This window comes from Sus scrofa, chromosome X (assembly GCF_054392235.1).
Source record: "Sus scrofa isolate SSC_HxYL_T2T_F1_AM1 chromosome X, Sscrofa_HxYL_maternal_Yorkshire_Landrace_v2.0, whole genome shotgun sequence".
In the NCBI taxonomy this organism is placed as follows: Eukaryota; Metazoa; Chordata; class Mammalia; order Artiodactyla; family Suidae; genus Sus; species Sus scrofa.
In genome coordinates, this window is record NC_139401.1 from 51,326,492 (window position 1) to 51,397,378 (window position 70,887).

The window sequence follows — 70,887 nt, forward strand, 5'->3', positions numbered from 1 at the left end:
TGTGACTGGGTGACCTTGCTATACAGCAGAAAATTAACAGAACACTGTAAACCAGTTAAAATGGAAAAAATAGAAATCATTAAAAAAATTAAGTCTTTTGTCTGATATGAGTATTGTTACTCCAGCTTCCTTTTGATTTCAATTTGCATGGAATATCTTTTTCCTTCCCTTCACTTTCAGTTTGTACGTGTCCCTAGAAGTGAAGTGGGTCTCTTATAGACAGCATATATATGGGTCTTGTTTTTGTATCCATTCAGCCAGTCTATGTCTTTTAGTTGTAGCACTTAATCCATTTGAATTTAAGGTAATTATAGATATGTATGTTGTTATTGTCTTTTTGTTCATTGTTTTGGATTTGTTTTTGTAGATTTTTTTCTTCCTTTCCTCTTTTGTTCTCGTCTTGTGATTTGATGTCTATTTTTAGTGTGCTTAGATTCTTTTTTCTTTTGTTGTGTGTATATATTGTAGATTTTTGGTTGGAAATTGCCATGATATTTTGATATTGAAATCTTTATATATATATACAAGATTGCTTTAGGTTTTTCATCTCAATTTCAAATACATTTCCAATATCCTACATTTGTACTCCTCTCTTCTCACAATTCCTGGTTTTGATATCACATTTGTGTGGATGATTTCCTACCTTTACTGTTTGTTTGCCTTTACTGGTAGGCTTTCTCATTCATAATTTTATTGTTTCTAGCTGTGGCCTTTTCTTTTCCACCTTTAGAAGTTCTTTTAGCTATCATTGAAAAGATGGTTTATTGGTGCTGAATTCTCTTAGGTTTTGCTTGTTTGTAAAGGTTTTATTTCCCATTGAATCTGAAGAAGAGCCTTGCTAAGTGAAGAGTTCTTGGTTGCAGGTTTTCCTCTTTCATCACTTAAAATATATTGTGCCTTTCCCTTTAGACCTACAGATTTTCTGCTTAAAAAATCAGCTGATAACCTTATTGGGATTCCCTTATACGTTATTTGTTGCTTTTCGCCTTTTAATATTTTGTCTTTGTCTTTAATTTCTGTCAATTTCATCAATATGTGTCCTGGAGTGTTCCACCTTGGGTTTTTCCTGTGTGGGACTCTGCACTTCCTGTACTTGGGTGATGGTTTCTTTTCCTATATTAGGGAAGTTTTTCAACTATTAATTCTTAAAATATTTTCTTAGGCCCTTTCTCTCTCTAGTCTCCTTCTGGGACTTCTATAATGATAGTGTTGGTGCATTTAATGTTGTCCCAGATGTCTCTTAAACTGTTTTCCTTTCTTTTCATTATTTGTCTATTTTTTTTGAGTCAATGATTTCCACCATTCTGTCTTCCAGCTCACTCATCTGTTAAACTGCCTCATACAATTTTCTACTGACTCCTTCCAGCGTATTTTTCATTGCATTTATTATATTGTTTAACCATTTGTTCTTTATATCTTCTAGTCAATTGTTAAACTTTTTTTTTATCTTCTCAGTCTGTGCCTCCATTCTTTTTATGATATTTTGGATCATCTTTACTATCATTACTTTGAACTCTTTCTCAGATAGATTGCCTATCTCCACTTCACTTAGTTGTTCTGGGATTTTATTTTGTTACTTCACCTGGAACACATTCCTTTGCCATCTCATTTTGTTTAAATTCCTACTTGTATTTGTATGAACACAGTAGCTTATTTATGTTTCTCAATCTTGGAAATGTGGCTATTTGTAGGGGACGTCATATGTATTCCATCAGTACACTTCTCTCTTGTCACCCAAAGGCCAAGGGCCAGCTTTTGCCATGGTAGGTTCTGACCTGCATTTGTGAACTTAGTTCCACAGGCTGCAGGATTGTAGTTTCCTTCCTTATGGCATCTTTCCCCTGGTGGGTGAGACTGGTATAAAGTTTTGTAAATATTTACTGGCAGCAGGAGTATGTGCTTGCCCACTTGTGAGTGGAGCTTGTTTTGGCATTCTGTTGGGCAGGGTTGTGTCAGGGGGCATGACTAGAGGTGGCTATGTGCTCAGGAAGTCTTTAGGCAGCCTGTCTGCTGATGGGTGGGCATATGTTTTCACCCTGTTGGTTGCTTGGCCTGAGGCATCCCAGAATTGAAGCCTGTAGGCTGATGGGCCAGGTCTTGGTGGCTAAATGGTTAGCTCCAGGAGAGCTCACACTGATAAATATTCCATAGAGCCTTGGCTACCAGTGTTCTTGTTCCCCTGGTGAGCCACAGCTGACTTCTGCCTCCCCAGGAGACCCTCCAAGACTAGCAGGTAGGTGTGACCCAGGCTACGGACTCACTGCTTTGGCCTGGATCCCAGGGCATGTGAGAACTTGTGTGTGCCCTCTAAGAGTAGGGTCTCTATTTCCCCTAGTCCTGTGAAGCTCCTTGTCTCAAGCCATGTTTGCCTTCAAAGCCAAATGCTCTAGGGTCTCCTCCTCCTGATGCCAGGTCTCCAGGCTAGGGAGCCTGACTTGGGGCTCAGAACTCTCACTCCTATGGGAGAACTTCTGCAATATAATTGTTTTCCAGTTTGTGGGTCACCCACCCAGTGGATATGGGATTTGATTATATCATGAGTGCTCCCCTCCTGCCATCTCATTGTGGCTTCTTCTTTGTCCTCGGGTGCAAGATATCTTTTTTTTTTTTTTTTGGTATTTTCCAGTCTATTTTGTCAATGGTTGTTCAGCAGTTAGTTGTGATTTTGGTGTTTTCATGAAAGGAGTTAAGCTCAAGTCCTTCTACTCTGCCACCTTGTCTCCAAGGTGTATTACTAGGCCATCCTGGAGAAGATGGACTGAAGCTTGGAGAAAGCTACAGGATGGGAGAACTGTCAGAAGCTTGTTCAGTGAAATCAAGCAAAGAATGATTACATTCTGCACCTGGGCTCTACCTGCAGTGGGACAATGGGCATCTCTCTGTAGTAACTTTTAATGGAATATAATCTGCAAAAAATATTGAATCACTATATTGTACATCTGAAACTAATATAATATTGTAAATCAACTATATTTCAATAAAAAAGAGTGTGAATTCATGCCAAGGATAGAGCCTTTGTGTTTGTTCATTCCTACCCACTACCACCTCAGAAAGCATTCTTCTCCCCTCTCCTCTCCTCCTATCATATCAGACCAATCCCCTTAAGTCTGGCTTCAAACACTTTCACCCCAGGCTGCACTGGTTCTACTGGCCCTGGAAGAAAACTCACATTTCTCATCCACCCTCCCTCTTTCCCTCTTTACCCTGCTATCCACCTTCCTCTCCAGTCAGCACTCTCCTCATTAGAGCACTCTCGTGCTTCCCCATGTCCTGAGACTCAGGATGAGACCATTCCCTCCCATATTCTCTCATTTTCTCCTCTTCATTAATGGTAAAGCAACGGTAAAGGGCCTACAAGCCTGGCATCAAGAATACCTCCCATTCTTTGTGTTACTTAGATTCTTTGTGTCCAATTTCTGCGTGTTTCACTATGTCTCCCATTGTTTGTGTATTCCAGTTTCTTTGTGTCTCAATGTTTTAGTGTCACAGTGTTTGTGTACACCCTAGTGACAGTGTGTCAAAGTATTGTATGTTTAGCTTGTGTGCGTCCTATGTCTTTATGTCTTGGTATTTTTGTGTTCCAGCATCTGGATGTCCTAGTGACTGTATGTCCTAGCTTTTCTCTATGCCCAAGTGTCTATGTGTCTTTGGGTCAGCGTTTGAATATTCCAGTATCTGTGTTTCTTGGTGTTAGTATTTACCCTTATGTATAAATGCCAGTGTCTCTGTGCTCCAGTGTCTGTACATGTCCCAATGATTATACTGAACAGTGTTCTTGCCTTAGCATCTGTGTATATCTCAGATTCTTTGTTTTTCTAGTTTAAATATGTCCCAGTGGCTGTATATCTCAAAGTCTGTATTTTTTAGGGTCTGTGGGTTCAGGGTCTGGGTATGCTCCAATGACTGTCCTAGTCTATATGTCCCAGTGTGTGTCCCAGGGTCTCTGTGTTACAATGTATCTATGTGTCCCACTGATCAAGAGTGCCTCTGTTTGTGTGTCCATCAATGTGTCCTATTGTCTATTTCCCAGTGTCTATGCATCCTATTGACTGTATGTTTCAATGTTGTGTATTACCTGATGACAGTACATCCCAGTGTCTGTGTGTCTGTCTCTGTAAGTTCCAATGTATGTGTATGTGTTTCTCTGTCCCAGTGCCTATGTACCCTAGTAGAGTCTGTATATCCCAGTGTTTATGAACCTTACTTTCTGTGTATTCCTCTGTCTATATGCCCCCAGTGCTTGTGTATCCCAATGCCTGTATTTCCTAGTGTCTGTGTGTCACAGAGCCTGTGAAAGTCCCAGTGTTGGTGTGTCTCAATGTCTGTGTGCACCAATATCTCTGTGTTCCAGTGCCTGTATATCCCAGTGTTGGTGTGTCCTAGTGACTATGCACCAGTATCTATATTCCCAGTGTCTGAATGTCTCAGTGACTATAAATCCCCATATCTCTGTATATCAGAGTTTCTATGTGTCTTACTTTTATGTGTCTCACTTTTATGTGCCTCAATGTCTATGTACTGCAATGTTTCTGTATACCAATTTCACTTTATCTCTATAAATGACTGCATTAATGTCCATGAACCCCCAATGTCTATGTTTCAAGGTCAGCATGTTGTTTGTGTAGCTTAGTTTCAGTATTTCTGTGTGTCTCAGTGTCTATCCCAGTCTGTGTGCCCTAGTGTTTTTGTACTAGTATCTGTATGTTTCAATATCTGTGAAAGAGAGTTCCAGTGTCTATATGTCCTAGTGTCTGTACAAGTCTCAATGACTATATGTTCTAGTGTCTGTCAATGTCTGTATTGGGACATTGTGTTTGTGTGTTCCAAGGTGACTGTGCTGCAGAGTAAGTCTGTGACTATGCAACAGTCTCTGTGTTTCAAAATGAATATGTGTCACAGTGTATATATAATTCCCAGGGCATGTAGATCATAGCCTCTCTTTACTCTAATGCCTAGGTGTCCCAATATCTGTTTATGTCCTGATGAGTGTTTGTTCTAGTGTCTGTGTGTCTTGGCGTCTCTGTATGTTCCAGTGTCTGTGTTACTCAATTTCTGTATGTCCTGCAGCTTGTGTACCCCAGTGACCACTTACATGTTGCATATGTCACTTAGTTTCAGTGTTTCTATGAACTTCAGCACCTTTGCACCAGTGCCTATGTGTTACAATATCTATTGTATGACCCGGTTATGTGGTTGGTCCATGTGTGTATGTGCCTCAATAACTGTATGTCACAGGGTGTATTCCAGTTTCTATCTGTTATGATGTCATTGTACCTCAGTGTATGTATATTCCAATGTTTTCTTGTTCCACTATTTGTGAGGCAAAGTGTCTGCGTGTCTCAATTTTTTTGTATCTCATATGCGTATGACTCAATATCTATATTCTATTATCTGTATGTCCCAGTCTCAGAATGCTACTGTGTATCACTGAGTTTCAGTTTTTGTGTACTTCAGTCTCTGTACTCAAGTTTCCTTGTGTCCCAGAGGTGTGCATGTTCCAGTGTGTGTGTGTGTGTGTGTGTGTGTGTGTGTGTGTGTGTGTGTGTGTTTCCCAGTTCTATGTGTCCCTCGGTTTGTGTATCCCAGTGGCTGTATATACCAATACTTCTGTGTGGCAATGTCTGGTCACATGTTTGTATATACCAATACTTCTGTGTGGCAATGTCTGGTCACAGAGACACTGTGTGCCAGCATCCCTGTGTTCTGTTCTAGTGTCTATGTGTTAGGTATATTCCAATGTTTGTATATTCCAGTGTCTGTCTGTGTGTCAGTGGTTGCCTATATTTCCCAATGGCTGTGTGTATCTTAATATCTCTATAAGTAAGTGTTTGGCTGTGTTCCAGTGTCTATGTATATTAGTTTCTCAAGGTTTCTGTGGCCCAGTGACTCTATGTTCTGTTGTCTGTGGTTTCTATTGCATATTGTGGTCTAGCATCTGCATATCCTTGGCTCCCTGTAAGACTGTGAGTTTCTGTGTCCCATTCTTTTTGCACCCCTAATTAGTCACTATGTTTCAGTGTCTGTATAAGCACATCTCTGGGTGTCCCTGAGCCTCTGTCTGTATTCCCCTGCTTCTATGTTCTTGTTTCTGTGTGTTCCTGATCTCTGCATTTTAGTGTCTGTGCATTCTTATTCCTGAATGTGCTCGAGTGATCTGTGTGATCTAGTGATCTGTGTTATCTAGATCTTTTGTGATCCAGTGTCTGTGTCTCCCTGTCTCTGTGTACCCATGGGTACTTCATGTCTGTGTCTGGGAATGCAATGAACATTTCTGTTTGAGTGTTTGTGCATCCCTTTCTCTGTACATTAGCAACTTTTTGTGTTCCTGAGTCTGCATGCCCCTGAACCTTTTCATGTGATCTAGGACCTAGTGTCTGTGCATCTCTGGATCAGGGCACCTGTGACCCTTTGTGTTCCGGTATCTCTATGTTCCTGTTTCTGTGAACCTTAAGTTTTGCATTTCCCTGAACTTTTGTGTGTGTAAGTGTGTCCCAGAGTTTCTGTATTCCTCTGAGTGTCTCTCTATGAGTGTGTGTGCTTGTGACTCTGCATGTGCCTACTTCCATGTGCTCTTTGTTGGTGAGTCCCTTAGTCTATGCATATCTTGGATTTGGCTCTATATGTCTGTGATTTGGTATTTATCCTACTTCTCCATTTATTTACTCCAGGCTTTTCCAATATTTCTGTATTGTTTTCTTGATGTTGCTGTGACTGTGTCTTAAGTTGCTCTTTGCCTCAATACCTCTCTTTCTTAATTCATGGATTTTTTTTCTGGATTCCCATGACTGTATTCTTGTCTCTGTGGGTCTGTTTGTCAGGGTGTCTCTTTATATCTGTTCCTCTTTCAGTCTTACTCTGTCCCTGGTTTTGTTTTGATCTGACTCACCACCTCTGTGTCCCTGTCTTTGTTTGTGTCTGGTGTCTGGATTCGTGTCTTTTTATTTTTGGCCCTCTATCTCTGTGTCTCTGAGTCTGATTCACTGTCCCCATCCCTTCATTTGCAGCTTGGTTGCCTTTTCGTGTATCTCTATTTCTGGGTATCCCCAGGGGTATCTTGATTCTGAGCCTCTGCCCATTCGCAAATGTTCTGTGTGTCTGTTTCTCTGTGTCTGGGTTTCTTTGTTCCTATCTTGATTCTTCAAGAAGAGTGTCTATTTCTGTCCCTATGTTTAGCCTGTATCCATATGACTATGTTTGTGGGTTCACATCCTCATGTCTAATTGTTCTAGGATCTCTGTCTCTGAATTTCTGTGTCCCTATCACTGTCTCACAATTTTCCCATTATTTCTGGGCCTCTATCTTGCCTGTCCTTATGTCTCTGTTACCTTGGCTGAACCCTGTCTCTTTAGTGGTGTTTGCCACTCTTCAGGTGTCTGCATCCTCATGACTGTCACTGGATCTCTGAATATATAAGTCTGTGCTCTTGTCTTAGTGTGTTCTTCTGCATATGCCTGTACCTTGAATCTTTGTCACCAAGTCTGGGTCTGTGTAATATCTCTGTTTCTATGTCATTGTGGGTCTCTGGTATTATATATCTGTGTTCTCTTCTCACCTCCCACTCTATGTCTTCATGACATCATATCTCTGTATTTCTACCTCTCTGTTCTTGGAGTCTTGGAGTGTAGTCTTGATCAAGTCCCCCTGTGTATCTCTGTGTCCCTAGGTATCACTGTGTGTCTTGACCCCTCTGCTCCTATGTCTGCATATCTGTAAATATCTATCTTTTCAATTGTATGTTGTTGTGTCTCAGTGTCTTCACATTTTGTGTGCCTGTCCCAGAGTGACCCTATTTTTGTTTCCCTGCCTCTTTGCTTGTGATGGGGACAGCACCTCAAAATGAGGATACAGAAACCTGGCAAGAGATCATCTGTTACTCTGGGTGCTGTCACTCTGGCTTCCTGTCCCCCTATTTATATGTATATGTGCCCCTATGTCCATTCTCTTTATTTTGAGATCCTTTGTTTCCATATGTCTCTATTTCTATATCCCCAACCATGACTGTGTCCTTGTTGCTGTTTTCTATGTGTGATCCTGTGTCTTTGGTGGTATGTATATCTGTGTATCTACTACTGTGTAATGAGATCCTTTTTTGTTCATTCATTTAACAAATATTTACTAAGCACCTACTACGTGCTAGGCACAGGGGATACATAGATGATTCAGAAAAGTCCTTGCTCTCAAAGAGCTCACAGTCTAAGTCAAGGATCCATACAAATAAATAGATCATTACTACACAGTATAAGTAAGATTGAATGGATGGGCAGTGAGCTATGGGAATACCGTGGGGGACCGAACTCAATTTATGGGAGGGGTCAGGGAAAGCCTCCTAGAGAATATGACAGCTAAGGCTTGGAGAATGCATAAAATTTACTTGCATGGAGTCAAGGAAGGGAGTCCCACACAGAAGGTAAAGTGCAGGCAAAGGCCCATTTTTGGAGAGCATAGTTTTTTAGAGGAACTCCAAGAGCTTTGAAAATGCTATGGGAGCCAGAGAAGGTTGTGAACAGGACTGTTGACTCGGTTTTTTGTTTTAAGGAAGTCACTTCTAAGGCTGCCGTGGAGTATGGATTGAAGAGAGTAGAGACTGAAGAAAGTAAGGACTGTAAGGAGGCTGGAGTCCCTAAGCCTATAGGTCCATAGATTTGCATGTCTCTCTGTGTTTGTGTGTTTTGGTGTATTTGTGTCATTTAGTGCATGTGTGAGTGTATGTCTTTGTCTGTTTCCATGTGTTTGAGTCTTTGTTCCTGGATCACCATATACCCTTGCCTCTGGATCTCCCAAACTCAGGTCTCCTAGCTCTGGCATTCAGGGGCCCTCACAGGACATAGGCAAAGTAGGGGTGGCCCAGCAGCTGCTGTACATGAGAGCGCTTCACCAGCCAGCAAGAAGCCCAGCAGGGTGGCAGCCTTGGTGAGTCCTTCACCAGCCTCTTGCCTAGGACCACAGGCACATCTGAGCCTTCATGCCTCCTCAGGGTTGGCCCCATAGGCCCTGCCACCAGCTGGATGTCTGCATGCTTGAACTGCCCTAAGGTAGAGAAATGCAGTACCAGTTAGGCAGTGACCCAAGTCCCACTGAGAGGTCTGCAAGGATCCTAAAGCAGGGAACCTAGAAGGATAAGTGGGAGGGAGGATAGGCAGCAAAGGCCTGGAAGAGAGAAGAGGTTGGGCATTGTGGAGGAACCAGATGGCTCAGGAGTTTAGAATGAAAGTAGAGAGCTAAGGTGGATGAGATGGCAGTAGAAGGGGTATAGTCTGGCTTGAAGGAGATAACAAGGCAGATTGGAGGAGTCAGGAGGCTCAGAGGAAGTAAAAACATCTGTCCAACCCACCATCACTACCCAAACTCTGGTGTGGGCCTCTGCCTCAAGTTCTGCTAGTGTCTTCTGACCTACAGTCTGGCTTCCTGCAATCCTCTTTTTTACAGCTGCCTCATGAGGGATCTTTGTAATACTCAGGTCTGACTGTGTCTTTCCCCTGATTTTGACTTTTGTGACTCTCATTGTCTTCAGAATAAAGCCAAATACCACTCCAACTCCATCTCCTCCAATCTCTGTTTTTTCCTCTACACATTTGCTTAGCCTTCCAGACTCAGTGTGGGTCTCTCCCCTAAAGGAGATCTTTCTTGAGCTCCAAGGCTAGACAAGGTGTCTCACCCTAGGTTCCTCCTGCTCCCTGGACTGCTTTCTGTCTAGTATTGATAACTCTCTGTGATCATTATCCATGTCTGGGTCTGTCTTCTCCCTAGACCAGGAGCTCCCCAAGGGCAGAGCTTGGCTCTGATTTCTCTTTGTGGTTTGTGGGTTGAGGTGCTGGCTGTTCACTGTCCTTTCACATTGTCAGGGTCTCTCTTGGGACTGGTGCTCCCTGGATATTGTCAACCTTAGTTACACTTGCCCAACAGGCCACAGGCCAAGGGGCTGAGACTTGAACCATCGACTACATAGAACCCCAGGTGGGGTAGTTGCAGGGTGCTGGGGTTCTGGTAGCAGTCCCGGAGGACTAGGAACTCAAGGTGATGTCCAAGGCGGAGGGTGAGGCGGGCTGCAGCAGCCACATGGAGCTCCAGATGGGGCTTCTTCAGTAGGGCAGGCTGGTCCCAGGACAAGAGCAAGGTACCCTCACCTTGCACAGATATGTAACTTCGGGTGATGGTGATAGTGTAGACCCAGGGTTTGTCTGTAGTAACTGTGATTGTCTGGAAGTAGATACGGATCTGGTCCTTGTGGCCTGGCCTTGATGGTGCCCCAAGCAATTGTCCACGCACATGCAGCCCTAGAGGGAGAGTGGGTGCTGGGAGCACAGTCTTTCACTTGGTCATTCACATGGTCACCCACAGCACAAGAAATGGGAAGTTTCGGGGCCTGAAGTTCAGATGAAGTGGTGCAGATTTGTGGTTAGATCTAGCTCCTGAGGAAAGTGTTTCTACCACAGATCATCTACTTGCTCCTTCCTGTGCAGTGTGTTGGCATGTTTATGCATGCATATGCTTACATAGTGGGGCCGCTTGCATGTACATGCTTGCCTCTGAGTTTGTAAATATGTGTGTTTGGATCTATTCATATGAGTATCTCTGGGCATATCAGTGCATCTGCATATTTGGGAAAGGTGCTATGGTAGGGTAGGTTTTTTTTTTGTTGTATGTTTATGTGTCTCTGGATATTTTGGTATTATATGTATTGGTGAATAGTTTATGTTGTGTGTGTTTGGTTGTGTGTTGGTACCTATATATATCTGGGGATGTCAATGTATATTCTTCTAGCTGTGTGTCATGGTATTTGTGTGCACTGGTATATTTTATATGTCTAGAGTAGCAGAGTATATGTGCCTGTGTGTGTTGAACTCTTGTGTACCTGGATGAATCTGGGGTTATCAGTGCCTGTGTGTCTGAATGTGTTGTCATATGTGTCATTGTGTATATCTGGGCATATACTGTGCACATCTGGATGTATGTTTGTATGTTACTGTGTATAGGTGTGGAAAGTATCAAAATATATGTGTCAGAGTATGTATTTGTGTGAGTTTACTGTATGCCCTGGATTGTTTGTATTCTTGAGTATCTTGTGTTAGAGTATATTTGTGTTGTTTTCTTGTGTCTGGGTACATAACTGTGTGTTAATGAGGTGCACTTCTATGTGTTTGTATTAGTACACAAATGTCTGGAGTGTTGACATGTGCATATCTAGTTGTGGAGTTATATGAGGTAGAGTTTTTGGGGCTCTCACCTGCCTTTAGGTCATCTATGAGCTGTAGCAGGTCCTCTGGGCACCCATCCAGTGTAAAGCAGATCCTCTCTTCTGAGTGTTGGATGTGGATCACAAAGTGGGGGTCCCCATCCACTACAACACAAGAGACACAACCCTGAAGTTAAGGCCCTAGAAGGAATTGGAGAGGAAGAGAAGGAAGGAGAGAGGAGGGGAAGGTAGGATACCATGTCTATTATCCCAGAGAGACAGACCAGCACCAGTCCCAGTGCACAAGTTGTCCACTCAAACAGAACAGTGAGGGTGGCTGGCTTACCTGAGGATGAGAAAGTGAAGATACTTGGCAGTGTGCCTACAAAATAGAAGGGGACTGTGTTGGTTAGAGACTTACCTATTGCATTCCTAGGAACTCTGGACCCCCTGGCCTCTGAATCACCTCCTCCCAGATAAAAACCAAATTCTTCAGCTCAGCATTTAAGTCTTTTCTGAAATTTAGTCCTGCCTACCTCTCCACTTTTCTCTGCATGATCCAGCCCAACTGAGGTGACTCTTCTTATGAATGCCTGTCTTATCTTGCTAGTGATCCTTTGCTTCTGTTTTTTCCTGCCACCTGGAAAGTTCTCTTTTCCTTTAGCTACCAAGGATTGATTTCTAGTTTTTTTTACAGGCCAACTCAAATGCTGTTTTCTCCTGCTCTCTGCTTGTGGTAGGTATAATTCTAAGATGCCAACCCCCCAAAATTTCCCAGTGTATACACCCTGTGAAATCCCCAGGACTGTGGTATGATGAGCTATCACTCTCATAAATAGGTTAAGTAATGTGGGCATTTGATAAAATAGGAAGATTATCCAGGTGGGACTGATTTAATTTCTCAAGCCTCTTAAATCTGGGTCTAGAGGTCAGAGACAGAGAAACCAGAGAGGTCTGAAATATGAGAAGGATTTGACATGAGGTAGATTCTCCATGGCTGTTTTTGAAGATGGAAGGGGTCATGTGGCAAGGAATGTGAGAAACCTATAGGACCCAGGTGGCCTATAGAGCTGAGAGTGACTGCTAGCCAACAATCATCAAGGAAACAGGGATCTCAGTCTTATGAAGAACTGAATTCTTCCAGCAACCTGAATGAATGTGGAAGAGGATGAAAACTTAGTCTACTGAACATCTTGATTTCAGTCTTGGGTGGCCCTGAGCAGAGAACCTAACTAACTTAGACTTCCTGCCAATAGAACTGTGCGATAATTAATGGGTTCTGTTTTAAGCTACTACATTCATGGTAATTTATTATGCAGCAGTAGAAGACTGATACATTTCCCCTCCTCTGGGCTCAAGCAATGCCTATGAAATTCTAGCTGAATGGACGTGAAAGCTCAGGGGTCTTTGTCAGGGGAGCTCTTTGTTCACCTTTTGCCAGTCCTGCAGAACTTCCCTGAGATTCCATGCTGCCTCTAGCTCCTCCAAGGATTTCCTCAGAATTTCTGTCCCAATGTGAATTTTCTGCCAAACACAAAACATATAAAAGAAATCGTTCACACTCTCAGGGCAAAGATGCCCTCGGCCTACTAAAGGGCACATCTTCCTTCTGATCAGGAGAGTTCTCATTGGCTTTCTAAATGGATCTGAACATTGCTAAGACTGAGACCTTAGTTCTCCATTTCATCTTAGTCCTTTAAGCTCAGTTATGTTAAAAATTCTTCCTTACAGCATTTATGCATGTATTCGACTGTTCTTTTATTTATTTATTCAGGCACTGTTTAAGCATCAGGCATATGGTAGTGGAAAAGGAAGTCTTATTTCTGACCTGGCGAACCTCATATTTTACTTGGGGAGGCAGACATGAATGAAATTATAATTACCAATGCTGATAAGTGCTATAAGAAAAACATAATATATTGACTAAGGGACTTATAGGTACTTGATGTAGTCTGGGGTAGTAGGAAGGGGTGAAAAGGACATTTGAGCTGAGATTTAAGACATGAGCTGGAGTTTGAGTGGCAATTGAAGAAATGAGCGTGGTAGGTAAGGGTCAGGGCAAAGCAGGTGAGAGCAATTATCAAGCAGGGGATACAGCTTGGTCCCTGAGTAGAGGCAGGGGTGGTGGTATGGCCGATTGGAGGAACAGAGAAGCCAGTGGGGCTTGAGTTCCGAGGGTGAGTAGGAGAAGATGAGGGGAAAGAAGTCTTGAGATAGAGGACAGGTTATGTAGGGCCTTGTAGCCCATAAAGAGGACTTTGGACTTCATTCTAGATGTGATGGGAAACTCTTGAGGGGAGTTAAGTAGGGAAAGGACATGAAGTGATTTATGTTTTTAAACGATTCCTTTGGCTACTGGTGGAGAATGGCAAAGAGAATCTCTCAAGAGAGGAAACAAGAAGACCAGTAAGACCAGTGAGGCAGCTGTAACAGTTTTCTAGGTGAGGCACAATGGTAGTCTGCCCTAGGATAGTGTCAGTTGGGGTGGTGAGAAGTGGGTACATTTGACAAACATATTAGAGATAACATTGTCAGGAATTGAAAATGGATAAGATATTGGGAGGGAGAATGGTGAAGGATGGGATATTTCAAGGATATCATGCCCAAATTTCTATCCCTGTGACTTATTGCCACCACCGGCTAGCTCTAATCCTGCCCTATAAGGTACCCAGGAAATGTCACTCCTCTCAGGAAAGCAGAATAGTGAAGTGGTACATCACATTCAGCATGGGACCAGATTACGTAGGGTCAAATCTCTTACTAGTTTTGTGATGTGAAACAAGTTGCTTCACTTCTCTGTGCTTCATCTTTCCCGTGAGTAAAATGCAGGTATTAACAGTTTTTTGGTGAGGATTAAATGAGGACTACAAGTGCAACATGTAGATCGCTACCTGCACATAGGAAGAGCTAAAAATGTAAAGTGTTATTATTTCACAGTCTTCTGGAAATTTGAAGGCAATTTTCACCATCCTCCCAAATTTGTATAGCCCTCACATTAAGCAAGGCTGTTCATAGTGCACAAAAGAACCAGTCAGACCTGCTTTTCCCAGTAATAAGCCACATCCCTTCTCTGCTTGAGAATCGTGAGCAAGTCTCTTGTCCAACAAAGCAAGTGTCAAAGCCATAGTTTAGCTAATGTGTTTCTGTGCATACACAGGCTTAACATCCCTTCTCTCCCAGAGCCTATGTGCTGAAGCTCAGAGAAGTTAAGTTGCTGGTTCAAAGTCTAAAAACAAGCAGCTTGGATCACAAGAATATGTATAAGATTTGTACACTTTTAGTTCCTTGCACTCCCCATTCATACTGCCCTCTTGTGATTTGGCCTTTTCCCCATGGAACTCACCATCTTTGTCAGGAGTGAGGAAGGTATAGAAAGTTGGTGTATTCAAGGACTCCACAAACTTGGACTCCACCACTAATTCAGGCAGCAGCTCTAGCTCTTCAGGGAGAAGGAGGAGGCTGACTTCCTCAGGGAGGGCACTAGAAGGTGGCAAGACAGGCAGGTTTGGGGGACTGCCTTCTGGCATAGGCCCAGAGCTGTTGGGTAGGCCCATTGTCGGAACTTCTGACACAGATGGTCGCAGAATCTGCCTGGTACCTTGGAGCTCTAGAAGTAGGTCATGTTGATGCCAGAGCCTTCCAAGGGGCAGCAGAGAGGGTAGGGTGGGGTGAAAGGGAGTAGGGAGGGGTTCTCCAAGGACAGAAATGGTCATGGTTCTGCTGGGACTTGTGGGACTTGAGATTGTGCTTGGGAGTGTGCTTAGGCTCTGAGGAGGTGGGGGCCTGATTTTGGCAGATCTGGGGGTTAATGGGATTTTAGGTTTATTGGGGGTTGGGATCCTAGTTTTGGAAAGCAATAAGCTTAGGGGAGTTTGGTGAAGCAAGACACTGGGTTTAAGAGGTGATGGGATTTTAGAGGTCTTGGGTAAGAGGATCCTGGGTTCAGGGTATGGCAGGTTGTTTGGGGTCTTGGAATCAGGAACACTTGCTCTGGTTTGTGGTGGATATTTGATGATCTGATGTGTGGAGACTCCAGGCTTTGTCTGTGACAGGCTTTTGAGTGACTGCGATATGAGTATCCCAGGTTGGGGGTGTGATGGGCCATCTAGTTTAGGTTGTGATGGAACACCTGGTTTGGAATGCAGCAGAGTAGATTGTTTCATGGAGCCAGCTTTGGGCTGGGATGGGCCAGGATTCAGCAGTGAGGCTTGTGTCTTGGAATTCATGGGTAATAGGGTGCTAGCATCCTGGTGTAATGGCATGCTGGGCTTCAGAAGCAATAGGGCATTGGAATTTGAGGGCACAAGGGAAGCATGTTTTGTCCTGAATGTTAGCTGAGCCAAGGTGCCAGAATCCTGTTGTGCTGAGATTTTGGCCTTTGGGTGTGTGAGGTTGGATAGGGTACTAGGTTTCTGATCCAGTGGCTCCAACTCTTTGGAACTAGGAATCTTCCTTGCAGAGGCAGGAGTAGTTGAGGTTAAGTAGAACTTTGGTTTCACAAGCCTTGATTTGGGAGAAACCTTGGGCACCAAGGTTGGCTGGGCTGTGCCTGCCCCTAGGCCATGCCTGCTAGTGGACGAGGGTGTGATGGTGCCTGGTCTATCTGTGATGAAAGTCTGTATCCTGGGTTCCTCACTGGCTTCTTTGGGCTGCACCATGACCAGTGAAGTAAGAGGTGTGACAAAATTGTATTCAAGGGACAGGTTGAGGGCTTTGGCAGCCAGCAGGTGGCAAGTGGTGGCATCATGAGCTTGGAAGCGTGCCTCCAACAGCTCTCCAATGGTGATGTAGGCCCAGAGGCGATGTATAAAGTGGGCTACATTGGGGGCTGGCTCCCCTTGGCAACCAAAGACCTTCTGGCTTCTGTTGGTGGCCACTTCATTGTGGCGAGCCACAAGAAGCTGACCCTTGGGGGCTGTGGGCTGCCAGACGGATGCTCAGTTCCTGCTCACCTGGCTGCACTTGACCTGCCACCACCAGCTCTGAGCCACCGAAGTAGTTGGGGAAAAGTGCCCAAGGGGAGGCCCCAGCCAAGCCACCTAGGTAGTCCAGACATACGTCTGCCAGCAGAGGCATGGAGAGCTGTTCATAGAGGCCCTCCAGCTGTGGGGCTGCATCTGCGTCCTCATATATGTGCCTGGCTTTTCCTCGGTTCTCCGGGGACAAGCAATGCAGCAGTGGGAAATAAGCATCATCTCCAAAGGTCAAGCTGAAAAGGGACACCTTGTTGCCCAGTGCCTGATGGATGTTGGAGAGGATCACACTGGGGGTTGTCACGCCAGCTGTGGGCTCCCTATCTGTCAGGAAGATGATGAGAGGGATCCTCCCCATACTGAGGCCCCTCCCAGGCTCCTGGTTGTTATGGTTCAGCACTGAAGCAGCTGCCAGCAGAGCTGCATTGATGTTAGTCCCTAATTGGAGAGCAGACTGTGAGACCATGGTTTCTAGTAACTTCTACCCCCATTGCAGACATACTTGGCACCTCACCAACTTCCCAGGCTCAGTCATATCTCTTTATCTTTGCTCATACTGTTTCTACTGCTTATCCTTCCTGACTCCCCACCCCTACACAAGCTCCCTGATATCTGACAATTGAGCCCACATTTCCTTGGCTTTTATCACTCCCTGTCTCAGAATGCGTTGCCTGTTTCCTGGGGGGATGTCTCATTCTCTAGTCAGATTAGCAGCTCCCCAAGGATAGCATCCCCACCTCAATACTACAGGGAGAAAAAGGGCTGAGTTGTCAGGAGGTGGTAGGTGGGAAGACTTCAGTAACTGTCTGAGAGAGGATTGATCAAAAGCCAAAATCAGGGCAGCAACTTGCTCAAATGCTTGGGAAAAAAATCTAGATTATTGATAAAAATAAAACAAGAGTTTTAGCAAATTATTTTGAGCATGTGCTTTAAAGAGGAGGAAACTCAGGCCCAGAGAGGAATGTGGCCTAAAATACATGAAGAACTGTGTTCTTTCCACTATGCAAAAGAACCCAAAAGGATGAAGGAACATATTTGTGTAAAATGTAATAGTGATAGTTCAGATACTGTGAGAGGTGAAGTGGATGAGGGAATGAAGGGAATGTTTCAAGAATTTCCCATGTCACCACAGCCTGCCCATTTGGGTGAGTACGTCTCACACTTACAACCATCAGCTTCCGTGTGGCCCAGATAGTCCTTGGCACTGTGGACATTCTGGATGGTGGCCTGGATGGAGCCTCCAGCTTTCCAGACACTAACTGTGTCAGAAAAGGAGATGATGTTGAAGTAGTCACTGACCTGCAGCTTACCAAGGATCACATTCATGGCCTTTTTAGTCTGTGGGATACAGATGAAGTAAAGAAGATGGACCAAGACCTGACGTCTTGCTCAGGACTGAGAGGCTTTTTCTAAATGTTGTATGGTTTTAACACTCTCTGACTCCAACGCTAAGTCTAGGATTCTCAGGTCAAAATGCCCTATAGGTGCTAATGGCCCAAAGCCTAGAACCTCAATGTCCAATGGTAACTGCTAGCTACATGTAGCTATTTAAATGTAAATCTAATTTCGTTAGAGAAAAATTAAAATTCTGTTTCTTAACTTGCCGTAGCCACTTTTCAAGTGTTCAATAGCCACATGTGGCCAGTAGCTACTATATTGGATACCTTTTAGAATATTTCCATCATCAAAAAGTTCTATTGGACAATGGCGGTCTAGAAGTTTCAAGCTCTATGCTTTCAGAGCACTAGGATTCATGTGCTCTATGTTTCCTGAACCATATGACCCAGGATTAAACTCTAAAGTTTAAGAGCTTTGTGATTCTGGGTATTTACAGGTACCTCTCAACGACTTTGCATGCTTTGGTTCTCTGTTCTATCTAAACTGTTCTACCTCATCCCCTGTTTCTTCCAGGTTGGTCTTCTCACCAGCTCTCAGATAACCTAGATTCCATTTCATCTCCAAAGCTTTGCCCTTTATATGCAGACCTTTCCACTTCCCCTTTACTTATATATAATGATTTTTATTTTTTCCATTATAGCTGGTTTACAGTGTTCTGTCAATTTTCTACTGTACAGCATGGTGACCCAGTTACACATACATGTATATATATTCACTGTTCCTTCTCTGGGCAGCCCTTTCTTCATTGCCTACTCTGACCTATGCTCTTCGCATCCAGACATTACATGTTCCAGTCTATTTGCTGACTATCTTACATGGAATGTTTTAATTTTCCATATAGATATCGAGTCCTTTGAGAACAGAGTGCTACTTGCTCTTGGCTCCCTTCTCCATGACAATACTTAGTACAGGGCTAGGCTCAGGGAATAGGGTATGGAAGTTCTAGTATTAGATACCATTTATAGACACTTGCTATGTTCCAGGCTCTGTACTACAGATGCATCAGCTCATTTCATCCTCATAGCAACACACAGAAGGAAGTACTAACATTATTCTCATTTTACAATTCTCATCATACATTTAGGCTCATAGAAGTGGAGTGGCTTGCTCAAGTTCACACAGATAGTCATTGATGGACTGGGGACTCAAATCTGTATTTTGGAGGTGTTAATTCCAGTGATTTTAAGCACAATATATATCTTCATCATTTTATATAGCTGTGGTTTCTAGAAACCACGGAAAGGAGCGTTGTGACCTGCCTTTCTACATCTTAAACTGATAGAAGATGCCTTGATTTTAAGTGGATCAGAATCTTTCCTGTCATGAAATGAATTCAGGGGACAGGTCACACATTCTCATAGAAGATGGCATTTCCTGAGAATCTCCTGTTGTCAAGGGACAGGTTATGTTTTTAGAAGCATGTTGGTTAATCTTCTACTATTTTGAGATTTTCCAGCTGTCTTTCTGTTTTAAAACTAATTTCTAGCTTTATTCCATTGAGTCTGAGAACAACTCTGTATGATTTATATTCTTTAAAAATTTGTCAAAGTGTGTTTTATGGCCCATAATGTAGTCTAACTTAGCAATGTCTCATGTGAGCTTAGGAAGAAGGTCCATTGTGCTGTTGTTGGATGAAGCATGTGTAGATGTCAGTTAGATTCAATGAATTGATGGCGCTGTTTAGTTTAACAATGTCCTTATGGATTCTCTGGATCTTCCTGCAGAATCTGTCTGTTTCCGATATAGGAAAGTTTTCACAATAATTGTGGATTCATCTATTTCTCCTTGCAGTTCTATCAATTTTTGCATCATGTATTTTGAGTATTATTAGGTAAATATATGTTAAGAATTGTCATGTCTTCTTGGAGAATCAGCCCCTTTACTCTCATATAATGCACCTCTTTATCCATCCCTGATAATTTACTTGCTCTGAAGTGTACTTTGCCTGAAATTAATGCAGCTCTTCCAGATTTCTTTTGATTAGTATTAGCAAGATATATATATTTTCTATCCCATTACTTTTAATCTACATATGTCTTTATATTTAAAATGGGTTTCCTGTAGAAAACATATAGTTGGGTCTTGGTTTTGTTTTGTTTTAATTAACACTGACAGCCTCCGTATTTAGAGAATTCATGATTAAAGTGATTACTGATATAGTTAGATTAATATTTGCTATATATTAACTGTTTTCTATTTGTTTCCCTTGTTCTTTTTTTTTTTGGTCTCCTACACTTTTTCTGCCTTCTCTGGTTTTAATAACGTGTATCATATGAACCCATTTTTTTTCTTGTCTCTTAGCATATCTATTATGCTAGAAAAATTTCTTAATGGTTGCTCTAGAGTTTACGATGTGCCTTTACAACTAGTCCAAGTCCACATTCAAATAACACTATACAGCTTCATGCATAGTTCAGGTATCTTGTCCAATTCCTCTCTCTTGTCCTTTATAACATTTCTGTTATTAATTTCACTTATCAATAAGCTATATTCACTGAATACAATGTTACTATCACTATTCTGAACAAATCATTATCTGTTAGATTAATTAGCTAAAATAAAACATTTTATTTTACCTTTATTCTTTCTAACAATCTTCCTTTCTTTATGTAGATTCAAGTATCTGAGCTATTCCATTTTCTTTCTCTCTGAGGAACTCTTTTAACATTTAGCTGTTCAAAATGAATCTACTGCTGACAATTCAATTTTTGTTTGGCTGGTAAGGTCTTTATTTTTCACTTTGGAAGGACACTTTTGCTGTATACAGAATTCTAAGCATGAAGTATTTTTCCTTCAATATTTTAAATATTTCACTACATTCTCTATTCCTGTGCATGGTTTATCAAGAGAAATCTAATGTAATTCTTATTCTTGTTCCTCTATAAGTAAAATGCCATTTTTCTGTGAGCTCTTTCAGGATTTTCTTTGTCTCTGATTTTCTGCAGTTTGAATAGGGTATGTCTATGTGTACATTTTTTTTCGTACTTATCCTGCTTAGTGTTCTCTGAGCTTCCTGGACCTGTGGTTTGATGGATGTCATTTACTTTGGAAAATTTGTGTCTGTTATTCCTTCAGCTATTTCTTCTGTTACTTCCTCTGTTTCTTCTCCTTATGGTATTCCCATTACACGTTACACTTTTGTACTTATACAAAGTTCTTGGATATTCTGTTGGATTTTTTTTCATCCTTTTTTTTCCCTCTTGCTTTTCAGTTTGGGAAGTTTCTATTGTCATATCTTCAAATTCATTGATTCTCTCTTTGGCCTTTTTCAGTCTCCTAATAAGCCCAACAAAGGTATTATTCATCTTTGTTAGTGTTTTATATTTCTAGCATTACTTTACACTTTCTTAGAGTATCAATCTCTGCTTATATTTCCCATCTGACCTTGCGTGTTGTTCATATTCCCTATTAGAACTCTTAGCATATTAGTCATGCTTATTTTAAATTCCTGGTCTGCTAATTCCAAAACTCTGCCATATCAGTCTGGTTCTGATTAAATTCTTCAGACTATGTTTTTTCCTATAGCATGCTTTGTAAATTTTTGTTGAAAGCCAGACAAGAGGTATGAGGTAAAAAGGAACTGAGGTAAATAGGCCTTTATTGTGAGGTTTTATGTTTCCCTGGCTAGTAGTTAAGTTGTATCTTCTTGTTGCTGCATTTGCAGGTGTCAGAGGCTAAAATTGCTTATAGAGTCCTTGTTTTGTCTCCTATGTTGTCTTGAGTTATCCTAGAGACTTTTTCCTAAAATTGAGTACAGGCTTCCATTTCTTTCAGCTGTAACCTCCTGTTTTCACACAGGAAACCAGCTGATATGGTAGTTATGTATGGAGGGAGGAGAAGCATTCTATAATTCTATGTTTGGTACTCAGTCCTTTAGGGCACCTGCGTCCCTGGAATCTTGAGTTTTTTCAGCTTTTTTCCTGCTTTACATGGGAAGACTAAAAAGGTTTGGAGCTGGGTATATTCCTTCCCATGCATTAAAGGCTAGAGGGAGACAGTTTTCAATACTTCCTTTCCCCTAGTTGGGTTACAATCTGATAAAACACAGGTCAGTTAGCCTTATGTCCCATGGGCTCTGTGGTTCAGAACGACAAAGTACAAAGGTTACACTGTGCCAGGAAACTTGATCATATATTTATAGAACCTCAGAGTACTATGGTTGGAAGTACTGCTTCCAGAATTTTATGCATTCAGGATCTAAACTCAAAACATTTTTGGCCTATGTCTCCAGAATTCTGTTTCAAAGGTGTTCTACTAGAAAATGTGTAAGAATTAAGCCAAGATGGACTCAGGAATCAATGAATTCTAAGCACTATACTGTCAGTGCACTATATCTTCCAGATGGTGAAATAAAAAAAGTGAAAACAAAACAAGCCTGTAGCACCTTAATAGTTCAGAGTTAAAATAAGGAAAGTTTTAATGCGTTTTTTTTTTTTTTTCTTTTTCTGTGCCTGCAGCATGGAGAAGTTCCCTGGGCAGGGATCAAATCCACATCATAGCAGTGACTGGAGCCACAGCAGTGAAAAAGCTGGACCCTTAACCATGAGGCCACCAGGAAACTCCCAGGTTTTATTGTTTTTGACACAGGTTTGTGATGCCAGAGTACTCTAGCCCAAAAGTTCTATGACTCTGGGCCCTTATGAGACCTGGAGGTCTGTGGTTGAGACCCCACAGTCCCATGTTTCAGTGTTCCTAGGATTCTGTGCCTCCAGTTCTACATGGCTCCTGATATGTAAAGTACAAGGCCCCTAAGGTAGACCTAGGCCTAGAAGGTCCAAGGGGGATGGGATGGCAGGGTGTCTGGTCGCAGGGAACCAGTGTTCCAGCACGCTCTGCTTTCTGAGCTTTCTAAAACAAGAGCTGGGAAAGGTCCCCAGGGTCCTCGTTACCTGTTTCATCTTGGTGCCAAACATGGAGCCGCTCACGTCAATAACAAACACCACGTTTTTCCCAACAGGTGGAAGGCCTCTGGGTGCAACGTAATGAATAAAATAGCTGTCGTAAATCTGGACAAAAAGAAGAGAAACCAACAAAAACCGAGTGACAATCAGTCTAAATCAGGTCTCCACCTATTTTGCTGCATAAGGCCCTGCTCTTTTCCTTTCTGGGCCTTATCATTGTTGCTATTAAATAGGCATTTGTGGGATTGTTTGCTCAATGTCCATCTCCTCCAGCAGAACTGTATCTCTGCTGGTCAGGCTGCCAGCCCAGGGCCTGCCCCTGAGCGGTGGAGTGAATGAGACTGGCTTGTGGCCCAAGGCTCCAAGGATCAGGATCTCTGCAATTTGTGAGTTCCTGTCCATGAGAGCTGGGCTTGCACAGTCTTGAGGGCCCCTAGGGACGTGTTGCCTGGGCTCCAGGAACTGTGAGTATTGTTTTAACCTCCCTCTATAGAGTGAGCCTGAGGCCCAGCTCCAGTGCTGCCAGGGGCTGGGAGTTTGCAGGGCCTCCCTCTCCTCCTTAAACCTCCTTTCTGCTGTTGCTGGGCAGAGGAGGGAGGGGAGGAGGGAGCAGAGGCTGAGCAAGCTGTTTGTTCAGAGGGGATTGGTTAGGCCAGGTGCAGATGCCTTGGGCTGTCGGGGTTGTGATTGGCTGCTGACCCCGTCCCCCACTCCATCTCTCCCTCTGCAGAGCCTGGGGCGCCGGACAGTGGAGGGAAGGGGAGGGGGAGCTGGGGGCCCCCCAGGACCAGTGGCTGTTCAGTCCAAGGAAGTATAGGCTTGCGGAGGGTCTGTGCTGCCCAAGAGCCTGAAGCAGGCTCTGCCCTGGGAGAAGCAGCTTATTTCTCCTCTCAGCCTTCCAGGCATTCTCTGATCACAAGGCTGGATACACTATCTCCTCCTCTCTTGGAAGGTGAGGCAGGGTACAGAGAGGGAAGGAGATGGGAGCACATCGTGCTCTTCCCTTCCGCCCCAGCCTTTGAATTAAGTCACAAGTGCAGGTGGTTGTCTGCTCTGTCTCCACTTTCTCCTGGCACTCTACGGCAGTTCCCCAAGGCCTGGGTCGACCATCTTGCAAACTGCCCAAGCTACAGGCAGAGTCCAGCTGTCCTCCTGTGTTCCTCCCATACCAGCATAGGTGAGAGATTCTGGGAAAATCACATTCCTACCTTTCTATGGTCTCAGGCTCACTGGCGGACCCATACCTGACATCCTATAAACCAGAGGCAACACCTCCCACCTCACAGCTGCCAGGCCACCCCATTCTCAGGAAACGCCTCCCCTTCCCCCTCATGAGAAAATTAAGGGCATCAAGCCCTGTCCCTTGGGCTACCCACCCCACACTTGCTCAGGGTCCACACACCCATATGCCTCTTCCCTCTACTGGAAGGCAAAACAATCCTGCCCTGAGCCCATACACTCCCAGCCTCCAGTACCTTCTCCACCAGCCAGACTCCTACCGTCCAATCTAGCCAATGTACCCAGTAGGGTCTTCTCTGGAATATAAAACTCGTGGTGTCTTTTCCATCCACTGAGACAGCCCCCATTGATCCCAATCCCACCCAAACTTCAAACCTGCTCCTTTCCTCCCAGTAGCAGGCTCAGGTAGTGAACTCCACAGCTACAATCGTCTGCTCACTTCCAGTTCACTCCTCTGTGCCCTGAAGGCTGGATCCCACCCCCAGCACTCCTCTGTGCCCTGAAGGCTGGCTCCCACCCCCAGCGCTGATCCCCCAAAGGCAACAATGACCTGTTGGTTTGAAAACTCCATGGATGTACTTCGAGCTTCCTCAGGCTGCACCTCCCTGATGTATTTCACAAATGACCGCCAATTCTGGTCTCTGAAGAATCTTTTCCCCACAGGATTCTGAGAGGGAGAACTCCCTTTATTCTCCTACCAGCTCTCAGGCCCATCAGATTCAGTCTCTTTCTTGGGCTCCTAATACATTTTAGTCATGGCGTGAAAAGAAAATGATTACGTTTGCAGAGCATGATGGAAGGCAGTGGTGGGGATTTAGAGCCCTGAATGGGCTGTTGGCAGTTGGTGGGGCTGGACACCCAAAGGGCTGAGGAGATAATAGCTCCTGGACCGGGATGCTCTGCCTTAGGAACTGCCATGCTGGATCTGCTCTGCTGGCCCTCTATCCATTCTCCCTGAGCCACCTCTGTAGCTTGGATTCAGTCCCTGAATCTGCACTGATGACCCCACAACTCTTTCTCCAGTCCAATGCTCTTCGCTCTTGCTCCTTTCCAACTTCATACCCACTCACCATTGGACCCATCCCCGTGTGGGGTTGAAGATGCCTCCAATGTATGATGCACAAACAACAAGCCTATGATCTTTTTCCCAAAGGTCATTTAGAGGCACCATCACACACATGGTCACTCCAGATACAAACTTGAGTGTACCCCCACCCCCCGAATTCTCCTGTGTCCCTCACGCCTCACATCCAGCCAGCCACAAATTCATGCTGGTGTGATCTGCTAGATATATCTCAGTTCCACCAGTCCTCCTCATCCCCAACTAAAAAAGCCCCTATTCAGACCTTCTTTCTCTCCGGTTTATTGCTCCAGTCAGGGCCCCTCCCATCCATGCATCTTTGTAGCGGCTACTAGGTCTGGACATCCTGAACACAAACCTCATGAGCTCATTCTTTCTCATGGCTCCCTGGGCATGTTCAAGATAAACTTTGTGGTCCTTATCAAGCCCCTGCAAGCACTCGTGACCCTTCAGCCTCACCTCCTACCATTTCTTGGGGCTCAAATCAATGCTTCAGGAACTCCAATACACTTGTAGCTCCCTACACGCCCTGAGATTATTATTTCAGCCTCCTTTCTTTGGATCGTACAGCCCTCAGTTTCCTAGAATGCCTTTGCCTTCCGACAGCCCCTTTCCTGACTTGGATTCTTTGAATGCTTTAAGACCTGGGTCACCCTTTACTTTGTCCAGGGGATCTTCCCTGACCTCCTCACTCCTCACGATGGTTTCCATCATACCTTGTGTTGTCATTGACAAAGCACTTCTCATCTTGTGTCATGATCGTCTCTCTGTTTTGCCTGGAGACGGGGAATAGGTTCTGTGTTTGATTGGCTTCAGAGTTCCTGACATCAGCCAGTGGTGGGCCTGACACAAATTAAGCAGCCAGGGAGTGCATTGCTGGGTTTTAAAGGGTGTGCATAGTCAAGTAGGAACAGAAGGTCAATTGATGGGCTCTTGGTGTGGGGCGGGGGTGGAAGTGTGAGAGCACACAGTGGGTAGGAGTATCCATAGGACTTTTTAATACCTAGTTTCATCTGGTCTGTTATTTCTACTCTAGGCAAGGGTGGGAGAAGTAACGAAGGAACAGCAGACAAACACCTCAATTCACACGTGCTCGCTCTCTCTCTCTCTCTCTCTCTCTCTCTCTCTCTCTCTCTCTCACACACACACACACACACACCCTGGAACACCAGTTTAAGACCCTGCTGCCACTAACTGGCATGCTACCCTCAGCTCCTATTCTGAGATGGTGACTTCCTTTTATTCCCTGTACACAGCAGGCCTCTGTCCCACCTCTGTGCTTCTGCACATGCTATTCCCTTCTCTCCTCATACCATTCCCTTAGTTCTGTCAACCCAGGTGGAGGTAAATCTCTTCATTTTGCCTATGCTAACTCAAAGGCCAACTCCTTCACGAAGGCTCTCCCGAAACCCTCCTCAACAGTTTCCACATACACCCCGTGACAGATTTATACATAGCACTTAGAACTTTTGATGACTGCTCTGGCTTTATATATATCTGCTACTTCAGAACGAGACATTGCAAAGGGAGATTAGGGGTGGTGTCCCACTCATTTTTGGGTTCCCAGAGTCACTGAGGGCAGGACTGGGCTAGAGTGGCTTTCTGCTTGGTGGCGATGAGTCCACGTGTGAATGCACAAATGAATACGTAAATGCGTGGCTCCAGGGCCCGTGGTCCTGCTGTTTCCCTGGTCCTCTCAGCTGCACATCTCCAATGATGTCCTCCATGACCACGTCATACTGGACCACAAAGTCGGCCCTGATCCCTGAGCTGGAGAAGGCAGACTGCTCTTGCAATGTCGGGCGGAAGGTAATTCAGACACAGGTCTCTCCCCTCTCGATCCTTGTGGATGGGGGCGAGTCGGCCTCACCTGCACGGGTGGGGAGGGGGTGGTTGTTACGGCGGGCTCACCAGGCAAAATGCCATGGAAAGGGAAATGAAAAGGGGCGATATCTAGGAAGGAGGAGAAAGAATCCCCACGCCACCTCCTACTCCTTTGGCCTACAACACCCTTCCACCTGCCCAAAGGCCACCTTCCTCTTCCAGTCCTATAAGCCGCTCCTCCCCCCTCCTAGCTCTGCCTCTTCCAGCAAATCCAGCCCAACAGACCCAGCCCCCACTCAGCGCAGCCTGGCCTTCACTCACAACTTCTTCCTGGCTCACTTGCCGTCCATCCCCGAGCTCAGTCTCTGGAGGAGCATCATGTCCCCAGGAGCCTGGGTCTTCTCCTACAGGGGCCGTGCGGTGCGTGTTGTGGAGAGAGACAGACACACGGACAGGGCCAAATCTCCTCCCATGCCCTTTACTGCTGTGGGAAATTGCAGTCGAGCAAGGTTCCCTTCTGGGATAGAAGTTCATGTGCTTTCTTCCCCCTCTGCCTTCTGACTTTCAGAATCACGTGTGTGAATAAGCCTTTTAGCGCCTCGTGAAATCACAGATGAATTTCTGGTCCCGGATGTTTGCTGAGCTGGCCACAAGTTCAACTCCTCTGGAATTTCAGTCCAAGACAAATGTCCATTTAGACATGCCTCTGTGCCTCCTTTTTTCCAGAAAATGGAAACTAGGGAATTCTGCTCCCCGCCCCTCTTTCCTGCTACATCTGTCAGGAAGCCAGGGGCAAACTGAGCCCCTATACTCTCTGAGGCGCCTGCTTACATACATTCCCTTGGCTTCCTTCCTTTCAGAGGTCTTTGTTCTGTTTTATCCCCACAGGATTGGCTCTACCCTCTGATTTAACCTTTAAGGAGCAAGGGGGGAGGGAGCTGCCATTTATAGCTTAGGGTTGAAGAGTGCAGGCTCCAAGGACTCAGATGCTGCCTGTGGGTCCAGGTCCCTACTGCTGCCTGGGGGCCCCTGGACAAGTTATTCACACTCGCCAAGCCTCAGTGTCCTCATCTCTAGCACAGGGATGATAATAGCTCCTGTATCACAGACAATGTGTGTGGGGGTTCAGTGAGATCCTTGAGATAAGGCATTTGGAACCATACTTGGATTTTAGTGAGTGCTCAATAATGCTAATAATTGCAGTTATCATCACGTCTTCATTACTCTGTACAGAGATTTTCAGGGAGGAATTTTCTCCAATTCTCCCAGTGGTCCTGGGCCATAGATTGCACGTCCCCATTGTACAGATGGGAAAAGTGAAGCAGAGCAAGTGAGGGATTTGCCTGCTGACCCACCTTGGGAGAAGGTCAAAGCTGGGATTTGAACCCAGATCTGTGTCTGTCTCTCTCCTCGCCGTATTCCACACTGTCTCTCTGGAACAGCAGGGTCAAATTAGGCTAAACAGTTTGGTGAGGGTGGCACACGACATGGGTGATTTCCCTGGGCCGGTCCACTCCTCTCTCAGAGGAGGCATGTGGCCCAGATCAGTGGTTCTCCAATCTGACTGCACATTGAGTTCACCTACAAATGGGTTAAAAACACAGATTCCTGGGTCCCTCCTCAAGCTGCAGAAGCAAATTCCAGGAGGGTGGGGTCCTAGATTCTGTATTCTGACAGCTCACATAGTGATTCTGCTGTAGCCAGTGAGGACCGCCAACACCTCAAGATGAGGTTTGAAGCAAGGCTGGCGGCCAGGACATCTCTCTAGACTGCAGGGCCTGAGGTGCTATCCTCTGGGGGCAGCCTACCTTTTACACTGTCCTCCCATTGCTCTTCCACTCTCTGTGGTGATTCCAGAGGAAAGCTAGTGTGGCCCCTGCATCTCTTAGCATTGCCAATATATGTTTTCATGGATTCCCACCCTCCAACCCTCAGCAATCCCTCCTCCACTCTTTCCATTTTCCAGAGGTAAATCACACTGTGAAAAGTGTGGATTTGCGTTTTCCCATAACTTTCCAAGGCTAGACCAAGTTTGTAACCCAAATATCTTCTATTCCAAATATGTAGTTTTCTCACTGTTTGAACTGGGTAGCAGCCTAGGGCATAAGTGGTATTGGAGGGTAGCAGAGGGAAAAAGGGTAGATTTTCACTTAAGGAGGTCCAATCTTATGTTTGACCCATAGTGCTGTCCACACACTTGTGTGGGTTTTGATGTGCAGGTGGCTGGTCCTCAGAGATGTTACATGAATATAGCCAATGCCTGTCCTTTCTGACACTGTGACCTCTACACTCAGCCTTGTCGCCAATTGGAGAAACCTTAGGTTCACCACCAGGTGGTACTGGCCCTGGTGCCACTGCAGAAGCTCCTCATAAGCCAGGGAAAATGTCACCTCTGTGGCTGCTGCCAGGTTGATGGAGATGCAGAACTTCTCTGATTCCTGGTCCCTGGTATGAAAGGGAATAGGGTGAAGGAGATGCGATCTCATGAGGGGCAGGGGAGCTGTTAAATCACCTAGTTCCAGTTATCCCCACTTTGGCCCCAGCAGACCTGATCAGGCTTCTATTTCAACCAAGTCCCTTGCCCACAGTTAGTTATCTACTCACCCACTCGTTAAAGTGTCTCTCTTCTCCATTTACCTTTTAAATATTCTGCCAAGATATTCCATCACAGACAACTTACCCATAAGGAAAGGATGTTAGTGAAATTTTGAATCTACAGTAGAACAATAGGGGGCTAATTTGTTTTATTATAAAGATTTCAATTTATACACAATGCCCCTTCCCCTTCAAATAGCCCCTCACACCGACCCATCTCCCATACTTTAGACTAAGCTTGTTCATATGGCATCAATCCCTCACTATGCAGTAGCCAAACCTAAAGTTTATGTTTTTTTTTTTTGTTTTTTTTTTTTTTTTTGTCTTTTTGCCTTTTCTTGCGCCGCTCCCACGGCATATGGAGGTTCCCAGGCTAGGGGTCAAATTGGAGCTGTAGCCACCGGCCTACGCCAGGGCCACAGCAATGCGGGATCCAAGCCGCGTCTGCAACCTACACCGCAGCTCACGGCAATGCCGGATCCTCAACCCACTGAGCAAGGCCAAGGATTGAATCCGAAACCTCATGGTTCCTAGTTGGATCCGTCAACCACTGCACCATGACGGGAACTCCAAGTTTACATTCTTGATGAAACTCTTTTGGAGGCTGGGAAGAAATATTGAAGAAAGACAATTTATTTCTGCCAGCAGAATGGAACTCAGTTATGCAGCATGATTTGATGTAGAAAAAGCTTACTTGAACATAATCTTACCTGAAGGTGCCAATTCTTAAATAAGCCACATCCTGTTGGCAGGAAGAAAGTGGAAATGGAGAAGGGAAGTAAACTCCCATTTATTAAATACCTACTCTCTTATAGGTCTTGACATTCATTAATTCACATACTCTTCATGTAATCCTGTGAAGTATAGATCATTGTCCTCACTTTACAGAGGTAGAGATTGAAGCCCAGTGAGATCATGTGTAAGCAAGCCCCTAATCACATTTCTAAAATGAACTTGTCATGTTTCAGACTGGACGGAGCCTTACCTGATGCCTACATGAGCAGCTATCTTTCCCTGCTGATGGGCTTCCTCATAGATTTTCTTTACTTGGTGCTTCTCTTTGGCTTCTGCAACATAGACTTTATTGTAGATGGTCCTGATGGAGCAGGAAAGAGGAAGGACAGATAGAGGCAGAGAAAGGAAAAAGGAGAATGGTCAGAGGCATAGATGGAAAGAGACATACAAATAAGATAAAAGAGGAGGATAAGGGATGTGGAGAGAGAAAGAGCAAAATAGAACCATGAAGCCAGAGTGAGAGAAAGAACAAGAGAAGAAAGGAGAAGCCAGGGAGATAAAATCAGGTGAAGCAGTTATCATTATGTCCACTTGTCAAGTGGGGAAATAGAGACCACATAGTTAGCACATGGTGGACTTGATGTTAGGACTTTATGTTTCCCCAAGGGTTGAATGAATTCCATGTTTTGGCACATAAAATAATTTTAGGTAGGATACAATTGAATATTTTTATTATAATTATTATATCTTTACTGTAATGTGTATTAAAATATATTCATGAGCTCATAGATATTGTTGTTTAGGATAGGTCTAACAGGCAATCTTAAAAAGTATATCTACTTAAAGAAACTATATTAAGTCAAGAATATGGTGGGTAGTACAGGCAGTAAAAATTGTGAAAACGGAACACAAATGGCTGCAAAGGCATCTGAGTCTGACTAGGGAGGTGGCCTTGACCTCAGGGGGCCCAGAGACCAGTGGGATACCAACCCAGACTTGCTTACCCTCATTTTCCATTGCTCTAAGGAAGGTAATAAACTGCAAGGGTGTCCAAAGGAAGGAGGGAGTGCTTTTGTCCAAATCTTCCTAAAAAGGTCCTAGAGGAAGTGGCCTTGGTGGTGGGTCTGAAAGTCAGGAAGGATTTGGACAGATGATCATCAGTTTCCTTTGTTGGCGCCTCTTCCTGATTCAAAATCTTTGGGACATTGCGAGGCTCTCTTCTAGACCTCATCCTACTCTCCTCTGTTCTTTCCACAGTCATTCTCTAGCTGAGGATATCAGCAATAGCAATAGCCCAACTATTGCTGTTCCTGGGCTTGTGTGGGAGTGGGCTGAGCTTTAAATATCATATATACACAGATAACTCTCAAATCTGCATTTCCATTATATACCTGTCTTCTGAACTCCAGAGCTATAGATTGTTCACTTGACATTTATACTAGCATTTCCAATAGGCACTTAAAGCTAAACATATCCCAAACTGAGTTCCTCTTACCTCTCCCACCTCCCAAATCTGTTCCTCCCCTGTTTTTGCTTCTCAGGAAATAGTTGTTTGGTTGTAAATCTCAGAGTCATGCTTGACTCCTTTCTTCCTCTCACACTCCACATCTAATCCATCAGGGAATTTTTGACCCTATCTTTAGATACATTCACAATCTGACTACTTCTCACCACTCCCACGATTATTTCCCTAGTCCAAACTACCAACATCTCTTGCTTGGATAAATGCAATGACCTACTCATTGGCCTCTCTCTTTAAAAGCCTTGCCTCCTTATTATCAGTTCTCTTCATAGCAGTCAGAGAGATCCTCTTAAATCCCAAGTCAGGCCATGTTCCTTCTTTTCTCAAAACTCTCTGAGGTTCTCATCTCAACTCAGAGCAAAAGCCAAAATCTTCACAAGGGCCTCTATGACCCTACACTATTCGGCTGACTGTTACCTCTTTAACCCCATATCCTCCAACTCTTCCCCTCATTCATTCTGCTGTAGTCACAAAGACACTCTTACTGTTTCTTGATTTTTTTTTTTTAAGCACACTTATGTTTCAGAGCCTTTACAATTGGTATTCCCTTTGTTTGGAACACTATTCCTCCAGATCTTTGCAAATCCTCTAACTTCCCTTATTTTAGGTCTTGAACCTTATTTTATTTATTTTTTAAAATTATTTTTATTTATTTATTTATTTTGTCTTTTTGCCTTTTTTCTAGGGCCACTTCCACGGCATATGGAGGTTCCCAGGCTAGGGGTCTAATCGGAGCTGTAGCCACCGGCATACGCCAGAGCCACAGCAACGCAGGATCCGAGCTGCATCTGCGACCTACACCACAGCTCATGACAACGCCAGATCCTTAACCCACTGAGCAAGGCCAAAGACTGAACCCTCAACCTCATGGTTCCTAGTCGGATTTGTTAACCACTGCGCCACAATAGGAATTCCTTGAACCTTGTTTTATTTGAAACTTATTTTAGGTTCAAATGTTATTTCCTTAGAGAGACATCCTTGATCACTCTAAAACATCTTCCCATTCACTCTCTAGCTCCCTTCCTCCGCTTTCTATATTTTTGTAGCACTTCTCATTTTTTTCCCCTTATCTATCTTTTCCACTGGACTGTAAGCTCCTCGAGGGCAGGGATTTTTGTCTGTCTTTTTTTTTTTTTTTTTTTTTTTTGTCTTTTTTGCCTTTTCTTGCGCCGCTCCCGTGGCATATGGAGGTTCCCAGGCTAGGGGTCGAATCGGAGCTGTAGCCGCTGGCCTACGCCAGAGCCACAGCAATGCGGGATCCAAGCCGCGTCTGCAACCTACACCACAGCTCACGGCAATGCCAGATCCTCAACCCACTGAGCAAGGCCAGGGATCGAACCCGCAACCTCATGGTTCCTAGTCAGATTCGTTAACCACTGCGCCACGACGGGAACTCCTTGTCTGTCTTATTTGCTGCTGAATCCCCATTGCCTGGAATGCTACCTGGCATAGAACAGGCACTCAACAATTAATTGTGATGTGGGCATCCCGTTCATACAGCAGGAAAATATAGGACATGTTTCAGGGTACAGCAAATAATTAGATTTGCCTGGAGCAGAGAGGCAGGGAAAGGTGTTCTGGAGAGAAGTTTGGAATGGTTGGCTGGATCTAGAGAATAAAGGGCTTTGAACACTAGACTCAGTGAGCTCATATGGCACTGAAGACTTTTGATCTGGATAATCTGGAAAATGGGAGTCCTAGATACATCCTGAAAGGAAGGGGATGGGTCAGAGTTGGTCTTTGAGGAGTTCAGTGTCCTAGAGGCTATTACATATTACTGCAACTCTGTAAGAGTCAGGAACAACAGTCGCTGTTTTACAAATGGAGAAACTGAGGCATAGATACCAGAGGTGGTTGCAGTGGAATGAAGTCATTTAGCTTCAAAGCAGCAGCTTCTAGGAACACTTGAGGAGGACATACAACCTGCAGAAGAGACCCACTCAAGCAGAAAGTGTTTCTAGGCTGCCGAAACAGACTATTGATGTTGCTGGGCTTGTGTGGGAGTGGGCTGAACTGGGGCCCCAAGGTCTCCTGGGGGTTGTGAGGGTGTGAGGTGGAGCTGGTCTGGCAGCAGCACATTGGAGCCTCTGTACGTGTGCTGCCTCCAGCAAGCACACTTTCCATAGAGTCTTCTCAAAAACATTTCCTCCAGCCTGCTTTGCTTAATTTTTTTTTTCTATTGGAGCAAAAATACACACTCTGCCTGACTGCTTAGCTCTTGACTAACAACTTTTCTGATTAGCTCCCATACTCCAAACCCTTTTTGGCCTTTGGTACTCCAGGGTCACCTACTGGCAGTGATCTTGGTCCCTTCCAATCTTCTGCATTTGGAAATCCTGCTTTCAGGAAGCCCTCTTTGACTATCTCAGTACCTCGCCCATGAACTCCCTGGCCAGACATGTACCATCTACCTCCTCTCTAACTTTCTCTCTCCAGGGGAGTGCCATCTGTCCATCAAGGCCAGTAGCTTCCTGATGACAAAGCCCAGGCTCTAGGGCTGCTGTTAATAGAGGCTTATAGATTGTTTCCAGCACAAGGCCCACCTCTGGTGAGGGGGTCTGAGTGAAGGCCTAAACTCTTCCCTGTGCTGGCCTCACTCATCTGCTAAATCTGAGTCACTCTCCCCAAAGCGAGAGGCCTTTTTTCTAATTCACACTAAGGTATTGTAGGAGCTAATGAGGCCCCACTAAGCTTCTCCTTATCTGCTTCTCTTCTTTACCGTCTCAAAGAAGACACTGTCATCTACCAAGTCAGATAAGCTGAAATCAGGTGGACATTCTTTATCTTTACTTACTCCCCACATGTATGCATCAGGTTATTTCTCCCTCCTTATAGTCTGTCAAATCCCACCACTGCACTGCTCCAGCCCCCAGCAGCCCCCTTACTGAGCTCCCTGCTTCCCAACTGGCCCCTCCAGCCCACCCACCTCACTATTGCCCCTCTTTGTTTAAAACCTTGCCATATCTTCTCATTATGGGCCTCAGTTACTTCTAAAGTGAGGCTCACTCGCTCCAGAGGGTGATGGAGAAAAATCATGACGGAGTGGGAAAAGAATGTTAATACTCGACTTACAAGGTTTTTTCTCTCATCCTTTATTTATATTTTTGAATATACTTCATAATGTATCTAGTATTTGCTCAGTAGCATATTTACATAATCTATAAATTAATAATACATGGAGTTCCCATTGTGGCTCAGTGATTAATGAATCTGACTAGGAACCACGAGGTTTTGGGTTCGATCCCTGGCCTTGCTCAGTGGGTTAAGGATCCGGCGTTGCTGTGGTGTAGGTTGCAGATGCCACTTGGATCCCGCATTGCTGTGGCTCTGGAGTAGGCTGGCAGCTACAGCTCCTATTAGACCCCTAGCCTGGGAACCTCCACATGCTGCGGGAGCGGCCCTAGAAAAGGCAAAAAGACAAAAAAAATTAATAATACATATTTAGGAAGTACCTGATCAAGTTTTTCCTCAGAGGTGTGCAAACACATAAGAGGGTTTGGAGACCATCAAGTAAGGGCCACATACTTGGTCTGCCATTGGCACCTAATCTTTCCCTTACTCTCCAGCATCATTTCTGACCACTCTCTATACTTGCCTTACACTCCAGTGAAACTAAGGTCCTTGCAGTTCCTCTAATATGGAAACATTTATTCCTGTACACCTTTTGCCTCTATTCCCCAGCCCTGCTCTCACTCTGGTTGCCTGATGAATAGCTTTATTTCAAATTTCAGTTTAGGTGTCATTTTTGTGAGGCTTTCTTTTCCTTGGGTTGGGGAACTGACGCTGTCTCCTGGTAGGCCTTACCATTAACAATTCTCTTTCCTTCCAGCATACTTTATTAAAATTATCTGCTTTCTTTTTTATTTCTCCCACTATACTGTGACCTCTTTGGGAGCAGGACCATGTGCAATTCATCTTTCTCTTTCCATAATATCCAGCCCAGTGTAAGTTACACAGCCAGCATCAGAACATGTTTTTTAAAAAAATAATCAAGCATTTTTTTTTTCTTTTTAGGGTCACATCTGCAGCATATGGAAGTTCCCAGGGTAGGGGTCGAATCAGAGCTGCAACTGCTGGCCTACACCACAGCCACAGCCACTAGATCCGATCTGCATTTGTGACCTACACCTCAGCTTGTGGTAATGTCAGATCCTTGACCCACTGAGTGAGGCCATAGACCAAACCACATCTTCATGGATACTAGTCAGGTTCTTAATCCACTGAGCCACATAGGAACTCCTCAAGCAAATATTATCAAGGACACGTTACCTGCCTGCTACTAATTTTAGCATATATTTTCACATATATCAGCTCATTTAATCCTTGCAGGTGGGTTCTAATTTTACCCCCATTTGAAAGATGTGTAAAGTGAGACTCTAAGAAATGACATGACTTCTCCTGAGTCCCATAGCTGGCAGAACCAGGATTCAAACTCAAGGGTACATGCTCTTTACCACTAGGCTCTGCTGAAAGAATGAACATATGCATGCATGAATGAATAAAACTGTGCATTTTGAAACAGACTTACATGGTGAAATTGGAGATAAAGTCTAGGCGAGGCAGATCCAGGTCAAAGACGGCTTCATGGGCCTCAGAATATGGATTGTACAGGACCGAGGTGATCAAGGTGTGGGCATAGCGGGAAATCATGGAAGAACACGTGGAATAGCTTCTCATCAACAGCCGAGGGAAGACAGGGAGAGGGGTTAGGTAGACTCTATCCTTGGCTCACATGTGCTAGTACCCAGGACTCCTGGATAGGCCTCAGAATACAGGTTGAGAAAGTGAGGCCCAGGGAGGGAAAATGGCCTCTGTTATTCATTTTGTAGATCTGTCTAATATTTCAGTGAGTTTCACCAAGTCTCAGAAACAAAGACAGAATATTACAAACCAGGGGATCTCTGGATAAGTCCTTCTCCAACTTTAATGTCCACATGATTTGCCTGGAGATCTTGTTAAAATGCAGATTCTGATTTAGCAAGTCTGGGGTGGGGAGTGGGATTTGTTAAAAAGACAAACTCTCAGGTGATGCTGGTGGTACTGGTCCATGAGTGCTACTTTGAGTAGCAAGGCTTTAGGATATAACAGGGTGGCTGTCATTCATTGAGCTCTACTCTGTGTAAGGTATTGTGATATATGTGTATTTGTCTCTCTCTATATATATATTTAGAATCTCAGGTATAAAGAATTATACCTGATATGTGTAATCATGCACTGAAAAGCATAAGCATATGGCATCCATAATCATATTTAATTCTCATATAAGCTCTGTGGGCTCTACTTAATATCACTGTTCATGTTTTACAGATGTGCTAACTAGGCTCAGAGCCTGAGGTCACACAGCAAGTACATATCCATCCTCTTCCTCACCTTTCCTGAAGCCATGATCCCTCCATCTACCCACATATCTAGTTTATTCAGAATGGGGCAGTGGTAAATGACAGCATTTGGGATCAGATGGAGCAAGAATCAAATTCTAGTACTGCTACCTCCTAACTGTGCCTCAACTTCTTAGCCTCAGTTTCCTCCTTCATGTGAAGTGGATAATAGTAGAGCTTAGCTCACTGGAATGCTTTAAGGACTACATGAAAAGATAGTGCTAAAATCCCTATTTCAGCACTTGACATGTACTCAGAAAATAGTAACTCTTTTCTCTGGCCCTAGCTTCCTAGGAATGAGAAAGCAGACCAAATAACCTTCTCCCATTGTCCCCAAGGAGGTAATTTTTCTGCAAATCCCAGAGCTCTGTTCCCTCATCCCAAAACTGACCTTGGTGCTTGATGAGGAAGGGCCAGAAGGTCCCTGGTATGTCAATTCCAGGAGAATGGTCAGCAAAAAGCTGATATGGATGAAGCATCTCCACTCAGACATGATACCACATCTGACCTGGGTCTGTTGTTCACGTCCAGGAGGTCCGAGCCCAATCTCCAAACTCTTGCTCTTTTAAGCCTCCAGGTATCCTTTCTCTGGAGAAGGAGGGGCTACCCTGAAGGGTGGAGAAGCATCTGAATGTGGCATTGAATTCACACAAGCCGGGATTGTCCAAGAGCTGGGGCTGGCATCTTGCCTGGAGAGGCGCCAGTTCTATGCCTCCCTTTTCCCCATCATCCAACTGTAAGATGAATGGAAACTAAACATACTAGAGTGCTGGGTCTGTCTGTTTGTTGTGTTGGCTTAGGGTGGGGTTTTTCTCTCCTATAAACATCCACAGAGGCCCAGTAAGTGAGGCCAGAGAAAGGTCACTTAGCACTGATCATCTTAAAAATGTAGCCTATATGAGAGAGGGCTTGGTGGGGCAAGGCCCCAGTCCTGGTTCTTTATGGCACTGATTTTAGCCTTGAGAGAGGACAGACTTATTTAGGGTCCCATAAAAATTAAAGGTCAAATAGACATTAGGCCTACAATCTCCAGAATAGTCAGAGGCCAAGATAGGCTAGGACAGGACTGAGAATATAAGATAGTGGTTCAAAATAGAACTATTAGACTCAGACCATCTAGGTCTGAGTCTCAGTTCTACCACTTACAGACAGCGTAATATTGTACGATTTAACTGCTTTGCAGCCTCAGTTTTATTACTTAAAAAATGAGAGAATAATAATTGTACCTACTTCATAAAGTTGATATAAAGATTAAGTGAGGTTGTAGTTTGGGAATGCTTGGCACATGGTAAGCATTCACTAAATATTATCTGCTAGGACTAAAGTGGGATGAGGCCTGACTGAGATCAAAAGTATGGGAAGCTCCCTGACTCTCCAGAGGCCTAGGTGGGGGAGGGGTGGTGAGATGCTGAATTGATGGTCGTCAGTCTGTGTGTGGGAACTCAGACATGCTCTGGACTGTGTCTGCAGGGACTGGGGAGGGCAAAAGTGAGGAGTGGAGCTGAGAAAGAAAATCAGCATTAGTCAGAACTCCAATCTCTCTGCCCTTTCCACCCACAGAGAGCACATGCAGCTCCAGGACTTACCTTCAGGCAAAATCTCTAACGACATTTTACAAACTGTAGGGAACATTCAGACTTGTCCTATGGCATTTTGCACTGCAGAACAAAGCCTCCTCATTCTGGTATTTGAGTGACCCATGACCTGTCAGTTGCCACCTCCCCCAAGTCCACACAAGGTTTCCTGTCAGAATTTCCTCATGGGGGAGAGCCCTAGCTAGAAAACAGCCCTGCTTATACATAACAGAGAAACCCACATCAGCTACCAGTCCTTTTCCCTTAATTGGAGGGATAACCAAGGATCCTCAGGCAAATTAAGGGAAACTGCAGCATGAAAGCTACAGATTAAAACAGGCAAATGGAACAACTGACTCCACAGAAGTCTGGGAATTTTGGAGACAAAAGAGAATTTCAGAAAAGAAATTATACTATCCTTAGCAAAATTCAAGATGGTATAACATGAATAAAACGAGAACTAGATGCCACAAAATAAGAACAATCACATTAAGGAAAGACCACTTAGGAATGGAAAATAAGTTACTAAAATTAAAGGAAAATTAAGAGAAAGACTGGGAAATAAAATTGAGGAAATTTCATAGAATGTATGGCAAAACCCCAAAGAAACACAAAGTCTGAGAGAAAATTTAAGAGATGAAGTCAATCCATCAGGTTCAACATCTGAATAATAGGAGTTCTAGACAGAGAGAATGGAAAAAAATGAAGGACAACTTATCAAAAACATATTAGAAGTTAATTTTCCAAGACTAAAGAAGGATGTCCAGAACAGGTTCTCAGAACAGTGAACCTGGGAAAAAGTGGATCCAACTCAAGGAATAACTGCAACAACCTCCTCACTGGTCCTCCTGCTTCTGACTTTGTCATCCCTCTCTTACTAGTATATTTTCACAACAGCCAGAGGGATCCTTTTATTTTTTTAAATTTTATTTGATTGTAGTATAGTTGACTTAACAACATTGTATTAATTCCAGGTGTGCAACAAAGTGAGTCAGTCATACGTATAAATATATGCAGGCTTAATTCCCATGTAGGTTTCATCATACTAAGTGAAGTGAGACAGAGAAAGGCAAATATCATATATCACTTATATGTTGAATCTGATAAAAAAGACACAAAAAAACATTTAAAAAGACAGAGGGATCCTTCTATTTGTATTTTAAAAATTTTTAAAGTTAAATTTAATTTTTTTTAGACATTTGTTTTTTTATTTTACAATTTTTATTTTTCCATTATAATTGATTTACAGTGTTCTGTCAATTTATACTGTACGTAAAAGTGACCCATTCATGGATATATACATACATTCTTTTTCTCACATTATCATCCATCATGTTCCATCACAAGTGACTGGATATAGTTCCTCCTGCAGGATCTCATTGCTTATCCACTCCAAATGCAATAGTTTGAGTCTATTAACCCCAGACTCCCAATCCATCCCACTTTCTCTCCCTCCCCCTCCCCCTTGGCAACCACAAGTCTGTTCTCCAAGTCCATGAGTTTCTTTTCTGTGGAAAAGTTCATTTGTGCCATATATTAGAGTCCAGATATGTGATACCATATGGTATTTGTCTTTCTCTTTCAGACTTACTTCACTTAGTATGAGAGTCTCTGGTTCCATCCATGTTGCTCCAAATGGCATTATTTTGTTCTTTTTATGGCTGAGTAGTATTTCAATGTGTATATATACCACATCTTCTTAATCCATTCATCTGTCAATGGACACTAAGGTTGTTTCCATGTCTTGGCTATTATGAATAGGGCTGCAATGAACATATGCATGCATGTGTCTTTTTCAATGAAGGTGTTTTCTGGATATATGCCCAAGAGTGGGATTCCTGGGTCATATGTTAGTTCTATATTTAGTTTTCTGAGGTACCTCCATACTGTTTTCCATAGTGGTTGTGCCAATTTACATTCCCACCAACAGTGTAGAAGGGTTCCCTTTTCTCCACACCCTCTCCAGCATTTGTTATTTGTGGACTTGTCAATGATGACCATCCTGACAGGTGTGAGGTGGTATCTCATAGTAGTTTCGATTTCCATTTCTCTAATTATCAGTGATATTGAGCATTTTTTCTTGCGCTTGTTGGCCATCTGTATATCTTTGGAGAAATGTCTATTCAGGTTTTTTGCCCACTTTTCAACTGGGTTGTTGGGTTTTTTTTTTTTGTTGTTGTTGTTGTTGAGCTGTATAAGTTGTTCGTATATTTTCAAGATTAAGGCCTTGTCAGTTGCATCGTTTGAAATTATTTTCTCCCATTCAGTAGATTGTCTTTTTGGTTTTTGTTTTGATCTTTTTGTTTTTGAGGGCCACACCTGCAGCATATGGAGGTTCTCAGGTTAGGGGTCGAATTGGAGCTACAGCTGACAGCCTACGCCACAGCCATAGTAACTCAGAATCTCAGCCGCATCTGTGACCTACACCGCAGCTCACGGCAATGGTGATTCCTTAACCCACTGAGTAAGGCCAGGGGTCGAACCTACAACCTCATGGTTACTAGTCAGATTTGTTTCCGCTGTACCACAATGGGAACTTCATCTATTATTTTTATGGTTTCCTTTTCTGTGCAAAACTGTGTCAGTTTTATTAGGTCCCATTGGTTATTTTTGCTTTTATTTCTGTTGCCTTGGGAGAGTGACTGAATAAAACATTTGTACACTTGATGTAAGAGAATGTTTTGCCTATGTTCTATTCTAGGAGTTTGATGGTGTCTTGTCTTACATTTAAGTCTTTCAGCCATTTTGAGTTTATTTTTGTGCACAGAGTGAGGGTGTGTTCTAGTTTCATTGATTTACAGTTTTCCAAGCACCACTTGCTGAAAAGACTTTTTTTTTCCCATTTTATATTCTTACATCCTTTGACAAAGATTAATTGACCATAGGTGTCTGGGCTTATTTCTGAGTTCTCTGTTCTGTTCCATTGGTCTGCATGTCTGTTTTGGTACCAGTACCACACTGTCTCGATTATTGTGGCTTTGTAATATTGCCTGAAGTCTGAGAGAGTTATGCTTCCTGCTTGTTTTTTGTTCCTTAGGATTGCTTTGGCAATTCTGGGTATTTTGTGGTTCCATATAAATTTTTGGATTGTTTGTTGTAGTTCTGTGAAAAATGTCATGGGTAATTTGATAGGGATTGCAATGAATCTGTAGACTGCTTTGGGTGGTATGGCCATTTTTATGATAATAATTTTTCCAACCCAGAAGCATGGAATATCTTTCCATTTCTTTGCGTCCTCTTTAATTTCCTTGATTAATGTTTTATAGTTCTCAGCATATAAATCTTTTACCTCCTTGGTCAGGTGTATTCCCAGGTATTTGATTTTTGGGGGTGCAATTTTAAAAGCTTTTGTATTTTTGTATTCCTTTTCTAATATTTATGTATGTTGTTAGCATACAGGTATGCAACCAATTTCTGAATGTTAATCTTGTATCTTGCTACTTTGCTGAATTTGTTAATAAGTTCGAGTAGTTTTTGTGTGGAGTCCTTAGGGTTTTCTACATATAGTATCATGTCATCTGCAAACAGTGACAATTTTACCTCTTCTCTTCCCGTTTTCATACCTTTTATTTCTTTTCTTCGTCTGATTCCTGTGGCTAGGACTTCCAGTACTATGTTGAATAAAAGTGGTGAGAGTGGGCGTCATTGTCTTGTTCCAGGTTTTAAGGGGAAGCATTTCAGCTTTTCTCCATTGAGTATTATATTTGCTGTGGGTTTGTAATAAATGGCTTTCATTATGTTAAGGTATGTTCTCTCTATACCCACTTTGGTAAGAGTTTTTATCGCGAATGGATGTCCTTTTAAAACCTGTCAGATCTTCTCCCACCTCTGCTCAAAACCCTTCTGTGGATCCCTCTGTGGCTTACAGGGCCCTGTAAGATTAGGCCCTCATTACCTACCTGACCACATTTCCTGTTACTTCCCTCCCCACCTTCTTCCACTAGTCTAGCAACACTGACTTTTATGTTCTTCAAAAATGGCACATATGAGAAAAAAGTGCAAGGTATGGTCCTGCTCCAGGGCCTTTGCACTGACTGTTCTTTCTGTTTGAATGTTCTTTTCTTAGTAACCACTTGGCCTGCTTTCTTGCCTTATGTAAGTTTTTGTTCACCTGCAACCTTCTCAGTGGGTTTTTCTCTAAACAATCAATTTTAAACTGCAATAACCTTTCACTCTTACTGGCATTCCCTATCCTTTTCCCCTGATTTATTTTTCTCTATAGAACTGATTACATGTAAGCTTGTTATGTATTTTACTTTTTTATCTGGTCATTTTCTCTTTTCCCCCATCAGCTTCGTGGGGGCAAGGATATCTGTGTGTTTCACTGCTATATTTTCAGCTTTTAGAACAATGCCTGGTGTATAGTAGACACTGGATAAATACTTGTTGACTGAATGAATAAAATAAAGGCAAATAACTCAAGGAAAAATAAAGGTTATTAGAAACTGTGTGTGTGCCTATTAAAGAAAATAGTGGTCTAACTCTAAAGCAAAATAAAATATAACATGATTATAAAAAAGCAGCTGATGGAATCTAAGAGTGACTCCCTTTGACCTTGATAGTAAAACATTCTCTTTTGAGAGGTCCAAAGATTGTGGCGTTGGACTTACAGAGAAGGAGCTATATTCCTGGCTCACTACCTGGCTGGGTTTTGAAAACTATTTACATTGTCATGATAATATAAATGCTGTTTATTGGTTTTCAGGTTTTAAAGTTAACCTGGGGACAAAGCAGGGAAGACCTATAAATGTTAATAACCTAGAGGATGTAAAGGAAAGATAAAACTGTCAATGTGGTCATTGAATGGTCAGAGTGGGTAGTCAAAATTATCTGCCAAATATGGATAAGAAAAGGAATAGATGTTTAAGTATATATATATTGTCAAGTTACAAAGTTAACTAAGAACAAAAAAAAAGGAATACCAATGCAGAGGAGTGAAGGAGACTTCCTGGGGAGTCAACAGGATATTGTCTAAATTTTATCAACCAAGAAACAGAGTATTTATGTGTTATCTAGAATTGTAAAGGGAACCACCCTGCAGAAGTAAGTGCAAGAAGTGTAAAAATGTTGCTTTGAAGGGGCAGGATGGAGATGGGGAGGGCTAAGTTAGGGGACTATTGGTTTTTATCATATGCTCTTCTATACTGTTTGATTGTTGCCACATACATGCATTACTTTAATAAAAAAAAAATCCTAAAAGTCTTCATGATGCTCTTAAAATAAAATAATTATATATTCTATGACACTTTAAGACAATATCAATATGGGTATATGGATATCCAGTTAGATTAACCTTCACAGAAGAAAACATACTGTAATGTGTGTTGCAATGTTTATGGAGAGGGTTGGAAAGGACACTCTGGGACACAAAAAACTGCAGGTAGTTGAATAAAGTGGTGAAGGCTCTGGTATTTGGCATCCCACTGACCTGAGTTCAAGTCCTCTCTCTGCCATTTGCTGGTTGCTTTGTCATGCACAAGTTACCTCCTTCTCCCTTAACTTGTCCCCTGCAAAATGAGCCTAATGCTCATACATACGGAAATATAAGCCCCTCCCTCAAGAACAAGAGCCACCTCTGTGGAGGTGTCGAATGTATAATTGATACTCAATCTGTATGTGAGGCCTGAACCTGCCCCACAGGCGTGTGCTGAGGAAGGACTCAACGTTCAAAAAGCATGAGAGAAGGAGTGTTAGTCCAAAAGTGGATAGCCAGTTTTCTAATCTCTGGGAATTTTGCCTTTGTTTTAAAAAAATATAGTCAGTCTTTGGTTGTGGAAAGAATACCCCTCAGGGTTTAGGGTGATACAAAATGAATTAAATTGCTCTGTGCATAGAAGGAGGAAAACAATGAGAATCCACCAGAAGCTCAAGGGAGAGAGCGCAGGAGCCTGGAAATGGAAAGGAAGGGAGCTGCCTCCTCTGTATGTTGGGAAGAGAAAAACAAAAACAAAAACCATTGGCATAGGGAGTATAGTCCAGAAGAAGGGTTGGTTGGGAAGACTTTCCGAGTGATGGGAATGGTTTAGGAAATGTGAAGAATGGGAAAGTCTGATGTCCAGTATTAAGTGGATTGTTATGCTGAGCTGTACAACTTAGTTGACTAAAGAAGTGATAGGTAGCCTTGGAAGGAAACATTTGCCACCTGCTCCCAGCCTTCAGAATTGTCCAGAATTCAAAGGTACTGATTTTATACAGTCTTGGGGAAGGGAAATGGAGAGGACTGGTCATGAGGATAATCTGGACTTCTCATTTAAACTTTGGGCGTCTGAAATCTTGGATGCTCTAGTATTAGGCAGTTTCATGCCCTGACATTTCGCACTAAGCAGTCTTTAGCTTGCTTTTCCTTATCTCCCAAACAGAGCTGCCCGGTGATAGCTCAGCTTTTCATCTTTGTCCTTATTTGGTATGTAGGATCTATATGATTTCAGGTATTTGCCTCCTGATCTATGGGTGCTGTTAACAGGTCTGGGATCCAGTGACCTAGGTTCGCCAGAGTTTATGGGCAGATGCTGAAGATCAAACATTCCAGGAGTTCACAAGGAGAAGGCAGGAGGAAATCTCTTTAGTCAAATGGTGAAGATGAATGAATTTGTTTTTTCTTTCCTGATAAGGTTTCCTCCTGTCCTTTGATTCCCCAGATCATAAGATTATGGTATTGTGCTCTGAAGGTGGTGGCATTGAGAAGGGACTGGGGAAATTTGGCTTTGAAAATCTTTGGGAATGCCTCTCCAATGAATGTAGGCTGAGATTTTACCTGAGTTCCTTGAGTCCAATATTTCCTGAAGTTCTGATTCTTTATTCATTTTTTTTTTTTTTGCTCCACCTGTGGCATACAGAAGTTCCTGGGTTCCTGGGACCAGGGATCGAACTCACACCCCAAGAGTGACTCGAGCCACAGCAGTGACAACGCTAGATCCTTAGCCCATTGAGCCACTACGAAACTTCCTGACTCTATTCTTTTAAAGTTACCCTAGGATCCCAAAGGCCACAACTGAGACTTAAGACATTGTGGAGTTTAAAATGATGGTGGTTTTAACAGAGAGTAGATTTAATAGAGGGTAAAAAATCCTAAGGGCAAAGGCTCTTACATAAGAGAAGGAAGGGCACATCTGGTTATAGAGGTGTTTTGTTTGGTTGCAATATAGGCAATACTCAGAAAAATAGCCAGAAAAAGGCTGGAAAACTGGTCAGGGCTAGATTTTGGGAGAGCCTCAAAATCAAACTCAGACATTTCTTTAAAAAGAGTAGTCTATACTCACTGTCATGAATACCTCACTTGCAATTCAGATCTCACTCACTGCAACTATAAAACTGCTCTAGAGCATATACTCCCAAACAACAGTGGCTTAAATTGGACATACATATATTTATCTCACCTAAAAGAAATCCAGAGTTAGAGTGTCCAAAGCTGGTATGGTGACCCTATGAAATTATTGGAGATGCCAATTCTTTTCAGTTTACTGCTCCACTATCCTTAAGGTGTGACCCTTATCCTCATGGCCTTTATTCTAGGAGGCTATGTGTCCAGGTAGAAACCAGATGTTCTAGGAGAGACGAGGGGAATGTATATCGGGATAAACAATTAGCAATCTATGCCACAAGTGTCTGTAGTGAAACTATCCCCTCTGAGGTCACCAGAGACCAGACCACCACGTGACTGTTACAATCTCTAGACATTCAGGTCTTTTCTTGACCTCTTGGTAACGTTCAACACTATTGACTCCTTTCTCCTTTTGAAATATTCTCTTCCCTTGGTTTCGTGACATTACTTTCTCTTGCTTTTCTCTGTGTCTCCTTGGTCATTTCTTGTCTCTCTCCTGGGGTCCTTTTCTTCCACTGGTGCTGTGGTTGCTGCTGATCTTTAGGGCTCTTTCCTTAGCCCCATCTCTTAAGTTTTCATTCTTCCCAGGTACTTTCACCCTTTCTCATGGATTAAAGAACAATTTATATACTTGTACATCTGTAGCCTTAGCCCGGACCCCTTTCCTGAGCTTCAGACATGCATATTCAACTGCCTGTGGGACATTTCTACTTGGTTGTCACAGAAGTACCTCAAAATCAATGCCCAGCTCCCCTCTATAGTGTTTCATAACTCAGTGAAGGGGTTACCATATATACATCTGATCTCTCAAATTAGATTCCCAAGAGTTCCCTTTGACACTTCACTCCTCCTCACCCCTTTCCCTCTATCCAATTATTCATAAAGTCATGTTGCTTTTTATTTCTTTAATATCATCTGAATTCGATCACTTCTCACCACCTTCACCCTAGGCCTAATCACAACCTTTGCTTACTTACCTGGATGACTATTACTCTCCCTTTTTCCAGGAAGACCTCTAATTCATACTCCTTAAGGATTAAGCAGCTAGAGTGATGTTCTTTATAGAACACAAATTTATCTAAGCCTAGAACCTGTCAATAAACTCAGTGCTCTCATGATCGAGATTAAAGTCTTTATCTTGGCATTCAAAGCTTGCCATGATTTGAAAGGGATAGGAATTCGAGGTACTAGAACTGGAAGAAAGCAGGGGTTGTGTCTAGTGCAAAATAAAGCCTTGTAGATAGGAAAAGAATTTGGAGGCAAGAAAGTGGTGAGCTGATGTCACAAACTTGGAGGGAGCAATGATTCAGAGAAAAAGTCAGCACAGAAGCCCACCTTGAATATCTGTAAAGTGTGTGTGTGTGTGTGTGTGTGTGTGTGTGTGTGTGTGTGTGTGTGTGTGTTGATTGTCCGTAGAGCATAGGGATTCATTATTTGCTTAGTAGAGGAAAAGGTGACCTCATAAAGCAGAAGACATAATCATTTGAATTATTTTTCGATGTAGGAAATGTATTGAATATCATTTCTATAACTGAACACTGTGTTGAGTTTTATTATTGTTTCTTTTTTTGTCTTTTCCAGGGCTGCACCCACGGCACATGGAGGTTCCCAGGCTAGGGGTCTAATCAGAGCTGTAGCCGCTAGCCTACGCCAGAGCCACAGCAATGTGGGATCTGAGCTGCATCTGCGACTTATACCACAGCTCACGGCAACGCTGGATCCTTAACCCACTGATGGAGGCCAGGGATTGAACCTGCAACCTCATGGTTCCTAGTCTGACTCGTTAACCACTGCGCCACTACGGGAACTCCTATTATGGTTTCTAATGACATTAATGGATGTTCTCAGGTTTTCCAGGTCTGCATTCATATACTCTATAATTAATGATAATGTTGTCTACTTTCCATTTTTATACATCTTTACACCCAATTACTTATGTGAATTTATTATGTGGTAAAGGTGCCATTTCAAATCAGTGGGGAAAGGATGGAATTTGCACATGGCATAGGGATTAGGCTATATTTTTGGAAAACAATTAATCCTTGTGCAAAACAAATTTTGGAATGACCAAATATTTAAATATAAACAAAGCCATTAAAATGCTTTGGGGAAAAATAGTGATTATTACAAAATAGGAGTGCAGAAAGCATCTCTAAGTATGAAGCAGAATCCAGTCACATTAAAAGAAAACCTGATACATTTCACTACGTCATAATCAAAACTTTTTGTATATCATAATGTGAAAAACATTTGTAATATATGCAACACACAAACGTGCAAGAAATATTGCTGGTGGGACTGTTATCTATGTAACATTTTAGAGTACGTTGACAAGGTTTCTGTCAAAATGGAGTCAGCATTGCATATAATAGTAAATAAAAATGGAAATAGTTTAAATGTCCATGGACTCTGGACTGGTTAAATACATTATGGGACATTTACACGAGAAAAGATTATGGAGTTGTTAAGAAAAATGTGTGCTACAGAAAGCTGTTTAGAATATATGACTGGGGAAAAAAAAACACCCAGGTCTCAGAACAGTAGGTATAGTGTACCATTTGTGGGGAGTAAGCTCGTCATTAGTATATGAAAAGAAACAAATCTGGAGGTGTTTATATCAAAATATTAATAGTGGTTATCTCTGGGGCATGAGATAGGGTGGCCTTTCATTGGTATGTTACATATTTCTTTATTATTTGAAATTTCACAACACCACCACATTACTTTTGTAATAAGCAAAAATAAAGGTATAAAAATAAATATATTCAATGAATGAATCGCTTTGAGGGGGTGGTTTTGGTTTGGAATGGCCTCAGACCGAGCCTGGTACAGTGGCATAAACATGGGCTTTGGCGTCAGACAGCCCTGAGCGGGGCCCCATTGCCCCACCCCCGAGGAAGGAGAAGGGGGGTGGCAGGGGGCTGCGGAAAGGGGCTGGGCTGGGCTGGGCTGGCTGCAGCTCTAGTCTAGGAGGCTGAGACTTCGAGAGGGACTGAGAGAGGGCAGACGAATTCCGGACTCGCTCGAGGACAAGGTGAGGAGCGTTGAGTTTGGGGTTTCTAAACCCCTTCGAACCTAGAGCCAGGCAGGTGGGCAATTTTTACTGCACCGGTGCAGCTAGGGGGTAGGCTGCCCAGAGTGGGATGTAGGCAGCAAAGACAACCAAGAGTGTAGCAGGCCGTATGGACTGGGGAGCAGAGACTAGTGGAGGAAGAGGGGGAGTAGAGCCGAGAACCGGGCTTATTGAGAGGTGGACGGATGGAGAATATGAGAGGGAAGGGAAAAATACTGAGGGGAGGTGGAAATTCAAAGAAAATAGGGGATGTAGAGAAGGGTTAAGGAATACTGGGGGAACGGTGCAGTGGTAACAAGAAGGAGGATATAAGGAATGGGGGTAGGGAATTTTGTGGGGAAATAGGATAGGTGATGGAGAAGTAAGTGAGCAGGGATTAAGGAAGAGTGAATACGGAGTTGGGTATAAGGAATGAGGAGCAGGGAGAGGGGGAAGGGCAGACAGGCTGGGACGGAGGCCCCCTAGGGAGGCGGAAAGGGGCGGGACCACTTCCGGCCTGGAGGTGGGGGAGGGCAGTCTCTGAGTTTCGGAGGGGCTCAGAGAGAGTGGACGCACTCGGGTGTTGTAAAAGGACGAGGTGAGCAGCGGGGCCCAGCTCTGGATCTGAGCCCGGTAGGGGTCCGCCCCACCCTCTGGGATCTGGAGAAATCCTCCTCTAAGGACCGGATCGTACCGGATCCATCCGGTTGGGAAGGGAGGGGACTGGACCCCGTTAGGCTGGGCCCAGGATGGAATCACTAGCTCCACAGTAATTTGAGGAGGGGGTGTATTAAGGAAAGGGTGGAACCAAGATGTGCTTTGCCCTGTTTGGAGGGGGGCGTATTATGAAAAAGGGCGGGACTAGGCGGTAGTGTGGACTTGGGGTGGATGTGAGTATCGGAGGGGCTGGGACCGTCAGACGCTGCGACAATTTGAGAGGGAGGCTTGTTGGGGAGGGGGCGGTACCGAATGGTACTGCAGGGCTCGGAGAGGGGCGTGTTGGAAAAAGGTGGTGGGACTGAGTCCTTGATCTTTACGCTTGCGCACTGTGTATCTCTAGAAAGGGGCGTGTAGAGAAGGGCTAGCTTGCAGACGAGCCAGCTGCCAATGCGCATGTGCTGGGTGGACATCAAAGAAAGGGCTTGTACTGGGAAAGCGGGCGGGGTTGAGATGGGCCCTGCAGCGGATGCGCATGCGCACTGTCGACTTGCGGCTGGTGGGGGGTGCGCTGGGAAAAGGGGCGGGGTCCTCGGAGCTGCCGCGCTGGCACATCTTCCCGGAGAAGAGGAGGGTGCGGCTGCAAAGAATTGAGACCTAGAAGCTGTGGATTACTGAATTTGAGAACGGAGTCATTGGGGGTGGGGGAAGGTTTGGGATTGGAACCCTAGGGAAGGCTCAAGGCTGAGCAGGAGAGAGGGCGTTCAGTGGGCTCTCCTCTTGACCCCTCTTCTTTCCTTCAGGCTCCGCTCTTGCCAGGCCAACTTGAGACATGTCTGACACAAGCGAGAGTGGTACGGGTCCAACCCGCTTACAGGTAAACCCTCCTGCTGCCCTTTTCCTAGCTGCTTTTCCCCTCCAGCCCCAGTTGCTGCCCCAGATCCCTTGGCACTTCCCCTCCCATCCTGTCCTCCACCCACTTCCCTGCTTGGGTGCCGCCCCCCTCCCCCAAGTAAAGGGAGGGAGGAGGGAAGGAAGGAGGGAGTAAGGGAGGCTGGGAGGGAGGGTAGGCCCTCCCCTCTTCTTCTGAAAGGGGGGCCTTGTTAGGCTGAGATGGTCAGAGGACTCTACAGGTAGGAGTTAGTATAGGTCAGAGAAGTGAGGCTCTGAAATTTTGGAGCCATTTGCCTAGTTGGGGGTGGGGAGAAGGTCTGTGAGCTTCCCTGCTTCCTCTTGCAGGCTGAAGTTTCAGAAAAGGATAGCAGTTTGAAGATGCAGACCCTGTTAACTCAGAACTTGGAGGTCTCAGAGACACCAAAGGCCTTAAAGGCACCAGAGGTCTCAAAGGCTGTGAAGGTCTCAGGTGCTTCAGGGATCTCAAAGGCCACAGATGTCTCAAAGCCCACAGAGGCTCAGGAGGTAGCTGCCACGCAGGCTTCACCTACCACTAAGCTGACTGATACCCAGGTTCTGGCAGCTGAAAAGAAGAGTCAAGCAGCTGACACCAAGATGCAGAATACTGACCCTCAGTCTGTGACAGTGCCTGCTACTGAAACCAAAAAGGTCAGCTGTGTGGCTGATACAAAGGTCAATACAAAGGCCCTGGAGACTGAGGCTGCTGCCTCTCAGGCTCCAGCAAATGAACCTGAGCCTGAGGGTACAGCTGCCCAGGCCCAGGAGAATCAGGATACTCGGCCCAAGGTCAAGGCCAAGAAAGCCCGAAAGGTAAGACCCTTACCATTCTACTTCTCTCCTCTCAGTTGGCTCATGGTTCTGCAAAACTTGAGAAAGTTCCCTCTGCTCATAAAGGCTGTGGGGGACACTAAGAGGAATGTTATATAAATCCTGTCTTCAGAAAGTTCACAGACTTGTAGGGACGCAAGAAGAAATGCACACAGCTGCAACCTGAATGAAATGAAGTTTGTATTTACATAGTAGCTACCATGTGTCAGGCCTTGAGCTAGTCACATTCACACAGGTTATCTCATTAAATCCTGAAAGAAATCCAGTTTTGCAGAGAAGGAAGCTGAGTTTCAGAGAAGTGGAGTGACTTGTCCAGGGTAGTATAAGTAGAGCCAGTGGTGGACACAGGAAGAAGAAACCTCAGGCCTCAACCTTGGGTTGCTCCTGGGCTGAAGACGAAACTTCTGTTTGGAAACCAGCGAAAGACAAACCCAACACTCAACATGGCCAGTGTCTAGGGAATCAGGCTGTTACCACAAGGGTGGAATTAGATGTGACTTGTGGAAGAGAGAACATAAAAAAGGACCATCTGCTTCATCTGTCAATGTTGTGCTTTCTCTCTATTGATGCAGGTGAAGCATCTGAGTGGGGAAGAGGATTGCAGCAGTGATCAGAGCCAGGCTTCTGGAACCACAGGTGGCCGAAGGATCTCAAAGGCCCTAATGGCCTCAATGGCCCGCAGGGCTTCAAGGGGCCCCATAGCCTTTTGGGCCCGTAGGGCATCAAGGACTCGCTTGGCTGCTTGGGCCCGGAGGGCTTTGCTCTCTCTGAGGTCACCTAAGGCCCGTAGGGGCAAGGCTCGCCGCAGAGCTGCCAAGCTCCAGTCATCTCAAGAGCCTGAAGTGCCACCACCTCGGGATGTGGCCCTTTTGCAAGGGAGGGTAAGAACCCTGTCCTCTCCACTCTTTGCCATCCCTCTTTTCTGTCATCCTCTCGAGTCTTTTGCAAATATATTTTAATCTTTCTATCTTTTCTTCTTCTCCCAGGCAAATGATTTGGTGAAATACCTGTTGGTTAAAGATCAGACGAAGATTCCCATCAAACGCTCAGGTAGAGTCCTACTTACCCGCCCCTCCCCCAGTTCTGCCCTCCATTGCCCTCTCCCTGTGTGCTGAGGGCATTTCTTGCTCTTGTGGTACCACTTCTGTCCTCCCAAAGTTCTAATTTGGTAGTGGTAGCATCTCTATTCATTAGGTCAGAACCTGTTTATTCCACCCACAGCAGGGTTGGTAAAGGGTCTGTAGTTTGGGTATGGGGGCCACCTGGCTTCACTTCAGCCCAGGTGCTTGCAACACTCTCCCCTTGCAGACATGCTGAAGGACATCATCAAAGAATACACTGATGTGTACCCTGAAATCATTGAACGAGCAGGCTATTCCTTGGAGAAGGTGAAGGGGCAGACCTGGGGGATGGGTGTAATGGGGAAGCCTTGAATCAAAAAAAGGTGTACATGTCCCTTCTGGGGGGGACTGCAGAGACTAATCTGGCCCCATCACTGTGCAGATGAGCAGACAGTGGCCTAGGGAGGGGCATAGACTAGCTTGAGGTCACACAGCAAGTCAGTGGTAAAAGCAGAGGTAGGACCCAAGTTACCCAGCTTAATCCTGCTTCTGTCCACTGCTGGACATTTCCTGTAATGTACTCCAGATACTCACCTCTCCCTTTCATTCTTCATTCTCTGACTCCCTAGATTCTCACTAATGACAGTGATGATGTTGATGACAGTTGTTCATTTGTTTGCTCTGTGCTCACTGATTTCACACACACACACACATACATACACACACACCCTTAAGTCCATGGGAAGTTGTGGGATGCCCAGGAAGGTTAATTTTGTGATCTCAGAAACTGTTCTCCCCATCCACAGGTATTTGGGATCCAGTTAAAGGAAATTGATAAGAATGACCACTTGTACATTCTTCTCAGCACCTTAGAGCCCACTGATGCAGGCATACTGGGAACGTAAGCTGGGATAGAGCTCGGGGGCGGGGGAGGCTTCTGCTTTTGTCCATGGTCTACCTCATCCCTGTACTCTCCCAACATCCCCTTAGGGAGTCAGGAAAGATAGAGCCTAAAGACCCCTGTTCCAGCTCTTACATGTAGTTGGAGCCCTGCACACAATACTGCTGCCTGATTGGGATTGACTAGAGCATGTAGAAGCCTAGGGCAGGGCATTCCTATTGTCAGGTTTTGTGTTTCTCCAGAAGCTTCCCGGGAAAGCAGACCTGTCATTGCTTATCTCTTCCTGTTGGCCTTGGTGGAGTGGTTCTCAAAGGAGGGATTCCTGGTATGGGTGGATCATGATGTTTGAAGGGCAGGAGCATCAGTGGAGCTGTGCCTAGGATTCTTTTGGGGCTGAGAGGTCTGGGAGAGAGGATTCATGTTGGCTGGGTTGTACCAGGTTGACAGGCATTCTTCTATCCTCAGCAACTCTAGGAGAGGAGGATGTGATTTTTTCATTTTACGAATAGGAGACTATGCCCAAGAGTTTAAATGTCTTGCCTGGGTCACATAGAGCTTGAAGCACAGATTGGGCAGAATTCTCCCATATCTGAAGAATATGGGAGAAGCTAGCCTAGTGAGCTGGTGTATTATTTTTTGCAGATGGGTGTTGGACATCAAATTTTTCTTTGTTTCATTATTTTCCTAGGACCAAGGACTCTCCCAAGCTAGGTCTCCTCATGGTGCTTCTTAGCATCATCTTCATGAATGGAAATCGGTCCAGTGAGGGTGAGTGGCTAGGCTGGCAGCTGAATGGGGAGTCATGGTTGGAATGCCACATGTTCATATTCTATCTCTGTTTCCTTTTGCCTCCCCTTGGCAGCTGTCATCTGGGAGGTGCTGCGCAAGTTGGGGCTGCGCCCTGGGTATGATTGGGCTCTGTCAGCGATTGCTGTCCGTGTTGTCCTTTGAGGATGGTCCCAGGATTGCATCAATCTGGTGGTCTGGTGGAGTGGGTGGGGGTGCTGGACTGGGTAGAGGGTCCAGGGTTCTGACTTGGGTGGATGGGGAAATGGTTCTGAACTCTGCTCTCTGTCTCACTAAGTCTTGGGCTTCTGTGGAGCTTCTGTCTTATTTTGGAAGTCTCTTTTCCATGTGGGAAATGCTTCTTCCCATGTGTGGGAAGTGCCACAGCCTGATTGTATATATGTAAATATGTATTTACATATGTATTCATTTATTTCTCTTCCTCTACTGTCAGGATACATCACTCACTTTTTGGGGACGTGAAGAAGCTCATTACTGATGAGTTTGTGAAGCAGAAGTAAGTGTCTGTCTGGTGTTGCCGTGTTTCATGCATTTTCCTGTTTTAGAACTGAGTAATAAAGGTATGGTCATGTATGTGTGTGCTTGTGCATGTGTATGTGTGTACATATTCAGGTGGTAGCTTATTCCTGAGGTAATGACAGAGGGAAGGATTATCATCACCAGCATTCTACATGTGAGGAAACCTAGGCTCAGAGAGGTGAAATAATTTGCTCTGGGTTATACAGGAGTTGTATTTATAGATCCTGACCCCAATACCTTGGTTCTTTTTATTGTGCTAGATAGAGGACTTCATAGAAATTAAGATCCATAAAGAAATGCCATGGAATGGTGGCTTTAGGCAGCCAGTTACTGTGCTGGAGTCTTGACTTGTACACTTACTCATTTTATAACTACCCTGTGGAATAGTTGCTATCATCCCATCCTTGGTATCAGTTCTAAGCATGGCCCTAGCTTGTACAGAGTGCATTTGGGCCTAGAGCCCAGTCCTGATGACTTTCTAGCCCAGGCCCATCCCATCTTTCGTGTTTGGAGGTCCTGTGCTCCCTCACACAGGCCCGCATGCATGTGCACCCCTGCCCCCACCGCACATGCACGCGCGCGCGCACACACACACACACAAATGGTCTGGAGCGTGCCTGGAATGTACTGCCCTTGGTTGACTGTTTCTTCCCTTACAGTCATTTTCTATGGTGCTCTGTGCTAGGGCCCAGCCAGGCCATGGATGAGCCCCTTTGGTGGGGTATGCTCAGAGCAGGGGACATTGAAAAAATGGCTCCTCTGTTTACAACACACCCAACAGGGATCTAGGTTATTGTGACAAGGGGCACAAAACTCGGCCTTCCTATGAACAAATAGCCTACATGTCCCCCCCTGTACCTCTACAGGGCTGCCAGGCAGGACCAGTGAGACAGGGGTCAATATTGGAAGAAAAACTACAGTATTTAGTGGGGGAGTTTGCCACCTAAAGCCTGTCCAAACCATGCACGGGTGGGCCATGAATGGTCTTAATAGACATAAAGGCATTGAACCTCTTTTCAAGGTACCTGGACTATGCCAGAGTCCCTAATAGCAATCCTCCTGAGTATGAGTTCTTCTGGGGCCTGCGTTCTTACTATGAGACCAGCAAGATGAAAGTCCTCAAGTTTGCCTGCAAGGTAATTGGAGAGATGCCCAAGCTTGGTGTACCAAGAGCATGGGGTGCCACTGTTTGAGGCAGGCTGTGTGCAGAGCAGCCTGCAGTTCATGCCTGAACATTCTGAAGCCTGTGTTAATGTACAAAGTTATCTGAATCATTTAATCCTTACAACTGACATGTCATTGCCTTACTGTAGATGAGAAAACTCAGGCTCAGAGAGGTTGTTAGGTGTCATGTCCAAGGTCATAGAGATATTAAGTGTCAAAGTGAGGATGGAGAATTAGGTGCATAATTGCGAGTGATACTTATTGTATAGTTACAATATGTATATAGCAAGCATGTTGTATGGTGCCTGGCATACAACAGGTGCTTAATATTTGGATTCTGATCCTATGGATGGCTGTTTTTTTCTGTTTCAGGTACAAAAGAAGGATCCCAAGGAATGGGCAGCTCAGTACCGAGAGGCAATGGAAGCAGATATGAAGGCTGCGGCTGAGGCTGCAGCTGAAGCCAAGGCAAGGGCTGAGATTAGAGCTCGAATGGGCATTGGGCTTGGCTCTGAGAATGCTGCTGGGCCCTGCAACTGGGACGAAGCTGATATTGGACCCTGGGCCAAAGCCCGGATCCAAGCGGGAGCTGAAGCTAAAGCCAAAGCCCAGGAGAATGGTGGTGCCAGCGCTAGTGCCAGTGCCAGTGGCAGCTTCAGTGCCAGCAACAGCCTGACAGCTACTCTCACATTTGGGCTCTTCGCGGGTCTTGGTGGAGCTGGTGCCAGCACTAGTGGCAGCTCTGGTGCCTGTGGTTTCTCCTACAAGTGAGATTTCAGGTACCTACTTAGACTTGGGGGCACCTGGGGCTCATGGGGATGGAATGAGGAGCTGGGTGGTTATAGGAAGGCCCAGGTTGAAGGACCACATGGAGAATGTGAGAAAACACCTACTTTTGGCATTTTATTCCTTCTTTTTTTGGTGGATATTAATTGACTTTTTGATTTTCTTTTACTTGTATTTTCAGATATTCCTAATCCCAGCAGTCTTTCTCTTCGAGCCAGGGCGCATCCTCAGAAACCTACTCAACACAGCACTCTAGGCAGCCACTATCAATCAATTGAAGTTGACACTCTACATTAAATCTATTTGCCATTTCTGAGTTTATTGCTTTTTTTGGTGGGCTGTCACATTTTGGTATCACCTTTAAAAAAGAATTGGGAACATTTTTACCTCAGTCTCTGCTTAATTTGAGGTGACATTGTTGGATTCAGTGGAGCAAGATTAGCATGCCTCTCTAGGATGGGTTGGGCCCCATCTCTAGGCTATAGAGCAGGCAAAACTGAGGTGGTATGGGGAGTCATGGGGCTTGTGGGCACAGAGGGCACACTTTGAAGAAGAGCCCTGATGTGGGCAAATCTGGAGTAGGAAAATAGAGGAGTCTGGACATCAAGTATAGACTCTCCTTTGAGAGATTTAAGTGAGACAAGAAGGAGATAAAAGGAGATAAACAGGAACAAGCAGGGATTTTCTTGGGAAAGGAAAGAGAGACTTAAGCTTGCAGGAGCCAATAGAGATGTTGAAGACCAGCAGCCCAGTCCCTAAGGAGGTGTGAGGGGAGGGCCTGTGGGAAGGGACTGCACAGAAAGAACTTGGAAGGGGACTGTAGAAGGATGTCAGGCAGTGGGAAGGCCTGAGTAGAGGACAGAGCCCGTGATTTGGGGAAACCTCTTCCCCACAGCAAAGTACTCAGTAATATTATAGGAATCAGGAGGAGTGTTAGTTTATTCCAAGGTCTTGGTTGTGTTTGTTGGTTGTGGAATAAGGGCACAAGACCAAGGGCAGTGAGTGTATGAGTCCATATCTTCATTATTGTGTCCACAGTGTCTGACACATTGAAGTTTCACAGAATGGTGGAAAAGATGGACCATGGAACCCAGGCAGGTGTGGTGAGGAAGATGAGATTGACTGACTGGGAGACAGTGCAGGGTTTGTGGACAGGAGTCTCGGTGAAGTCTATGAACAAGACAGAATGTTAAGTGAATATACTTAAGTGCCTGCTATGTGTCTGGCAGTATTCTAGGTGTTAGGTAAGGAGAATCGAGAACTAAAAGGATGAAGTGGGGGATTAGTCAGATGGTCAGATGGCAGGATGATAATATGAAGATAATAGAGCTCTGGGTGATGGTAAGGTCCAAAGAGTAGGTGGTTAAAGGGCAGAGAAGATGACAGTTCCTGGAGATGAGGGGTCAATGACCTGAGAAGATGGGGTATTGGTTGGGTTATCCATGTGGACAGTGAAATTACCCAGGAGCAAAAGTTGGGGTAGAGAGGAGCACTAAGAGCCAAGTGCCAAAGTCCCTTCCTATAGTTGGAAGTGTCATCCCAGTTCCACTGCCCACTACCTCAGGCAATCAGATATCTGCCTCTGCCCCATTTTGGGGGGTATTTCCCTGGACCTTTCCAGGAAGGCAGTCTAATCCTCACAGTACCAGACTCCTGAGCTGGGACAGAGTCTTACAGACAGTTCAGTACTGATAAGTGCCTATCCCCTCCTGTTGACTATAAGCAATAAAGGAACAAAGTTTATTGCTTAGAGGGAATAGAATTTTTTTTTTTTTTGGTCTTTTTGCCTTTTCTAGGGCCGCTCCTGCAGCATATGGAGGTTCCCAGGCTAGGGGTCAAATCGGAGCCGTAGCCACCAGCCTACACCAGAGGCACAGCAATGCAGGATCCGAGCTGCGTCTGCAAACTTCACCACAGCTCACGGCAATGCCGGGTCCTCAACCCACTGAGCAAGGCCAGGGATCGAACCTGCAACCTCATGGTTCCTAGTCGGATTCGTTAACCACTGCACCACAACGGGAACTCCGGAATAGAATCTTTTAAGAAAGCTGCACCAGATCAAGGCAGTTACTTGCTTGTGGCCATGAATCAAGACCTACTTTGGCTGTTGAGGTGCTCTTCACTGGAACCACTTGATTCCCTAGGCCATGTTCTCCTCAGGAGCTGGATAGTACCTGGGAGAGGTAGACAAGGTCAGAGGCAGTTTAGGCCTAGGGAAGTTTCTAGTGGATGGATACCATGTCCACGGCTCCCTCAGACTCCCAGATGATGTCCATCTGAAAATGGAATGGGTGGAATGGTGATGGAGAAGGGCGGCAAGGAACTTGGGGACTTTGATTCTATTAAAAATTGAGTTCAAAGTGCTGGATAGAGATAAAGGTGAACCACAGTCATGAAGAACTCTGCTCTTTACTTACCTTCTCTCCACAGACCACCTCTTTTTTCCTATAAGGCTTAGACTTTGACAGGACAAGGGATGTGTTTTTCCTTACTTCTCAGGTATAAGGAATGAAGGCATGTGGGGCAAGGAGGAAGAGATAAAGTCTGGTTCCAGGCAAGTGGAGAGTGGCCAGAGCCAAGAAGAGAGTGCCAGGGGAAGTGAGAACAGATTCTAGTTCATGTTTTCTTCACTTTTATCAGCTTGGAGGCCACTACTGTAATGAATGAAATCCTACAATTTTTATTATATCATTAATTAAATTCCAAGTAATTCTAGAATGTGTCATGTATCTTCCATTTGACTAGGAGTGCAAAGAGCCGCTAGAGCAGTTCCTCCACCTATTTTTTATTATCAGCACAGGAATCCTCTTTAGACATTTTTGTCCTAATTGCCCCTTGACCATGACATTTGATTACTACTGATACACTGTATATCTATTTAATAACTGTATATTTGTACTTTATATATTAAAAAGATTTTTATTCAGTAAAAGTTTTATAATGACTAAATGTTTTAAGTTAAAAGTTTAAAAATTTAAAAGCTATTAACATTTAACTTTATTTGCTGAGCAACTTTAAATGTAATTTACATTGTGAGGTATCAAATTACATATGTAAATTAGTAATTTATATAACTGTGATGATAATAGTGTAATCAAAATTTTTAAATATTCAAATCTTTTCAACAAGAGTAAAGCAAATGGATTTTTAATCTCAAAGTTTTTTTTTTTTTTTTATTTTATTTTCCCACTGTACAGCAAGGGGGTCAGGTTATCCTTACATGTATACATTACAATTACAGTTTTTCCCCCACCATTTCTTCTGTTGCAACATGAGTATCTAGACATAGTTCTCAATGCTATTCAGCGGGATCTCCTTGTAAATCTATTCTAGGTTGTGTCTGATAAGCCCAAGCTCCAGATCCCTCCCACTCCCTCCCCCTCCCATCAAAGCTTATTTTTAATGTAATTAACTTTTACATGTTGCTTGATATGAGAAAATAACTTGACTAGCTGCTGGATATCATCATTTTTCTTTTCATTTCTTTGCATAATTAATGATCAATTCAGTAACTTTTGTAGAATTAAATAAAAGCCATTTTTAATTGAATTCTCAAAGCCCATATATCACACAAAGGCACTGAGGATCAAACATAAAGGCACTCAGTGGCAGCCAGAAGGCACACACAGGCCACTTCTCACAATATGACTACAAGAATGAGCATTGGATTGAATGTCTTCCAGTCACAGTCATCTATTTGCCATGGTTTTGTAGTGTCGATCTTGCATACATTTTGTGTATCTTTCTCATTGTTCCTCATGTGAAACCCAGGAAAACCCAGTAACAGAAATTAATGCTAAAGAGTAAGATTTGGCTTCAGCTTTAGAGGGCCGCAAACTTTTAAATTTTTATGAAAATTTTTTTTGTGATTTTTGTCCCCCACAAGGACCAATTTTTACTCCCTTGGGAATGATTATCCACCAAGGATAAAGGGTAAAGGTATCCACCCTGTAGCCCTTTGTTGAGAATACAAGCCCTACAGTAACATTTCACCTGGACTGAATAAAACAAGGTAGAATGAATGTTGGGTAGGTGCTTGCGGGGGAGGTGGTGGAGAAGAAATATCGAGAGAGGGAGGGAGGAAAAGAAAATATATATATACTAGTTATCAACCATTAGCGAAAAAAAATGGAAAACACAATTTTCTCTAAATTAACACTTTCAAAAATGACTTGGTCCAGCATAATGCTAGTAATGCATATGTAATAGCTGTTTATCCCATCTCTAAAAGATTTCACCAAATCTTACCATCTACTATCTACAGCTCTGGCTCCAAGAATTTTGGTGTTATATCCTTTCCTCTTCCACCTACCTCGTGACCCCTTCTAGATATGCTACAAACTATTGACTAGATTGTACATTGAAACACCATTCACACACTATTCTACAATGGGGTGAAGATGAAGAAAGAAGATGGAAATAAACACACACACATATATGTATACACACAGCAAGGAAGGAAATAAGAAGCATGGATACAGTCATTGTTACTGAAACTAGTGCAGAGGCCATAGCTGGGGTTTTTGACTTTCCATTCTCTCTTTTGAATGCATGTGGGCCCCTTGCTTTTAACAAGCACCTTAGCTGTTCATGGTTATCTGCTTGGTAGCGTGAGTCCTTAGTGGTCCTGCATGTGTATTGCTACTGTACTCCTTGGATAATCTTTATTACTGGATATCACGTGGGTGAAGATACTGAGAGGATTTCCTGGGACTCATATACTCAAATACAGAGGAAGATTAAGCCCTGCTCCAATGGGTCCAGCAATCTTGAACGTGCCTTGTAGGAGTAAGTTGTGCATTGGGCTCCTAAGAGACTCTAGAAGTTGCCTCCACAGTGATTGGGTGGAATCTGAGCTCCTGGACGTCCTACCTGTATTGGCTTGCTGTGGTCTTCATTGAACATTTGCCACTGGGCATGGCAGTGCTAGGGTCACCCAGTTGGAACCCCTGGGATACAGGCATGCTCTTCCCTACCCAATTTTGTAGCAGACTCCTTATTTCTCCCTGATAGTTGAGATCACTCATCCCAACCACATAATAAACATCCCCCTTTTTGCCTATTGGTTCAATGTCATGAGGAGCTCCAAATGACCAGGTAGAAGTTTCAACTTTCTGTGGGTCAAATTTTTGCAAGAGTTTAACTAAGTAAAGTGAGAGGTGTCGCTCCCATTTCTATCCTTTGGTTTCTATACTGTGTATTCTGTTTATGGGAGAAGGAATGTCATATATTGATTATTAATTCCCAGAATATATATATATATATATATATTTTTTTTTTCTTCTTCTTTTTTGGTCTTTTGTCTTTTGAGGACTGCACCCGTGGATATGGAGGTTCCCAGGCTAGGGGTCTAATCGGAGCTGTAGCCGCCGGCCTATGCCAGAGCCAAAGCTACACCAGATCCAAGCTGCGTCTGTGACCTACACCACAGCTCATGGCAACGCTGGATCCTTAACCCACTGAGCAAGGCCAGGGATCGAACCCGCAACCTTATGGTTCCTGGTCGGATTGGCTAACCACTGCACCACGACGGGAACTCCTCCAGAATATATTGAATTCTGTAGGGTAGACTTCAGACCTCACAAAGTGTTATTTCCTGTCACCATAACTAAATCTTCCATAGGCCATCCCACCATTTTGTGAGGGCAGTTGCTTATAGGTAATTGTGTATGTGATAAGAACAGAGAAGCTAGTCATTGTTAGGCAATTTTCTTACACCTTTCCCTGTGAAATATGTTTCTTGACCAAAAAAAAATATATTGTATATGATATCTAAATGATGTGCAAAGTGTACAAAGTAATTGGAAAATAAAGGATGATGGTGCCGGTAAAAGCACAAGGGAAGGCAAATCCATTCCAGAATGTGATTATTTCCATGAGGATAAATTGATGCCCACTTCCTGATAGAAGGGGTCCAGTGTAATCCCTCTGTCACCCAAAGACTTGGTGTCCCCAGGAAATGGTGACATATTGGGGTTTCTGCTGTTGAGAAACTAGGCGTTTGACAGTGTTGGTAGCCAAGTCAATCTCCATGAAGGCAATCCATACTGAACCCCTGCATAACATCCACCCCTTCTGTTATGGCAGTCTTGTTCACTGGTTTATCAAACAAGCACTAGGATGTCTGGAGAAAGGTTGACAAATTTCCAGCTAGGTCATCATGCTCCTTTTAGTAAGCATTAACCTGAGACACAAATATTCTCACAGCCCATTCCAAGAGATCCATTCACATACTCCTCATATATATGTAGGCAAAGCAATTAGACTGTACCTTGCACATGATAAGTGCTAAGTATTTTGCTGCATTGTTGTTATTGCTATCAGTTTTCCAACCTAGTTCCTTCTCAGTGACTGATCATCTGACCAGACTGTTAATCCGCATTGATCAGTGCACCAGCCAGGTCACTTTCTGAATTAAGAGATTAACCACACTTTTGCCTCATAGAAGGATTTCCCTTCATTACTTCCCATCAGGGTAACATCTTAGTGAGGCTGTTAACTTTCAGTTAGTTCCTACTTATCATGAGGTATCATCTGAAAACCAGGCTCCTGGGCTTTTTTCTTTTCAGTAAATTGATTATTGATTATTCCTACAAAGACCTAGGTGAGAGCTGAGTGGAGGAAAGCAATGTGGTAGGAGTAAGGACTATGGGGGTGTGTGCCTCCTATAACTTGCTGGTGCTTTGTTTCTACCATGGCCCTTTGGTAGTGAAGTGCCATTATTGGCTGCCCAACCTATGGCTTGGTAGATCAGACGGCACCAAGTCCAGAATTGGCAGCTCAGTTTACATGGTCATTTGGGGTCCCATGATCAGGCACTCAAACTCTATCAGGGCCAGTAACTGAACTTTGTTAAATTAGTCATCAGGATCCAGGAGCTGTTTCTCAAAAGGAGGGTAATTATTTGACAATGAGCATGGCTTATGCTCCAAAAATTCTGAAGATTTATGCTTTAATTCTCCACGTAGTGCTTGTCACAGGCCCCATACAGCACCTAATCTGTCACAAATGCTCACTCAACTCACTCAGACATTTACTTGTTCATTCAAGAAGCATCAATTGGTGACTACAGTGTTCATGGCCCTGTGTTAGTTACTGGGGTGACCCATTCTCAAGACAGTCTTGAGGGAAACCATGATAGCAACAAAAGGAAACATGAAGGGTTATGGGAGCCCAGATAAGCAAGTAATTTGCTCTTCTTCTGCATATAGGCATATTATTAATCACAGATGATGTGTGAGGAATATCCGTACAAAAGTATGGATATAAGCATATATTTAAGTACATATATAAGCACTGTGTATATGTAGTCTAATTATGGATTATAGGTTAGCAATCAGTGTGCTCTAGTGGAAGGAGCCCTTGACTAGGAGACAGGAGATAGGGCTTAAACTGCCCTCTCTGGCCTTATATCTACTCTCTGTAACATGCAAACAGCATTAGCTCACCCAGCCTGGTCTCTGTGAGTATCATATTGGATAGTAGACAAGGAACTCGCAGAGTATACCATGACACACAGTAGGTGAGAGCTACTGTGATTGATTGTGGGTAACGGTTGATGGGAAAGTGCTTTGTAAACCATGCATGGTGCACTGTGGCCATGAGCATAAAGGTTGATGCCAAGCATGTGCATGTACATGTGCACACTTGTGCACAAGAGGTATGCTGTGCGGAGATGGTTATATGCCCAAACCGGGCACTGAGCTGTGTGGGCAAAGCCATGGCCAGCCCTAACCAAGACACTCCTGGCTGTAGGTGGTGCCATGAGGCCTCCAGCAGCCTCTGATTCTGCTCTGAGGAGCAAGAGAAGTGAGAGTCAGAGGTCAGGGTCCACCTCAAGGGGATGCTGCCAGTCTGAAGGTGGCAGAAATGGATCCAGGAGGACCACGGCCTCTGGTGTGATGCCTGGCCTGGGATACTGACATCTCGGCAGTGGGGGAGGCTGATGGGCAAGCATGAAGGCCTGGTTTTCAGTCCTGACTCTATCCTTTTCTGGCTGTGCGACCTGGGGCCTCTCTCTGTTTCTGCCTGGGCTCAGCTTTCTCATCCATAAATCGGTGACAGTAATGCTCACCCCACAGGCTGTTGTGAAGATTAAATGAGGCCACACATGTGGAAGCAGATAGTGCTGTGAATGTGCAGAAGTATCTAGTAGAAGAGGGTGCGCCTTCTCTTTTGCACCTCATTCCTCACATGTCCCGCCCAAGCCATCCTCCCGGCAAGAACAATACCTGTGCTAACAAGCCCAGACAAGGGGCCAAACACAGGAAAATGTGTCACTTTATTTAGCCAGCACCCATAATGTGCAGGTCACTATACTTAGCTAGAAAGAAGAGACTCATGACATGAGGATCAGAGGTGGGCCAGAACTGGGAGAGATGGAGTTCAGGGCATTGTGGCCAGCCTGGGAGGGCAGGAGAGGACAGGGGAGGGCTTCCTGGACTAGACCATGGAGCAGCAGATAAGTCCTGGAAGGGGTAGGGGAGGGAGGGCAGGAAAGCCATGGTGACCAGTGGGGAACAAGTGCTGATCCTGTGATGACCTGAAATATGGGTTTGAGAATGAAGCATCAGGCCTGAGGAAGGGAAGAGAGGATGGACTTGAGGGTGGGGTGTTTTAGGACAGCTATCTGTGCAAGTCATGGTCACCAGCTGACAGAGGGGACAGAGGAGGGCAGCCCTGGTGGGGGAAACTGCACAAGCAAAAGCACAGAGCCATGAGAAAGATGAGGGGACCAGTCAGGCTCCCTGTAATGGGGCTGGAGGAGCAGCTAGATCTGGGAAGGCCTGGAGTGCCAGGACCAAGCCATCAGATTTGCAGATACTGTCAGCACATGGGAGCCCATCAAGAATGGGTCAAGAGTGAGTGGCTGATGAAGTGGAAGAGCAGGAGTGCCTAGAACCTGCTTTTACCCTGTTACTGAGTCCCTCCATCCTCAGAACCCAGGCAGTGGCCACCCCATCCACCCGCAGCCAATCTGGCCCAGCTCAGCCAATGCTTCAGGGTCACTGGGCCATCCCTACCTGCTTGCCCCGAGGTGAGAGGCCAGAGTCACCTCCGATGCGGCCTCTGAGGTTGAGTTCACTCTCACCGTGCCGGCATAGGTAGATGGAGCGGGGTGTGACATGGATGTTCATGAGATAGTAGACTGTGCGGCTCTGGATGTGGTCCTGCACGCGGTTCACCATGTAGCGTGTGCCCATGTCGAAGATCTTGATGTAGGACAAGTGGCTGGGCCAGCCCAAGTGGGAGGAAGGATCGCTCAGGGGCTGACAGTGGCAAGGGTGCTCTTTTGGTTATTCCCCAGTAACTCCCCTAGACCCACTCTCCACCCATGGTCATCCTGCTTTGCGGCTAAGGACACTGATGTCTTCACTAATTATTTTTATTTTAATGTTTAATTTTTTGCTTTTTAGGGCTGCACCTAGGGCATATGGAAATTCCAGGCTAGGGGTTTAATAAAAGCTGAAGCCGCCAGCCTACACTGCAGCCACAGCAACATGAGATCTGAGCTGTGTCTGTGATCTACACCACAGCATGCCAAGTCTTTAACCCACTGAGCGGGGCCAGGGATTGAACGCGACTCCTCATGGATACTAGTTGGGTTCGTTACAACTGAGCCGTGGTGGGAAATCCTGTCTTCATGAATTCATCTTCAGTTTACCCATTGAGTGTGCCATTTTTTTTAATGATTTTTATTTTTTCTATTAGAGCTGGTTTACCATGTTCTGTCAATCTCTACTCTAGAGCAAAGTGTCCCAGTCACACATAAATATATATACACTCATTTTCTCACATAATACTCCAACATGCTCCATCATAAGTGACTGGATGTACTTCCAAGTGCACACAGCAGGATCTCAATGCTTATCCATTACAAAGGCAATAGTTTGCATCTATTAACCCCAGATTCCCAGTCCATCTCACTCCCTCTCCCTCCCCCTTGGCAACCACAAGTCTGTTCTCCAAGTCTATGAGTTTCTTTTCTGTAGAAAGGTTCATTTATGCTGTATATTAGATTCCAGATATAAGTGATATCACGTGGTAATTGTCTTTCTCTTTCTGACTTACTTCACTTAGTATGAGAGTCCCTAGTTGCATCCATGTTGCTTCAAATGGCATTATTTTGTTCTTTTTGTAGCTGGGTAGTATTCCATTGTGTATATATATACAAACAACATCTTAATCCATTCATCTGTCGGTGGACATTTAGGTTATTTCCATGTCTTGACTATTGTGAGTAGGGCTGCAATGAACATACAGGGGCATGTGTCTTTTTCAAGAAAGTTTTTTACGGATATATGTCTAAGAGTGGGATTGCTGGGTCATGTTGTTTTTCTATATTTACTTTTCTGAGGTACCTCCATACTGTTTTCCCTAGTGGTTGTACCAATCTACATTCCCATCAACAGTGTAGGAGGGTTCCCTTTTCTCCACACACTCTCCAGCATTTGTTATTTGTGGACTTATTAATGATGGCCATTCTGGCAGGTGTGAGGTGGTATCTCAAGGTAGTTTTGATTTGCATTTCTCTAATAATCAGTGATGTTGAGCATTTTTTCATGTTCCTGTTGGCCATCTGTATATCTTCTTTGGAGAAATGTCTATTCATGTCTTTTGCTCATTTTTCCATTGGGTTGTTGGCTTTTTTGCTGTTGAGGTGTATAAGTTGTCTGTATATTTTATAGATTAAGGCCTTGTCAGTTGCATCTTTTGAAACTATCTTATCCCGTTCTGTAAGCTGTCTTTTTTTTACAGTTTCCTTTGCTGTGCAAAAGCTTGCCAGTTTGATTAGGTCCCATTGGTTTATTTTTGCTTTTATTTCTGTTGTTATGCCTCCTGATTGTTTTTTGTTCCTCATAATTGCTTTGGCAATTCTGGGTTTTTGTGATTCCATATAAATTTTTGGATTGTTTGTTCTAGTTCTGTGAAAAATGTCAAGGGTAATTTGATAGGGATTGCACTGAATCTGTAGGTTGCTTTGGGTGGTATGGCCATTTATATGATAATAATTTTTCCAACCCAAGAGCATGGAATATCTTTCCATTTCTTTGTGTCCTCTTTAATTTCCTTGATTAATGTTTTATAGTTCTCAGCATATAAGTCCTTTACCTCCTTGGTCAGGTGTATTCCCAGGTATTTGATTTTTTGGGGTGAAATTTTAAAAGGTATTGTATTTTTTATTCCTTTTCTAATATTTCATTGTTAGTATACAGAAATGCCAGTTATTTCTGAATGTTAATCTTTTTTTTCCTTTTCTTTTTTTGGTCTTTTTTGTCCTTTTAGGGCCACACCCACGGTATATGGAGGTTCCCAGGCTAGGGGTCTAATCAGAGCTGTACCTGCTAGCCTATGCCACAGCCACAGCAACCGCAACATAGGATCAGAGCCAAGTCTGCGACCTATATCAAAGCTCATGGCAATGCTAGATCCTAAACCCACTGTGAGAGGCCAGGGATTGAATCCACAACCTCATAATTCCCATTGGGATTTGTTTCTGCTGCGCCAGGACAGGAACTCCTGAATGTTAATCTTATATCCTGCTAGATTGTTGAATTTATTGACCAGTTCTAGTAGTTTTTGTGTGGAGTCCTTAGGGTTTTCTGCATATAGTATCATGTCATCTGCATACAGTGACAATTTTACCTCTTCTCTTCCAATTTGGATAAATTTTATTTCTTTTGTTCATCTGATTGCTGTGGCTAGGACTTCTAATACTATGTTGAATAAAAGTGGTGAGAGTGGGCATCGTGTCTTGTTCCAGGTTTTAATGGGAAGGCTTTCAGCTTTTCTCCATTGAGTATTATATCTGCTGTGGGTTTGTTATTAAACGGCTTTTATTATGTTAAGGTATGTTCCTTCTATACCCACTTTGGTAAGAGTTTTTATCATGAAAGGATGTTGAACTTTCTCAAATGCTTTTCCTGCATCTATTGAGATGATAATACGGTTTTTGACTTTTCTTTTGTTAATATGGTGTATGATGTTGATTGATTTGTGATGTTGAACCATCCTTGTGACCTTGGGATGAATCCCACCTGGTCGTGGTGTATGATCTTTTTGATATGTTGTTGGATTCGGTTGGCTAAAATTTTGTTGAGAATTTTGTGCTTATATTCATCAAAGATATTGGCCTATAATTTTCTTTTTTGGTAGTGTCTTTGTCTGGTTTTGGAATTAGGGTGATGGTGGCTTCATAGAATGTCTTTGGGAGTGTTCCTTCATCTTCAACCTTTAGGAAAAGTATAAGAAGGATGGGTATATGTTCCTGTTTGTTTGGTAGAATTTGCCTGTGAAGCCATCTGGCTCTGGACTTTTGTATGTAGGGAATGCTTTTATGACATATTCAATTTCATTTCTAGTGATCAGTCTCTTCAGTTGATTTATTTCTTCTTGATTCAGTTTTGGCAGGCTGTAAGTCTCTAGAAAGTTGTCCATTTCTGTCCATTTCTTCTAAGTTGTCAAATTTGTTGGCATACAATTGGTCATGGTATTCTCTTATGGATTTTTTTTTGTATTTTTGCAGTATTCATTGTCATTTCTCCTTTTTCATTTCTTATTTTGTTTATTTGTGTTTTTTTCTCTCCTCTTCATGGTGAGTCTGGCCAGTGGTTTGTCAATTTTCTTTAACTTTTCAAAGAACGAGCTCTTGATTTTATTGATTTTTTCTATTGTTTTTTGAATCTCTATTTTATTGATTTCCTCTCTAATCTTTATGATTTCCTTCCTTCTGCTAACTTTATGTATTGTTTGTTCTTCTTTTTCTACTTCATTTAGATGGTGGGTTAAGTTGTCGATTTGAGATTTTTCTTCTTTTTTGAATAAGGCCTATATCCCTACAAATTTCCCTTAAGAACTGCTTTTGCAGTCTCCCATGGATTTTGAATGGTTGTGTCTTCATTATCATTTGTCTCAAGGTTTTTTTAATTTCCTTTTTGATTTCCTCATTGACCCATAGGTTTTTTTGTAGCATGTTGTTTAGCCTCCATGTGGTTAGTTTTTTTTTTCATTTCTTTTCCTGTGATTGATTTCTAGTTTGATACCCCATCTGTTTTTTTGATGGCATTAGGATGGACAAAGTGGTAATAAAAAGGAAACTGAGTGAATGTGTCAGTAAATGAAAGTGGGTGAATGTAATGTGAGTAAATATGTGATTAATTAGTAAATATGTGTCAATGAAGGAATGACTGAATTAGTTGATCAGTAAACTTTACCTATATGTTTTGCTAAGTGATGCAGGGGCCACACTAGCTTTCCTCTGGAATCACCACAGAGAGTGGAAGAGCAATGGGAGGACAGTGTAAAAGGTAGGCTGCCCCCAGAGGATAGCACCTCAGGCCCTGCAGTCTAGAGAGATGTCCTGGCCGCCAGCCTTGCTTCAAACCTCATCTTGAGGTGTTGGCGGTCCTCACTGGCTACAGCAGAATCACTATGTGAGCTGTCAGAATACAGAATCTAGGACCCCACCCTCCTGGAATTTGCTTCTGCAGCTTGAGGAGGGACCCAGGAATCTGTGTTTTTAACCCATTTGTAGGTGAACTCAATGTGCAGTCAGATTGGAGAACCACTGATCTGGGCCACATGCCTCCTCTGAGAGAGGAGTGGACCGGCCCAGGGAAATCACCCATGTCGTGTGCCACCCTCACCAAACTGTTTAGCCTAATTTGACCCTGCTGTTCCAGAGAGACAGTGTGGAATACGGCGAGGAGAGAGACAGACACAGATCTGGGTTCAAATCCCAGCTTTGACCTTCTCCCAAGGTGGGTCAGCAGGCAAATCCCTCACTTGCTCTGCTTCACTTTTCCCATCTGTACAATGGGGACGTGCAATCTATGGCCCAGGACCACTGGGAGAATTGGAGAAAATTCCTCCCTGAAAATCTCTGTACAGAGTAATGAAGACGTGATGATAACTGCAATTATTAGCATTATTGAGCACTCACTAAAATCCAAGTATGGTTCCAAATGCCTTATCTCAAGGATCTCACTGAACCCCCACACACATTGTCTGTGATACAGGAGCTATTATCATCCCTGTGCTAGAGATGAGGACACTGAGGCTTGGCGAGTGTGAATAACTTGTCCAGGGGCCCCCAGGCAGCAGTAGGGACCTGGACCCACAGGCAGCATCTGAGTCCTTGGAGCCTGCACTCTTCAACCCTAAGCTATAAATGGCAGCTCCCTCCCCCCTTGCTCCTTAAAGGTTAAATCAGAGGGTAGAGCCAATCCTGTGGGGATAAAACAGAACAAAGACCTCTGAAAGGAAGGAAGCCAAGGGAATGTATGTAAGCAGGCGCCTCAGAGAGTATAGGGGCTCAGTTTGCCCCTGGCTTCCTGACAGATGTAGCAGGAAAGAGGGGCGGGGAGCAGAATTCCCTAGTTTCCATTTTCTGGAAAAAAGGAGGCACAGAGGCATGTCTAAATGGACATTTGTCTTGGACTGAAATTCCAGAGGAGTTGAACTTGTGGCCAGCTCAGCAAACA

The 70,887-nt window shown here is 44.0% G+C and overlaps 2 protein-coding genes and 1 non-coding gene across 14 annotated transcripts; 2 read left to right on the plus strand and 1 right to left on the minus strand.

Annotated features, from left to right (window-relative positions):
• Positions 1-8,085: 8,085 nt before the first annotated feature.
• On the minus strand, positions 8,086-37,312 carry ITIH6 (inter-alpha-trypsin inhibitor heavy chain family member 6). The gene is given in 15 exon segments (XM_085008514.1): positions 8,086-9,027; positions 9,897-10,274; positions 11,225-11,338; positions 11,520-11,555; positions 12,605-12,697; positions 14,517-16,089; positions 16,091-16,584; positions 17,313-17,484; positions 22,434-22,550; positions 25,276-25,281; positions 26,472-26,635; positions 28,787-29,034; positions 30,170-30,280; positions 35,970-36,125; positions 37,212-37,312. Coding segments are annotated over 15 exon segments (3,975 nt in total). The 3' UTR covers positions 8,086-8,815.
• An 11,378-nt stretch (positions 37,313-48,690) lies between these two features.
• MAGED2 (MAGE family member D2) lies at positions 48,691-56,720 on the plus strand. 12 transcript variants are annotated; one of them, XM_085008515.1, is made up of 13 exons: positions 48,691-48,748; positions 50,227-50,300; positions 50,663-51,148; positions 51,739-52,047; positions 52,153-52,216; positions 52,475-52,554; positions 53,034-53,128; positions 53,817-53,896; positions 53,991-54,033; positions 54,369-54,431; positions 55,476-55,590; positions 55,991-56,397; positions 56,586-56,720. In XM_085008515.1, the coding sequence occupies exons 2-12, from the start codon at positions 50,256-50,258 to the stop codon at positions 56,387-56,389; spliced, it is 1,779 nt and encodes a 592-aa protein (XP_084864641.1). In that variant the 5' UTR covers positions 48,691-48,748; positions 50,227-50,255; the 3' UTR covers positions 56,390-56,397; positions 56,586-56,720. The 12 variants fall into 12 exon arrangements, 10 of the variants coding, with proteins under 10 accessions (XP_084864641.1, XP_084864646.1, XP_084864644.1 ...); XM_085008520.1 differs by having other exon boundaries at positions 50,891-51,148; XM_085008518.1 differs by lacking the exon at positions 48,691-48,748 and adding an exon at positions 49,309-49,399.
• Positions 55,173-55,300, plus strand: LOC146394618 (small nucleolar RNA SNORA11). The gene has a single exon (XR_014835920.1). It is a non-coding gene; the product is annotated as a small nucleolar RNA SNORA11 (small nucleolar RNA).
• Positions 56,721-70,887: the final 14,167 nt, after the last annotated feature.

Bases quoted from the DNA above. Each gene is read 5' to 3' on its own strand.
- MAGED2 (XM_085008515.1), top strand. From the start codon at position 50,256: ATGTCTGACACAAGCGAGAGTGGTACGGGTCCAACCCGCTTACAG. The intron at 50,301-50,662 runs GTAAACCCTCCT...TTCCTCTTGCAG, and splicing joins CGGGTCCAACCCGCTTACAG to GCTGAAGTTTCAGAAAAGGA. The intron at 52,048-52,152 runs GTAAGAACCCTG...TTCTTCTCCCAG, and splicing joins TGGCCCTTTTGCAAGGGAGG to GCAAATGATTTGGTGAAATA.